This window comes from Stegostoma tigrinum, chromosome 26, assembly GCF_030684315.1.
Source record: "Stegostoma tigrinum isolate sSteTig4 chromosome 26, sSteTig4.hap1, whole genome shotgun sequence".
Classification (NCBI taxonomy): domain Eukaryota; kingdom Metazoa; phylum Chordata; class Chondrichthyes; order Orectolobiformes; family Stegostomatidae; genus Stegostoma; species Stegostoma tigrinum.
In genome coordinates, this window is record NC_081379.1 from 20900012 (window position 1) to 20960959 (window position 60948).

The 60948-nt window shown below is 38.4% G+C and overlaps 1 protein-coding gene across 2 annotated transcripts; it reads left to right on the forward strand.

The window, feature by feature from the left end:
- The first annotated feature begins 17984 nt into the window (after window positions 1-17984).
- On the forward strand, window positions 17985-47848 carry thoc5 (THO complex 5). 2 transcript variants are annotated; one of them, XM_048556339.2, is made up of 20 exons: window positions 17985-18162; window positions 18744-18887; window positions 22070-22183; window positions 23139-23236; window positions 24112-24258; window positions 25180-25294; window positions 25984-26116; window positions 26773-26808; window positions 30260-30337; window positions 30692-30735; window positions 33108-33207; window positions 33858-33966; window positions 35199-35300; window positions 35724-35820; window positions 39197-39311; window positions 40230-40333; window positions 42029-42116; window positions 43898-44013; window positions 46104-46294; window positions 47277-47848. In XM_048556339.2, exons 1-20 carry the CDS (start codon window positions 18061-18063, stop codon window positions 47338-47340), a joined length of 2097 nt encoding a protein of 698 aa, XP_048412296.1. In that variant the 5' UTR covers window positions 17985-18060; the 3' UTR covers window positions 47341-47848. The 2 variants fall into 2 exon arrangements, with proteins under 2 accessions (XP_048412296.1, XP_048412297.1); XM_048556340.2 differs by lacking the exon at window positions 26773-26808.
- Window positions 47849-60948: the final 13100 nt, after the last annotated feature.

The window sequence follows — 60948 nt, forward strand, 5'->3', positions numbered from 1 at the left end:
ATAAGGACCCACTTAACAGCGCAACTGTCCTTGGGCATTATAGCCTTCGTGAATTAAGTCCTTACTAACACCATATCAATAATTTTTTTCATTTATGCAGTCATTATTGTCATCAAAACATTGAGCAAATCAATTACCATAGTTCCTCCCCTGCCATGTTCCCTATAATTACAATCATAAATTTCCTGAATTAAAGCTACGTTGATTGCTGCTGCTACAGGCAGGATGATAATGTTGTTTATGGGGCACTTGCTTTCCCTGTGCCTGGACCAGTATCCTTTAAGCATGATGACCAGCTCTGAACTTGACAGTTTATTGCTGGACCTCAATTTTTTAAGATGTAGCTATGATATTTTAGGGATTATGTTTCTGATTTAGCAAGCCAGAGCCTGAAATAAAAATCCAGAAAACATATGCTCCAATTGTCCCACCATAATAATTGCATTCAATTTGAATTCAGACTAAACACTCGAATTGATGAAATGGTAAGTAAATGTGACCGCAGTGTTGTCATGAAAACCTTGGATTGTATTAGAAACAATCAAATGGACCTCCTCAAACAATTTCTTCAAGAAAGGCTGTTGGGAGAGGCTGAGTACTTACAGCTCAGTGAACTAATCAAATTTCTGACACTCCAGCTCTTCAAGCAATGTTCAAAGGCTGTCAAGACACACAGAATGGAATTGAAGAGAACTCTCAGAGCAGCAATGTGTAGGTTAGGCATGTTTATTACAACGAGGCAAGAGAAGATATCAAAGTTTATTATTATGCCCTTTACATTTTAATCTGACACAGCTAAGTAATTGAGGATGCTGTCTGCAGCAGGAGGTTCTTGGGGACACCCTGGATGAAGAGCAAAATCCTGTTCATTCCTCTCTAAAACGTATATCAAAGTTTCACCTCATATTCATCTACCTACATAAAGCATCAGCAGCTGCTGCAACACTGGTTTCCGCATGATAGCATATAAAACCAACTCTATACCAATAGAGTAAACATGACGAGATATGGAGCAACTGTACCGAGTACCTTCCCTTGTGTGAAGCTAATAGTCCTGCAATGCAGTACTTCCATTTATTTTGTATTTGGGCCATATTTTGGCAGGATTCAGAAGGAACATGTTAAACTAACATTCTGAATCGCATCACGATGACAATTTGAGAATCTATGTGCACATCATTGCATATAAAGTTTCAGCACAACAACTCACCAAATGTGATGGAATAGCACAAGTTCTGCTTAATATTTAAGCAAGGTTGAATATTTTATACAACAGTCATGTTAATGCCATTTCCCTTCAGATGGAAAACTATCTTTAATGGACAAGTTATACATTTATGAGCATAAATCAGTAGAAGCACATTCCCTTGAATATTGAGATTATTCAGATAAAATCTCAACACTAAATTGAGGACTGACATTAAAAAGACGGAGCACCGGCAGTGTGGCTTCTGATTCAGTCTCTTACCTCCTGATGCCCTATGATAATTAAGAATCTGGGAAATTACAGAATAGGTAAGCAAGGTCAGGGCAGCAAAGTGCAATGTACTTCAGATTGCAGATTGTGGGTGGTACAGGAAATCCTAGGTCAATGTTATTTCAAGCTTATACAATGTCTTATCTGAGGAGTCTCTGCAATCCAGACCTTACTGAGTGTGATGACAGTTATGTGCAGCATTTGTTCTCATTCCAGATGATTATAAGCATTAACCAGATGTTTATAAGCATAAGTAGCTTAATTGAAAGCTAATGGGGTGTTGTTTTCCCCCAGTAATCTATTCACCAGTTTAATTCTGTGATTTTATGACGCAGTACTGAAATTATAGAACTTAAATCTATTTTGCCCTAACGGTCTTTTAGTAAGTTACACAATACTGATCATGCTGTCCATTAGGAAAGTCTGAAAGTACAAGGAAAGGGAAAAACTAGAGATTAGAGAGACAGTTGGAATGAGGAAAAGCAGGTCCAAGAGGCTGACAGGTGAAGAAATCAAAACCTGTAAATGCAAGTATTGAGGGGAAAATGTAATATGGTACCAAGAGATCTAATAATCTGAGGTTCTGGATCTGGTAGAGAAAGAGCAAATTGAATTCTAAAATTAGAGATCAAAGAGGCTGCATGAGCTGAATTTGAAACCAAGTTCCAAGAAGTTAAGAACAAAATAGGTTGGATCTCTGGGAAGCTGAGTTGAAGGGCTGGATTGCTAAAATATGTTATTTATAAGGTTGGATAGAATCCATCAATCCACTGATCCTTACGTGATGCCTGCATACTGCAAGAGATCATTACCGTATTTGTTGCATGTTTGTTACCAGGCCATAATAAAGAATAAATGGCTACATTTCCAATAGGGCATGATAACTGAATTATGCTAGACACTTGCTTTAGACGTAAAACCTACATCAAACTGAGTCACTGCAGCTGAGATCTCATGCAATGACATCGTTATGCATACAGACACCGAAGACCTAGGGAGCTGTGCTGAATCCTTCACACAAAGACAGTGAATAATCCCAAAACACTACACATGTTTAAGGCAGAGATCAGGCTGATCCAAGGAATTTTGATCAGACTCTATTATTTGTTACTGAACTAGGCCTGGAAAAATGATCAATTGGTATGAGATCAAATTGCTACCTGCTAGTTGGGGAAGTTAAATTTAATTAAATAGAAACACCAGGAATGAAAAAATAATGAGGACCATGTAGATATCAAATTGTTGTAAAAACCTTGCTGGTTTGCTGATATCTTTTAGGCAAGAAAATGTGCAAACTTTATCCACTCTGAACTACATGTGAGTCCACATGCACAGCAATGTGATTGACTTCCACCATCCTCTGAAATAGTCCTAACAAATCAGTTGTTACGATGGTGTCTCCACCTTGAAGGGTAATTAGGGAAAGGAAATGCGAACCTTGCTAATGACATCCACGTATTGCAAATGAATAAAATAAATACTATCTATAGCAATAAATCATTAGAGAATTCACGATTACACAGACAGCGCTACAAACCTTTCTGTAACTTTCAGCATTCTAGAGGTGTGTTAACAGAATGGGACAACACGTCTATTTTGTCCTGTCAGAAATTTCCTAATCAACCTGTTCAGAGCTGTTATGACACACCTCTGTAAAAGATGGGATTTGAACCCAAGCCTTCTGGCTCAGAGGTAGGCCACGACCATGACAGGCCAACAATTTTGTCCAACCAGAATCTCCAGGATCACAGTGTTCTGCGGTGTACAGAAAAGAAATGAATCTAATGGGCCAGGAGGGAAAGGAGAAATGTGTCCCTGTATATAAGGATAGTAGCCTGAGAATCCATATGAGGAAGAATGTAACTAGAATTGTCAGATTCCTGAAGATTCAAAGTTACAGTTGATAGGTGAATGAAGGATATATGTTTGAATGGATGCAAGATTAAGATGGGTAAAATAATTGGAACGACTTGCTTATGGAAAGATTAAGTGACAACTTGGGTTAGCTGGACTGAATAGTCTATTTTCATCTTGTAAATTCTACTTACTTACTTATATGTAATCGTACAAAGTGCTCTTCCAAACATTTCAAAAAGCAAAGTTCAAGGTAAACAACCTTGACATCCCACTTGCAACAAATCAGACTGTGTAAGTAACTGTGCTGACAATAAGTGTCTAAATTACATAATCCTGTGAATAGTGCTATTTATGTCTATCCATTTGATACTCAGACTGTCAACTTTCAAGGAATGAAGGGTGATCTTAGTGAAACAAATCAGATTCTGAGATAGATTCACAGAGTAGATGCTGAGAAAACATTTCTCCAAATAGGTTAAAATAGATCTAGGGAGCATAGTTTAAGAATAAGGTTTGCTAACTTAGGACGAAGATGAGAAGAAATTGAGACAAGTGATTGCATTGTTTGAGAGATACAATTCTACAAGGCAAGGGATAGCACTCTATAAACTACCACAACCAGTACAGGGATTAAACCCACACAGTTAGTATCATTATGCACCATACCGTAGGCATTTAGCCAACATATCTAACCAGCCCTCTCCCTCTCCTCTCAAAGACTCATGAATCTTTGGAATTCTCTCATGGAACTGTGAATGCTAATTCAATTACTATATTCTACACTAAGTTGGGCAGATTCTTGAACTATTGAGAGTCAGCAGGAACAGGCATGGAAATGAAATGGAGACCAAGACCAGATCGGTTGTGATCCTATTGAACAATGGAGAAGTTTGGGGAGCTACATGGCCTATATCTCATCTGTTTTCTTACGTTCATGTGCATTTTCCTTTAAATCAAGGCCCCCTGACATCTCAGGAGCAAGAAATTCAAAGATCTATGGGTCATTTGTGTCATCAAAAGTATGAGCCTCTGAGGTATATTCCACTTGGAAGAGTAGAGGTCTCCAAATACCTCATGAAATATAAATATCTCGTGCTACTGAAGACCAGACTCATTCTGGTTTCTTAACCCCATGGATGCAGATATCTGAGGAACTTGGAGAACAAGCACACACAAGATGCTGTTTAGCAGAGCAGCATCCAACCAAGTGCATGGCTGATAAACCACTAGTGTTGTCCTAAGTTCAGTCTAGCACTGATCAGCAAGAAAACAAGCTGTACGAGGCTGATTAAATCCTAAAAACTCAGTCTGAGATTCTCATTAAGTGTGAGAGCTTTTCCCATATTTTCTGACCCTAGGTATTTTTAACAACTGAGCCTTTTGGTCACACTTGACTCCAACTCTGTATTCACTTCTTTCCTGCTTTTTGATTCTTAAATAATTTAGGATATCAGTGACTATTTCAACTGCAAACTTCATTCACATATTAACTGTGTTAAGCCTTGGTATAAAAAAATGCATTAATTGTACATAATGCCCCTAAAGTTACACACTGTTATTGGCATGGGTTTGATATAATTGGAGAAAATAATTATATTGGCAGATAGATGAGGAGGAGCCATTTTTACTAGTATTAATCTCAAAATCAATCCCTCTAGGTTCCCTCACACATTTTCAGCCTTTTTGTGCTTATATGTTAAGGGTCTGCACTGTCAGGGACCTGGGTTTTCTGCCTTACCCCATCAATGCAATCCTGAAGAGTTAAACTAAATACAAAATGACACCAGTTCTGCTGGGTCAGTTGAGAAGGTTTGTGACCTGAAGCTTGGAGAGTTTGGAAGGAAATTCCTGCTAGGACAATATTGGCATCATTAAACTTTAATTTTTTTTTGCTATTTTGCTCAAATCCAAAACTGGATGATCCATCTCAACCTCTTCCAGTGGGCCCCAGCATTACAGATACCAGTCTTCAGCCAATTCAATTCATTCCAGGTGATATCAAGAAACGGTCAGAGGCACTGAATATTGCAAAGGCTCTGGGCCCTGACAACATTCCGGCAATAGTTCTGAAGACTTGAGGTCCAAAATTTGCTGCTCCACTAGCGAAGCTCTTCCAGTACAGTTACAACATTGGCATCTACCTGACAATGTGGAAAATTGCCCAGGTGTATCCTGTACACAAAAAAAAACAGAACAAATCCGACCTGGCCAATTGCTGCCCCATCAGTCTACTCTTGATCATCAGTTAAGTGATGGAAGGTGTTATCAACAGTGTTATCAAGCAGCACCTGCTCAGAAAAAACCTGCGCAGAGACGCTCAGTTTGGGTGTCATCAGTGCCAGCCAGCTCCTGACCTCATTACTGCCTTGGTTCAAACATGGGCAAAAGAGCTGAATTCCAGAGGTCAGATAAGAGTTATAGCCCTTGACATCAAGTCCGCATTCAACTGGGTGTGGCATCAAGGAGCACTAGCAAAGCTGGAATCAATGGGTGTCAGGGGGAAAACTCTCACTGGTTGGAGTCATACCTGGCACATAGGAAGATGCTTGTGGCTTTTCCAAGTCAGTCAGGTCAGCTCCAGGACATCTCTGCAGGTGTTCCTCAGGATAATGTCCAAGACCCTTCAGCTAGTTCAATAATGACCTTCTTTCCATCATACAATCAGCAGTGGGGATGTTTGCCAATGATTCCACAATATTCAGCACCATTTGTGACTCCTCATATACTGAAGCAGTCCATGTTCAAACGCATCAAATCTGGATAATTTCCAGGCTTGGGCTGTCAGGTGGCAAGCAATATTTGCATCACACAAATGCCAGGCTATGACTATCACCAATCAGAGGCAATCTAACCACTACCCCTTGATATTCAATGGTGTTACAATCACTGAATCCTCTACTTTCAAATCCTTGGGGTTACCATTGTCCAGAAACTCAACTGGATTCATCACATAAACATAGTGGCTATAAGAACATATCAGATGCTAGGACTGCTGCAAAGAATAATTCACCTCCTGACTCCTCAAAGTCTGTCCGTCATCTACAAGATAGAACATAGAACAGTACAGCACAGTAAAGGCCGTTCAGCCCACAATGTTGTGTTGAACTTTTACCCGAAACCCAAGGTCTATCTAACTTCCACCGCTACCTTATACCATCATCTATATGCCTATCTAATAGCTGCTTAAATGCCCCTAATGAGGCCACTACCCTCTCTGGCAATGCATTACATGCCCCTACCACTCTCTGAGTGAAGAACCTCCCTCTGACGTCTCCACAATATCTACCTCCTTTCACATTAAAATTATGTCCCCTCGTAAAAGCTAACTCCACCACAGGAAAAAGTCTCTGGCTATTTACTCTATCTATACCTCTGATCATTTTGTACACCTCTATCATGTCACCTCTCATCCTTCGTCGTTCTAAGGAGAAAAGCCCTAGCTCTCTCAACATTTCCTCGTAAGACGTTCCCTCCATTCCAGGCAACATCCTGGTAAATTTCCTCTGCACCTTTTCCAACGCTTCCACATCTTTCCTGTGATGAGGTGACCAGAACTGGACACAATATTCCAGATGCAGCCAAACCAGACCAATGTATACCTGGAGCATAACTTCACGGCTCTTGAACTCAATCTCTCTATTAATGAAAGCTAACATACCATTCACCTTCTTAACAACTCTATCCACCTGGCTGGCAGCTTCCAGGGAATAAAGATGTAAGATAGGAGTGTGATGGAACATTCCACACTTGCTTATGGGTGCAGATCCAAAAATGTTCAAGAAATTTGACATCTTCTAGGACAAAGCCACCCACCAAATTGGCACCACATCCACAAGCATCCACTCCCTCCAACATTGGCTCCGTGTACTATGCTGTGCAGAAATTCACCAAAGATTCTTAGACAGCACCTTCTAAACCTACAACCACTTCCATCTTGAAATACAAGGGCAGCAGATACAACCATCACCTGCAAGTTCACCTCCAAGTCACTCTCCATCCTGACTTGGAAATGTTTTGCTTTTTCTTCACTGTTTATGGGTAAAAATCCAGGAATTCCCTCCCTAAGGGTATTTGTGAGTCAACAAACAGCATATGGACTGAAGCAGTTCAAGAGGGCAGCTCACCACCACCTTTTCAAGAGTGACTAGCGACAGGCTATGAATGCTGGCTCAGCCAGTGACACTCATGTTCCATGACTGAAAAAAATACTCCATAGTGAGTCCCACAGTCCAATGCTATTACATCTGCAGACTGGGCTAAATCAAAAAGTGAAAAGGAGTAACTTTTGAAGAACTGTTATGCACAACTACTATTAATGAAATTTGAAATTTCTGAAAGAAATAGAGTGGAATTTTCCCATCCCCTGAATGACATGGGCAATAGCAAGTCTGTTGCAAAAATAAGACAAAATCAAGAAAATGAAATTCTCGACATCAGAAAAAAATTGTCCATTTTCCATCCAGAGTTTGAATGGCAAGATGAGAATCAGACAAAATAATTTTTGTCTTTAGTCTCATTCATTATGGACTAGGTGAGTAATTCCCAGAACCCACTAGTCTAATTTCTAATTGGATTCATGTAAAAATTGAGTTGCATTTGGATAACTATATCCAGTTTTAACTTTTCCTCAAAATCTTCCCTAATCCGTCTGATGTCTTTATAAGCTTTTGCAGCTTATGGCATCAACGATTGTTTAATACCTATTCTCGCTGCCTTTATATATAATTTACCTGATCTTCTACATGGTGGAAAGGATCTGGATGGCAACAATTCCCAACATTAAAGTACAGTTGGTACCTGGAAGCTACAGTTTTCCACTTGTTCCTCTGGTCTTCCACCTTGGTCACCTGTCCCCAGCATCTCAGTATGCTCCATGGACAGTGACAGCCTGAACCTGCCATCCCTGGAGGTTGGCATCAGACTTGCACAAGCCAAGGCACATCATTATGGAACATCTCCAACTTACCCAGAATACAGTGGTCCACTTCAATGCCATACTTGAGAGTACATTTACACCTTTTGTGCTGAAACTGCTGTCAGGTACTATGAACACAAAGCAAACTCTCATTTCATGCATGGGAGCCTGTACCTCAGTGCTGTTCACTTTCTTTCTTAGCACTCACTCACTTCATGCCTACCTGGATGCTCATGGCATCTCTGTCTTGTTTTTCCATTTTGCACTAGTCACCTCATTCAGTATGTAAAGGCCCACAGCCCTTTTGTCTTGCCTTGCCTTTTAGTGTAGACACAAAGTTAGGCAACTTGTCACGGCTGTCACCAGTGATCAGTCAAGTGGGTGAACATGTTATACATTTCCATGACACTGGTGGAAATCATGCAAGGTCCTGGCAGTTGCAAGTAATTCCATTGTCAGTGAGCATAAGATAGGTGGTACCATACATGTGTAGTGCATACCTAATGACGTGTGCTGCAGAGAATTTTGCGAGACAAATCATAGAGCTCACAAAGAAACTCCCCAAGTTGACAGATTGGCTGAATTTTACCAAAGATCAGCCATGGGTTTTTTTTTGCATAGACCTCTTTCTCCACATGTATTAGTCCACAAAGCTGGCATCTTTCCAGAAACTTTGTTACTTACAAGCGGTCACAGGCTTGAAAAAATAACCAAGGCCAGAAGATCAAGAAATGTCCCACCTTTGCAGAAATGTACTCTAATTTGGGGAATTAAGGTCTGAAGCAAAACATTTTGTCAATGTTCCTTATTGAATGACTCTGATCTCAGTGAGTGAAATGTAGCATAATTAGCATTAGTGCACTCTGCTGAGCTCATGAGGCAATAATTTTTGTCCTTAGTCTCACTCATTTTGGGACAGATGAGCAAATTCGCAGAACCCACTAGTCCAGTTTCCAAGTGCATTCCTGTCAAAACTGACTTGCATTTGGAGAGGTATATCCAATTTTCAATTTTACTCAAAATCTCCACTGATCCATTTGGTGCTTTCCAAACTTTTGCAGTGTATGTCATCAAAATGCATACAATCCACTGATAATGTACTGGTATTATCACTGGACTATTAATCCAGAGACCCGAGTAATGTTCTGGGGACCGGTTTGAATCCCACCATGGCAGATGGTGAAATTTGAATTCAGTAGAAATCTAGAATTAAGAATCTAAGACTGACCATGAAACCATTGCCAATTGTTGGGAAAAGCCCATCTGGTTCACTAACAGGCCCTATTTTGGGAAGGAATCTGTTACGCTTGCCTGGTCTGGTCCACATCTGACTCCATACCCATACCCTCATGTGACTGGCTCTTAACTGCCCTCTGGGCATTAAGGATGGGCAACAAATGCTGGCCTGGCCACCTTGATCCTATGAACAAATTAATTAAATGCATTCATAGGTGGTTAAAATAATACATCTCATTTTGTCTAAGAGCTTGAGGGAAAGGATTATTGTTAAGCATGTTTGTTAGATTTTTTTCAGTTTTTATTTAATCCAAATATAATCTTCAGAACAAAGCCTCCCTTTCAAAGCCACTTTTAATGAATTCCAATGTTTATGTAAAGATATTTTCTAATAAATCTGTTAGAACATAGAACAGTACAGCACAAGAACAGGCCCTTTGGCCCATTATGTCTGCACCAACCATGATGCCATTCTAAACTAATCCCACCTGCCTGCACATGGTCTGCATCCATCTATTCCCTGCCTGTTAATGTGTCTGCCTAAAAGCCTCGTAAATATTGCTATCATATCAGCTTCTACCACCTACCCTGGCAGCATGTTCCAGACACCTTTCACCCTCTGTATAAAAAAACTTGCCTCACACATCTCCTTTAAACTTTCCCTTCTCACCTCAAACCTATGCTCCCTCATATTTGACATTTCCACCCTGGGAGAAAGACTGCAACAATTCACCCTATCCATGCCTCTCATATTTTGTTTACTTCTACAGGTCACACCTTAGGGTCCAAAACTCCAATCCAAGCAACATCCTGGTTAACCTCTTTCGTGCCCTTTCCAGAACCTCCACATCCTTCCTATGGTGTGGTAATCACAACTGCATATAATACTCCAAATGTGGTCTAACAAATGTCTTATACAGCTGCAAATAACTTGGCAAATTTTAAACTCAGTGTCTGACCAATGATGCCCAGCATGCTGTATGCCTTCTTTGTCCCCTTATCCACTTGTGTTGCCTCTTCAGGGACTTGCAACCTAATATCCCTCTGCCATTTACTGTGCTTTCCTCTTGCTTTTGACCTCTCAAAATCATCACCTCATCCTGACCAGGTTAAACTCCATCTGCCATTTCTCTGCCCAACTTTCTGACTGATCTATATCCTGCTCTGCCCTTTGTCAATCTTCCTCACTATCCACACCTCCACCAACTTTTTATCTCATTTGCAAACTTATTAATCAGACTACCCCTTCCACAACTACCCTCTGTCTTCTATGACCAAGCCAATTTTGTATCCAACTTACCAACTCACCGTGGAACCCATGTGACTTAATCTTCCCAGCTGCTCCAGAGAAGCTTAATAATATTCCTGAAAAGGTTGATTGGAAAACATCAAAAACATTGCGTTGCCTCAGAAAGTGGAACTCCCCTGTTAGCTTCAGCCCCAGGCCAAAGATTTTCTCCTTCATCCCTTTAATGGACCCATCATGATGGCTGGAACACTAACCCCATTTTGTAAAATGGAGCAGCCTACATCCAATCTGCTTGAAGTTCTTTGAGCTCCATTAGAGTCACAGAAAAGTATGTGGAATCCTCAGCTGTAATACAAAGCCAGATCTGCTCATCAGGTACCAGTTTAATCTCTCAACATCTTTGCAAAGAGTTTAACATATTAACATAGTAGATTTACATGCAAGACTTATATTTTTATGTCAGTAGGACAGAGTTAATGTCAGGATTTTCCCAAGAGCAATAATATTTTATTCGCGATGTACTGTATTGCCATTCTGATAGAGGAGATGTGTACTGTAAGAAAAACATTTCTCTTGCATCTAGCATTAGGTCGATTAGTTTGCTGCACAGGCTGGATGAATTGCAAACTCTCTTTGATCTTCCCCAGCCACCGGTACACCTTAAATAGTACAAACCTATTCAGCAGTAAAATATTTATTTTTCCCACTTCAGTAATCCTTGCATGGCCTCTTTGGAAAGCATACGCCAATTAAAGCATTCTTACAATGTGGACTTGTCAGATTTAGCAGATCCTCTGGAACTACCCAAGTCAATTTATTTTTGAACACTTAATTGTCACAGGCCAATTTTTATTCTCAACCAACATCAGTAAAAATAATGTGCCAGATTTTACTGTCAGAATTACAATCTGATTCATAATACTCCTTTATTTACAGGGAAGCCAGATAGCCATTTCAGGTTAGATGAAGATGTACAATTAAGTACAAAAGTCCAAGCATTGCTTTGGATGTTGTACCATTCTACCATCAGTTTTGTGTAAACAGCCTTTTGCCTCATCTGCATTGAATGTTTTGAACTTGCTGTAGTTGCATCGTAGATACAAATTGAAGCTTCCCATGATATAAAGAGGTATTAACTAAAAACATAAATACCCCATGATGTGTGATAAGTATTGATAACACATTTCTCTTTTTTTTAAATCTTTAATCCAATTTTTCCCCCTTTTATTTTCTCCACTTTATTTGACAGGGAAGTCACCCCCTTTAAATCTATCATTCATTTCAATCCCCTCTTTATTAACCCTTTGATCTTTATTTCCCAATTTTAACTTTCACCGAGTTAGGAGATTGTTTTCCCTGTTCACTCAGTTCTTCCTTTTAATATGTTCATTTTCCCTTGCTGTGCAGTTAACTCCACCAGACTTTAAGAAATGTCATGCTTGAAAGGTGTTTGAGCTGAAGATTACAGCAGCAGTTCTAAGCAACAGCAGATACAGTGAGATGTGGTCCTACAGCAAAATCTGGTCATTATCTGTTCAATATTTCATTGTTACTTGCAGGACAATTCTGCACAAGAATTGGCTGTAACATTTCCAGTGATGAATTACTTACTGGTTAGCTCAGCTGGTTGTTTTATGAGCACAGTAATGCCAAGAGTGAAAAGTTCAATTCCTGTACTGCTTGAGGTTGCCCTGAAGGTCCTGTCTTCTCAACCTTATCCTTCAAATGAGGTGCAGTGAACCTCAAGTTATATCCACCACCAGTTGTTTCTCTCTAATGAGAGTGCAGCCATATGATCCTCTGGGACTGTGGTAACTTTACCTTTACACTGAGTATTTAATTGGCTGTAAAGCATGTGAGATAATCCTGAAGCTCATGATGATGGTTCTATAATTCAGTTTTTAGTTTCAACTTTTTTTGAACCCAGTTCCCAGGAATTTAAAATACTTGTCCATAATTCCCCAAAATAATTAATCTCATTCATGGTAGTTGAATTGAATATCAGTTTACAGATTTTTATTTCATTACAAAGCAGGTTGTAGGTTAAACATTTAGGTTAATTGTCACAGCTCACAAAGCTGGCGTGCCATAAGTCAAACCTGATGATTCCTAGAGTTGTCACAAATGTGAAAAGATTTAAGGAAACTATCCAAAGTTCCCAATACCTGATGGACAAACTCAAGTTAAAAGAAAACCCTCACCAAGTTTCAGTACTTAACAAGAAAATAACTGTTGTCTTTAAAAAATGACAATTAAAAAATATGAATTATTAACTTATAACTCTACAACTTAAGCTCTACCCCTTCTAAAACTCAACCCTTCACAAATAAACTGACTCACACAGTCAGACAAAACACGAACACTGTGGGTGGAAAAAGAAAGGAAGAATCAGGAAAACACAATTCAAAAGCACTTGTCTGAACTACAAAGAATCAATGAGTTGTTTCGTTCTCTACTTTTCCTTTTAGTACTTTGCCGTTGATGCAAATTGTTTGCACACTGATGCTCTCTTTCGTTCACTGGTTGAGAATTCATCTTTTCACTATCTTTAAAGGCATTTTTTTCTCTTTCAAAAAGAGATTTGCAAATGAGGGTGAGTTGAAGATATCGAGCTGTTACTGAACATTTTCTGTACTTCCACATGAGAGACAGAGTGAGACAGACAGAGAATTTTTTTTAATATGCTTTCTCTTTGCAGGATTTACTACTACAGTTGCCCCATAAATGCCTTGGTCACCTGATCAGAAGCACATCAGGACATTATTGACAATCAGCTTTCCATTATTTTAAAACCCATCTACTTCTGTTCCAGGAAAACACAACACTGTGTACAGAGATACTGGGAACTGCAGATGCTGGAGATTCTGTGATAACAAAGTGTGGAGCTGGATGAACACAGCAGGCCAAGCAGCATCTTAGGAGCACAGAAGCTGACGTTTCAGGCCTAGACCCTTCATCAGAAAGGGGGATGGGGAGAGGGTTCAGCAATAAATAAGAAGAGAGGGGAAGGCGGACCGAAGATGGATAGAGGAAAAGATAGGCGGAGAGGAGAGTATAGGTGGGGAGGTAGGGAGTGGATAGGTCACTCAGTGAACATGGTTTTTAAAACTAAAGCCATAAATTCGTTAGGCATGATTTTCACTTCATGAAACCATGCTGACACTCCTTGAAAGTGTTATTCACTCCTAAATACTTCACTATCACATCCTTTATAATGGGCTGTAATACTTTCTCAATTACAGATGTTAAGTTAACTGGCTTCTAGTTACACTTTTTTTTTGTCTCCTTTCCCTTCTAAAAAAAAGTGATACAATGGCAGTTTTTGATTCCTCTGCAACTTTTCCAGAATTTTAATGCTTTTTCATAGATTACTACCAGTGCATCAACTATCTCTGCACCTACTTCCTTTACCATTCTAGGAGGTAACCCATCAGATTCAGGGGACATATCAGCCTTTAGCCCCATTAATGTCCATAGACCTTTTCTTGAGTAATGATAGTTAATGTATTTATATCTTCTCCTCCCTCTGACCTTGATTATTTAGTACTTTTGTAATACAATTAGTCTCTTCTGCTGTGAAGACTTATACAAATTATTTAATCGACTCCTTTGCTACTCTTTGGTTCATGTTATTTCCCGAGCCTCATTCTCTAAGGAACAAATGTTCATCCAGTTATAGAGCCACACAGCATGGAAACAGACCCTTTGGTCTAACCAGTGCACATGTCCCAACATGTCCCCAAACTAATCTAGACCCACCCATCTATGCTTGGCCCATATCCCTCCAAACCTTTCCTACTCATGAACTCATCCAAAAGTATGTTAAACATTGTAACTGTACTTGTATCCACCACTGGCAGTTCATTCCACACACAAACCACTATCTGTGTAAAAAAGTTACACCTCATGTCCATTTTTAAATCCTTCTCCTCTCATCTTAAAAATATGTCCCTTAGTTTTGAACTCCCCCACCCGTGGAAAAGACCCTTGTCATTCACCTTATCAATGTGCCTCATGATTTGTAAACCTCAATAAGGTCACCATTTTGGCTTTTCACTTCCTTCTTATACATTTAAAGAAGCTCTTATGATCTGTTTTGACATTACATGCTAGTTTACCTCCAAAGCTTATTTTGTCTCTCATTTGTTCTTGATCATCTTTGTTGGTAATTAAAACCTAACCAATCCTCTAATTTCCCACTAATCCTTACCACATTGTAGCTTTTAAATCTGAAATTACCCTTTATTGGTTAACTACTTATTATTAGGTACAATACAGTATAATTGGCTCCACCATGAGCAATTGATGCGGTCTTTACATATTAAGTAGTTAAGTTCTTTTGTTAGCTTTGTGTCAAGCTCACCCCTTGTTCCTACTGCTGAAATCCTCATTCATATTTTGGTTAGCTGTTGCCCGTGTGTTAAATCAAACAAAATCCTTTTGCTTGCTGACCTACATTAGCTCCTTGTCAAAGAACATTGTTTGTAAAATTATAATCCTTGCCTTCAATTCCTCCATGGCCTCTGTAATCTCCTCCAGCCATACAATCTTTCAAGTTATCTGCACTCACCTAAATGCAGCTTCTTGACCATCCCCAATTCTAATTGCTTCACGGTTGTGGCTACACTTCAGACACCTCAGGCCTGTTGTATGAAATTTTCACTCTCTGCCTTGAAAACTCCCTTAAAACCTATCTCTTTGATCAAGGTTTTGTTTGTTTCATTTAATGTAGTTATGTATCATACTCTGAATTATACTTATCCATTGAACAGCCTTGGCACATTTTATCATTAGAGGTGCTAGATAAATGTAAGTAGTCAATGTCAAAAGTAATATTAACATTGTATACTTCACAGAGGATAATCAAACGTCCCAAATTTTATGCTTCTTCCCTATATTCCAGGCAATTGTCCTGTGTCTGAGGTTGATTGCTATCAATTTGGATCCAATTCAGTGGTTGAGACATAAAACCCAGAATAACTTTATTTTTGTTTAATCAGCCTGCTTAAACATGTAATGGCATAGTTCCTTAGGTAGGATGTGAACTCAGAGTTTCTGACCGCAAGGTAACCACTGTGGCACATTATCACTGCACTACAAGTGGCACGTGGTCTTCTTGTTGCTCCCCTTTTAAGTAAAAACTGACAGTGCTGGGGAAACTCATAAGGTCTGCCTGGATCTGCAGACAGACAATGAGAGTTCGAGTATCAATTCTGATGTGATTCTTCAGCAGAACTCTTCAGGCCCTCTTTTAAACATTTGCAGAACCCAGCCCCCACCCACTCCCACAGGATGTCCACGTTCTTCAAGGACCGCAACTTTCCCCCCCACAGTGGTCGAGAACACCCTTGACCACGTCTCCTGTATTTCCCGCAACACATCCCTCACACCCCACCCCCACAACAACCGCCCCAAGAGGATTCCCCTCGTTCTCACATACCACCCCACCAAACTCCGGATACAACGCATCGTCCTCCGACACTTCCACCATCTACAATCTGACCCCACCACCCAAGACATTTTTCCATCCCCACCCTTGTCTGCCTTCCGGAGAGACCACTCTCTCCGTGACTCCCTTGTCCGCTCCACACTCCCCTCCAACCCCACCACACCCGGCATCTTCCCCTGCAACCGCAGGAAGTGCTACACTTGCCCCCACACCTCACCCACATCCCAGGTCCCAAGATGACCTTCCACATTAAGCAGATGTCCACCTGCACATCTGCCAATGTGGTTTACTGTATCCATGGTACCCGGTGTGGCTTCCTCTACATTGGAGAAACCAAGCAGAGGCTTGGGGACCGCTTTGCAGAACACCTCCGCTCGGTTCACAATAAACAACCGCACCTCCCAGTCGCCAACCATTTTAACTCCCCCTCCCATTCCTCAGACGACATGTCCATAATGGGCCTCCTGCAGTGCCACAATGATGCCACCCGAAGGTTGCAAGAACAGCAACTCATATTCTGCTTGGGAACCCTGCAGCCCAATGGTATCAATGTGGACTTCACAAGCTTCAAAATCTCCCCTTCCCCCACTGCATCCCAAAACCAGGCCAGTTCTTCCCCTCCCCCCACCGCATCACAAAACCAGCCCAGCTCGTCCCCTCCACCCACTGCATCCCAAAACCAGTCCAGCCTGTCTCCGCTTCCCTAACCTGCTCTTCCTCTCACCCATCCCTTCCTCCCACCTCAAGCCGCACCTCCATTTCCTACCTACTAACCTTATCCCGCCTCCTTGACCTGTCCCCTCTCCACCTATCTTCTTTTCTCTCCATCTTCGGTCCTCCTCCCCCTCTCTCCCTATTTATTTCAGAACCCTCTCCCCATCCCCCTTTTCTGATGAAGGGTCTAGGCCCGAAACGTCAGCTTTTGTGCTCCTAAGATGCTGCTCGGCCTGCTGTGTTCATCCAGCCTCACATTTTGTTGTCTTATGCCTGAATATCACTTGGCTTTACTCTACTTCATAAGGAATCACACATGCAGGTTTTTCTTTTAGTTTCCTTTTATGAAGTGAATAATGTCGTTCTGAAAAAGGGTCAACTGGACCCGAAACCTTTCCTGCCTTATCTCCGTAGATGCTACCCGACCTACTGTGTTTCTCCAGCAATTACAGTAAACTGTGTGCAGAGTCTAACTTCTGAGTTTTACCTGCTATTGAAAAATTGGTATAATTAAAAATGTATGGTAGTTCATTAAAATTAATGCCAGTGGTTACTTTAACAGTTTATTCTTCCAGAGATTTTGCACTTGTTAAAAGGAATCCTAATCCCAGTGAGTGAACCAAAGTCAGTAACTGTATTTTTCCAGTGCGTAAGAGTCACACAAAACAAAGAAAAACTACACGCAATTCCTGACACTGTCCAGAAATACAATTTTATCCCTTGTACGCTGCTGATTAGTTTACCTCAATCGCCCTCAACAGGCAGGGAGGACTCTTCCCTCACTGCGAAAACAGCGCCCCCGGCAGTTGGGGAGGATTCCATTCCATCCATTGGTGCAGAAACAGCGCCCCCGGCAGTTGGGGAGGATTCCATTCCATCCATTGGTGCAGAAACAGCGCCCCCGGCAGTTGGGGAGGATTCCATTACATCCATTGGTGCAGAAACAGCGCCCCCGGCAGTTGGGGAGGATTCCATTCCATCCATTGGTGCAGAAACAGCGCCCCCGGCAGGTGGGGAGGGTCCCATTTCGTCCATTGGTGCAGAAACAGCGCCCCCGGCAGGTGAGGAGGTATAGTTTTCCCATTTCTTCCGCCTGGACCCCCGCCTCTCCTGTGGAAAGAGTTTCTCGGTCACTGTCCGATTGCTGGGGCCGGAAAGTTGTAATGTCCGCTGATTCGGCGAAGAAGCGAAAAACCAAAGTGATTCGGAGTGATGGCGGAACGGTGGAGAAGGAGAGCAGAAAGGCTCGGGGTGATGGAGACCAGGTGGGGAGAGGCTGAATCCGATGAGGCTAGGGTGCCGAGGCCTAGCCCGGCCCGACCTGTCCAGGCCAACACATTGAGCTGTTTGTTCACATACAATAAGCAGAAGGGGAGCCTAATCCCTCCTGACAGATACCTTGTTCCCCTGTGTAGGAATGACTGAACGTGAAGGGATATGAGAGCGCGAACATTTTATTTTATTGGACTTTTACCCGAAATTTCTGTTGAAACTGGTTGTGTTTGGGCTAAAGAGTATCTCAGTATCCTGTTGTCCTTTGAAAGTTGAAGTTAAAAGATAAATCTCCGCATCTGGAATTTTTTTTAATTTTAGGAGATATAATTTCAGTCTCGAGTGCTGGTATAATCAGCTGAACCGGACTAAAGTTGATTCAGTGTTTGAGCAGAAACCACAAATTTAAGAATCCTTCCTGATGTTATGTCCAACCCTTTCACATTTTATAATTCCTATTTGGCAATGTCACTTATTTAGCCACCTCAATGTACATCAGTAGTCATTATCAGTTACTGTTAATTGTTTGTAATTTCTATAAAACTGTAAAATACATGTATGTGTTCTTTATTAGGAGAGTAAAGTTTATAGTGAAGAGGCGGAAGTGGAGACACGAGACCCTGCTAAAGACTATGATATGTACAAGAAAACCTGTGAGGATCTCCAAAGGTTGATGGCTGAGATTCATGAATTAAAGAGTAAAGGAGGAAAAGATGCTGTAAGTGGCACTGAATTTATTTAAGTGAAAAAAAATCAAACACTGTGCTGAAAATCTCAGCTGAAAGTAGAAATTACTGGAAATTCTAAATCTGGAGTAGCTATGGTTAGAAGAAGAGAGGTAATGTTTCAGGCTGATAATCTTTCACCAGAGTTGATAGATCATTGAGCTGAAATGTCAACTCTTCCCTCAATTCAAGGATGCTGCCAGACTGCTGAGTATGTACAGCATGTTCTGTTTTTATTTACATTTTAATCTTTTTCCCCAGGTAAGTAGCAAGAGCAGTGAATCGCACATTCACGTCTATATTGTTTTTAAAACTTACTATAATTCAATTTGGTAGTCTAATATAGTTCCTAACTGGCCTTAGATGTTAAAACTAGACGGGCTGTAAAGGAATGAGAAGGCAGGTCAGTAAAGGCGGCACGGTGGCTCAGTGGTTAGCACTGCAGCCTCACAGCGCCGGGATCCGTGTTCGATTCCAGCTTCGGGTAACTGTCTGTGCAGAGTTTGCACATTCTCCCCGTGTCTGCATGGGTTTCCTCCGGGTGCTCCGGTTTCCTCCCACAATCCAAAGACATGCAAGCTAGGTGGATCGGCCATGTTAAATTTCCCGTAGTGTTAAGGGGTGTGTGGGTTATAGGGGGATGGGTCTGGGTGGGATGCTCCAAGGGGCGGTGTGGACTTGTTGGGCCAAAGGGCCTGTTTCCACACTGTAGGGAATCTAATCTAATCTAAAGGGTTGGGTATTTAACACCTGATGCTTGCTGAACTGCTGCTGGAAGAAATTTTAAGAACTATGGACATAATACAGAATAGTATTGTATGTATTTTTTGGATGTCATAATTTTGCTTCTGTGTTTTTATCTGTAAATAAAAATTGAATAATGGTGTAACAGAGTGATGTGGCCTGCTGTCAGAAGAGATAGTAAAATGAAGGAAATGTCTTGGGTATTTTCTCATGGTAAGCTGACTCCTTGAACCACTGCAGTTCCTCTGATACAGATATAGCTGCAGAGCTGTTGGAGAAGCAGTTCCAGGATGTTGACCCAGCAAAAGAATGATAAGGTATTGCAGCAGGTGTATGCCATATGGCCTATTGAGTCTGATCTGCATCGACTATATGAACTAGGCACAAGAATAGGCTACAGATCCTGCTCTACCATTCGATAAGGTTATGGCTGATCTAATTTTAACCTCAACTTTGCATTCTTGCATACCCTGGATAATCCTTCTTTCCCTTGGTAATCAATCTGCCATTCGATGAGATCATGGCAGAGCTGCCACTCCTGAACTGCACTTCCCCCATAACCCTTGATTCCCTTACTGATTAAAATTTTGTCTATCTCTGCTTTGCACATTCTTAACAACCTAGCCTCTGTGGTAAAGAATACCACAGATTAAACATTTTCTGAGAGAAAAGATTTCTTCACATCTCTGTCCTAAATGAGCAGCCCCTTGCTCTGACATTATGAGCAATGATATTTTTCTGGAGCAGCGATGTGTTTCCAAAACATCATGGTGAGTGATTTGGAAGATAATCTGTAAGTGGTGATGTTTCCATGTATCTGCTGTCCCGGTTTCTAAATGTTCAAGGTTGTAGGTTTGGAGACAAATGCTGTTAAAGGAGTGTTGATTTGCTGCAGTGCACCTTGTAAATAGTATACATTGCTTTCACTGCACATCGTTGGTGGAGGGAGTGATTGTCTAAGGTATTAACAGTGGTGTCAGTCAAGTAGGCTGCTTTGTCCTGGATGATGTTAAGCTTCTTGAGTGTTGTTGGAGCAGCACCATTTCAGGCAAATGGTGTCCTTTGAGAGTTTTCATTTATACCTTGTGCACGATGACAGACATTGGGGAGACAGATGGGTTACTTGTTGCAGAATTCCCTGTTCTCATAGCCACAATATAAACATTGATGGCAGGTCCAGTTCAGCATGTGGGCCTTGGTAACCCTCTGGATACTCGTAACCTACAAACCTTTGACTCAGCGATGACAATGTGGCTAACTGTGCCATGTTCACACTTTGAGGAGCTGTTAGCTGAAGATGTAAATGAAAATTAATCAAATATAATTGAAAAATCAGTAATAGGAAGAACTTCTTTATATAATTTGAGCTGACTTAATTGGGACAAAAATATTAGCATTGTTTATAATGTCATTGGATGCCATTTTGGGAGAGGAGTGGGCTAACTGGTTAGATTTCATGTTCAACTTTGCACATGTCATTCACACAGTGTCGTTTTGCGGGTTTATTACAACCTGCTGATATTTCGTAATACTTGTATGTGATGATAAACATTATATCTCATGAGAAAATTAAAATAGACAAAGTAAATTGAACTCAGCATTATATTCTTCATTAATCGTAATGCCATTATAAGGCTTTGTAATACACAGCTCAGAAAATTGTTAAAGATCTTTCTGAGCAAGTAATTGAAAGCCTTCAGTTAAAACTTGTCTCTGATCTGAGTAGCAGATTATACAGAGGAGGAGTGCCTGTGTAGGTCTCTGTTAAGGATTATTATGAATTAAGCTTAGATAATCATAAATTGAATCAGTGTGCAGCATTTGTATGAATAGGATACTTATTTCCATGTGCAGTAGAAAGATGACTGTACAGATATTGCATTGTGAAGACAGTTCAGCCAATTACTGCTTTCCTCTATTAAGGCACTTCAACTGAAAGAATTAAATTAAGAATATATGTTAGGAATACTTCTCTCAACCACAGGTCCTCCCAAAGCGTTTGACAGTCAAGTAAATGCTTATGCAATGTAGTGCGGCATCCTGTCTGAGTATAGCAATTTCCTATAAATAGCAGTTACTGATGGGAGGTAATCTTTCGGTGATGTTGTTGTAAAGTAGGTTCTGGATAGTTCTATAGGGAGAATACCTGTGCTGCTCTTAGAATAATGTCATGGAATCTTCTATGTTCACATGATCACAGTGCATTGGCTTCACCTCTGATCCAAAGAGAACACCTCTGGAATGTCAGCCTAGATTGCGCTCAATTTTCTGAATGCTCAGACTTCTAACACAATGAGAGAAGTTCTTTCCAAGAGTCAGTACTGACAACTGGCATGTGTTTAGCAGGAGAGCCCAAGCTACATTTCCCCATTTTGAGGTGCTAAGAACTTTACATTTGCACTGCATCTAATTCTCCTTTCCCTTCTTATAGTCAGCAGAGATTGATGAACGGCGGATCCAGAGCTGTATTCATTTCATGACTCTAAAGAAGTTAAACCGTTTGGCTCATATCAGGTTAAAAAAAGGTCGAGATCAAACTCATGAGGTAGGTACTACATGCATCAAAGTGGGGAGTTTTTGAAGTCTCTTCATTTTGGGATTTTATTGGCCAGAAGTCAAAAATAAAATCCATCACTCTTCCTTCAGTCCCCATTTCCTTTACCACCATTTCGAAAATAAATAATATATCTATTTTGTTAACTTCCTGAACAAGTTTTTTGTTTGTAGGTATTGGTGTGTTCACCGAGCAGGCAGGTTTGATACCAGACATTTTTCCCCCTCACTAAGTGACATCCTTAATGCTGTGGAGCTCCTGTGAAGTGCTGTTGTCTTGTGTCGGTTCTTATTTATGTGGCCTGGTTTTTGCTGCTTTTTATGGATGCCAGTTCCAGTTGTCGGTTGTAATGGTCGCTAGATCGGGTCTACTTCAGTGTGTTTATTGAGAGAGGTCGCGGATGAATGTCAAGCCTCCAGGAATTCCCTGGCTGTCCTCTGTTCGGCTTGTCTGACAAGCCGAACCAGCATCTATCGGAAGCTGCAAAAACCAGACCATATAAATCTGAACCAGTACAAGACAACAGCACTTCACAGGAGGCACCACAGCACTGAGGATGTCACCAGCTCGGCAAACACACCAACATCTACAACCAGCACCTGAGCTACAAATTTTCACTCAAACCCTGAATACTTTTTGTTTGCTTTTGTAAATGTATTTAAATTTGCTTGGCTGTCTTATGGAGACTTTGCCCAGTCTTTTGTGGGATAACTATGTAATTGTACAGAATAATGATTTTTTTTCCCGGTAGTAATTACTTGCGGAATATTAACTCAATAGATTAGTAGCTACAGTCAGCAAGTCTCTTACATGAATTGGGTTTGGAAATTTATGACAACTTTGAACATTGTTCATTCAGAATTGACTTTTTTTTAAATAGTAATGCAAACAAATTGACTAAATGTAAACACTTTGGATACAAGAAGTTCTAGCTGTTGTTTTTCAGGCCAAACAGAAAGTCGATGCTCTTCATCTTCAACTTCAGAATCTTCTCTATGAGGTGATGCATCTCCAAAAGGAAATCACCAAGTGCTTAGAGTTCAAGTAAGTTTCTCCCATTAACAGGATAAATTTTTCTTATAGTTTCCTGTTCTAATTTTTTCTTTTATTGCATCCAAATGTTGGTGCTTGTCAAATCTCTTCAATGTTCTGCTTATCCGTTTATTCCACATTATTCATTGACCCAAATTTCTCCAGAAATGTCTCAGTTTCTCTATTGCATAGTTTAAAGTTATGTTTGGATGGGTAGTTTTTATTATACAAGTTGATGTTGTGCATTAGCAGTCACTCAGAAAAGCATATTGTCAGATTTTAATATTTTCTTTGTTTCCCTGGCAAAATCAGCATTTATTGACAATCCTTACTTACCCTTGAGAAGAAAATGGTGAGCATTCCTCTTGAACCACCATAGTATCTATCAAGTAAGTAATCCCACTGTGCCATTGGTGAAAGTATATTTCCAGATTTTGACACAGCAACAATGAGATATTTTCAAGTCAGAATAAAGTTTGACGTGGAGGGGAGTTTTCAGGAGATGATGTTCCCATGCACTTGCTGCAATTGTGGGTCTTGGCCGTAGATATCATGGTTTTGGCAGGTGCTGATGAACAGGGCTTGTCAGTTTGACTCACTCCACCTTGAGATAGTACGACACCAGTGGTAGTATAGTAGTGTTGGAGAGTATAGATATGAAGGCATCTGAAGGTGTGAATGATCTACACAAATCAGATTTTCATCACCCTTGTATGTCACGCCAGATGGGCACACAATTGAAATAGTGGACTGAACTTGGCTTTCCATGTGTCTGAATTTATAAGAATTTACTTTAACTTTGGTGAAGCAGCAGTTCTAAAATCTATAGTCTTAATATAAGTTCAGGCAGATGTTTCTAATTTCTGTCTTTCTGTGCTGTCTTTTAGATCAAAACATGAAGAGATTGACTTAGTGGATGTGGAAGAATTCTATAAAGAGGCACCCTTAGACATTAGCAAGCCTAACCTCACCATGAGTGATCCACATCAGCAGACTCTGTCTCGCTTAGACTGGGAACTTGAACAGCGTAAAAGGTATGGAGATGTTGATAGAATGATACAACACAGAAAAAGGCCATTCAGTTCATTTTGCATGGTTTCTTTAGAGACCTATCCCATTAGTTCTTTTCTACTCTTTACCTCCATATCTGGGCAATTATTTTGTTCTTTCAAGGATTTATTCCATTCCCTTTTGAAAATTGTTGTTCAATCTGTTTCCCTTTCAGGTAGTGTGTTCTGGCTCATAACTTGCTGAGTTAAAATGTTTTATCTAGTGCCACCTTAATCCTTTTGCTTTATACGTATTTCCTCTAATTACTGACCCTTTGTCATTGGAAGCAATTTCTCATATGTGGTCTACAAAAAACATTCAAGACTTGGAACATCTACAAAGTCTGTTCTTCACACAGCTGAAAAATTGTCAGTCTGTCCACACAACTCCCTGGTCTCATGCTAGTAAATGCTTCTCTGTCTCTCAGTTCTTCGTATCATTCCTAAAGTCAGGTGGCCAGTCCTGAGCACACTGCTCCAGCTGGGTCCTAGCCAATATATTGTGAGGATTTATTGTTATGACCCAGGGCAGAAAAGTGCACTTTCTTTATTTCTTTAATTCTTTAATTATTTCATTTCTTTAATTCTGCTATTGGGATCATTTATTTTTATCATATCCTTTGTCTCTATTCCCCTGCTTTACTGTTGACATTGACAGTATTGTTAATAAAGGCATGCAAAATACTGATTTAGTACCTCAGCTATGATATTGGCTTTTTCCTAATCAACTTTTACTGTTTATATATTTGTAAAATAGACCTTTAAGCTCCCTTTAAGTTGCCAGTGAATATGTTCTCATACACGTACCTTGCACTTCTTTTTTTTCAGTTTTGTCTTAAACTTTTAGTGGATTATTTTCTGGCTCTGTACAAAAAGCTCTCTCAATCCATTAATTTTCATTTGTAGGTTGGCTGAAAAATATAAAGAATCACTAGCAAACAAAGAGAAAATTCGAAAAGACATTGAAATCAAAAAAGAATATTTAAACAGTCTTCAGCCAAGACTCAACACTATTATGCAGGTATTTGGGAAAATGCATTTCAACTTTATATGAAAACCTTAATATTTTTGATTGTGTACTAATGATTTAAAAAGCATTTTTTGGATCATGATCCAGGCAATCATGGTTGACTCCATATAACATCTATACTACTTATGAAACAAAATACTTGCATCCAGTTTGTTAAAGTTTTGAAACTCCTCAAAGTTGGGAAAGGTCAGTTAGTATCAGTTATGGCATCTCCAGTGTTGTTGATATGATTATTGCAAGCTCCATCCAACCTCACAACCAAATACACAAATAATATCATGTGAGTTTGTACTTTTTGGAACTTCAAACATTTTATGAGAATTTCACTGCTGATTGGAGGTGGGAAGGGAATGGAACTCTTCTTTGATTTTCTTACTCTGCTGAACATTATTAGGATTATGCTGCAAGGTTGTCCAACGTTTTTGTATGGTGGGCATGGGGCATGTTTCAATTTTGTTCTCATTAGGGGTGGGTTGGGGTGCTCTAGTGAAAAGGTTTCAGAAGGAGAAAGCCTGGCACAACAGCCAATATGAATAAAAGGAAAAAAAAATTCCAAAGCACTAAAACAATAACTTAAACGAATAATTATTCAAAACGCACATAAGAAAGCGCCAAGCAGCAGAGCTGCTATGAATAAACACTGTTTGCTTTATTGACTATTTATTTTACTACTCCATTAGGCATCTTTACCAGTCCAAGAATATCTTTCCATGCCCTTTGACCAAGCTCATAAACAATATGAAATAGCTAGACACCTGCCTCCTCCGTTATATGTGCTGTACGTTCAGGCAAATTCATATGGGCAAGCTTGTGGTAAGTCAAATGTATAGCAGCCGAGTATCTTGGCATGTATAGATTTCAAAATCGTGATGTATTTGTTTTCGTTTCCACTTTGTTTCTATAAATTGCTGAAGTTAGTGCATATAAAATTTATTCAAACTTTTTGAAAATCTTAAACTTTCTTTTATGTTTTATATGCAACTATTGAATTAGTAAATTTATGCACTAACTTTTTTTTCTTTTGAAATGTTATGCACCTTCAACGTTTCTTCATATTAGTATTTGTTGCTCTAATATTTTCTATCCTTCTTATTTCTGTATTGCACAATGTTGCCAGATTTTGAAAAACTATTTCAGATAAGAAGTAATTTGACAAATGTGCCTTTTATGTTATGCTTTCTTACCAAGTCGTGTGTATAATTTAATAGAGAACATACAGGATGGCATTTGTGAGGCAGAAAAGGAACATACACCTGAATCTAGTAGCTTTGACTGTTTTACTTCTGGTTTCCTTATCTGCCATTTGTCAGCTAGTTACTTCTGTTTAGTTTTAAATTAGCATGCAAGATAAATTGCTGGATTAAGCTCAGCTTTGTTGCTGATCTGTTTTCTTTTACTGACATCGTGTCTCTCTTTCGCAATCCTATTTTCTAATCCTCTTCTGGCTGTGGTGGTGGATGCCCCATTAGCTCAGATGAACAAGGCCTCCCAGCCCTATGGGCGGGGTGAGTATTGGGACTTGAATATTGTTTTTTAAGCTTTGAATTCTTCTTGCATTTAGTATTGTGCTGCATGTATATTCTAACTACCAACAAACAGTGTAGATTATAAAATAATATTTTAAATCCAGATTTAAAATTTTGAGAAATAAAATTACAATTGTGAATTTGGCCAATTATTGCTATAGGCATGGCAAAAGAAATATTTGTCTTCAAGATTTGGATATATTATAAGAAATAGACAAAACTTCTTCAGTGATCAGCTTAATTATTGGAAATTTAACAAAATAATATCTTCTGGAATAAACTGAGCTTGTCATCATTGATCAGAATTTGTGACTTGTGGTACATATTAATTTTTCCTACATAAGTTATTATAGAACATATCTTTAGGTTCATATCTCAACCATATTGCATGAGATTTGCCTTGCTGAGTTAGACCTATTTCAACAGAAAAGAGATTGCAGTGTTTCACTTAGAATGTAGTAATGTCTAAGTGTGCACACATGAGTGTATATATATTTACACATGCCTTTCTGCTGCCTGTATTTTGACTGATACTATCTGCTTATGTTTTAAATTTATACTAAATTATTGCCAGCGTGAAACACTTCAGTACTTCACCCAAGCAGATTTTGACCTCGTTCAATGATTGTATTAACTCTTTTTTAAATGTACTGTTTCTCTGCTAATATTTCAATTCTTGTAGCAGTAGGATGAGCATCTGGCTAGCTCATCCTAATACTGGTCTACATTACACTATCCCTATCAATTACCCATTAATACCAATAATTAGCATAGCATGTTCGTAATACGTGCTTTGAAAAAAATGCAACACAGAAAAAAACTTCTCACCATGTCTAAAGACTGGTAAAAATCTTACTATAAATTTTGAGTCAGCAGCTTGCTGCTGAACCAAAGGAAAGTTGCCCAGAAAAATCTAAATTTCTGTGGCTTGGACCTCCTCTTTCCGAACAGCAGATTAAATCTGATGCAAAGTCATGGGGATCTCCAGGTGTCTAGCAGTGGTGAGATTACCAAGCAGGGTAAGCACCCACTCATTGAAGTATTCATGCGTACATAAAAATGCAGAACATAAATGCACAGAAAATCTTCATACTATTTGAAATTTTCAGAATGCAAAATTATTTTGGATCAAGGCCAGAGCTAAAATACTATAATTTTTTTTTAAAAAGTGAAATATAGAATAACATAGAAACTAATAGGATAAAACTGGATGTTTTCATCAATTTACTGGTTGTTTAGGGAATGTTGTGAATGGCTTATCTCCTAGACGATCATTTGATTACTGGCAGCAACTTTTAGGTGTCAGCTTTATCGTGCACATGTGCGGACTCCTGAAATTACCAATTGAATAATTTGAGAGCGTGCTGGCAGTTTCACCATCATTATTTTCACACAATCCAATCATTCAAATTGATGTATTTATGATGCCACAAAATAATTTCATAAAAGTTGGTTAATTTTCCATAAATGCTACAGTCGTCCCTGACCAACAAATCATTGTACCCTCATGTCCAAGCAACAAGTGCAGGTACATTTTATACTTCTAACATTTTAAAAATTATTCTTTTCGCAATGTATTTTCCCCACACTCTTGCACGTGTAACCAGCAATGCATACATTAACCGACTTTGTCACTTTTAGGAGCATAATAAACTCCTGAAGTAAGAAGTAATACTGCATTCAATATAAAATTTGGTATGAATTATTGCAGTGTTAAATAATTTGACCTTCTTTGTTTTATAATTTCTTTTTCCAAATACTTCATCCAGCTAAGTAGCATCCATGCAGATTCTTCTTCTGATTTTTATGCACTTGAGGAATTTTTGGTACCTTGTGGCATTTAATTTGCGGACATGCAGTAATTAATCAGGAGCATCTCAAGTTTACAGGTGGCTGGTCTCTCCTAAATTGCACTGTACAAATTTTAAGTAGTATGGGGAACCATTAGAGTAGTATCCTGTAATGTAACTGGAAATATGAAGCTTTGTGTGTGTTCTTTCAATGAATTTAAGCTGTTAATGCTATAAGCACTATTGTTCTAGGGGAATGAAATTTTAACAGAGTTGCTAGGTGCACTAAACCTGAAGATATTGCCAAAGCAACAACTCAGTCATTACCTGACCTAAATAAAAACAAAGTGCTGGAAAAATTTAGCAATTTTGGTCACATCTCTGAAAGAAAGAAATATGATTTCTTTAGAATTAGAAAGAGGTAGAAACGTGATTGAACTCAAGCTGTTGAAAAACGAACGACACGTGAACTTTATCCTTCAGTATGATTTAATTTTTCTAGTAATTGCTTGTCTATATCTCGTCTTCATGTTGTTGCTTTCAGACAGATGTGCTTAGTTCTGCCATTAACACTCACTCTGGATCAATGGCTTTTTCTTTACTCTATCAGTTACCATTCCGTTATCCTTTTGGTCCATGACACTTTTTTGTCATTTCATATTTCATACCCTCTAATTTATGCCTGAGCTTTCCTTTTCCTCACAACATAAAAATCATCTAATTAAAAGTCTAGCAGAGCACCAGGAAACTGCACCAACTGTTTTTCACAAGTCATACTGACATTACAATTTCAGTCCCCTTATCGTTCTGTTACATAACAAAAAATAATTTCCACAAATATCTGCCTTCTAGGTTGAAACTATCATCAGTATCAATAAACCATATTGCATTTGATAGGATGATATGTAAATTTCTCATTATTGTTTAGATAAAACAACATCAGCTCCAAAGAAAACCCATATTGGACAAAAATATTTCTCCTACTGCTGATAATGTCAGACCTGCTGAGTTATTCAATATTTCAGATGTACAATATGCTGAAAGACCTGACATAAATTTGCCTAAGGCTGCTTGATGCCTTTAGTTTCATCCGTTTAATGACAAAAACATATCACGATATTCCCATATCACCAAGTATAAATTGTTATAGTGATGCTAGTTATTGTACAATGACAGTTCTGATTATTGCCAGTTAAGATTTTGCAAACGAACTTAGTAATATGTTTTATCTAAACAATAATGAGAAATTTACATATCATTCTATCAAATGCAATATGGTTTATTGATACTGATGATAGTTTCAACCTAGAAGGCAGATATTTGTGGAAATGTATTTTTGTTATGTAACAGAACGATAAGGGGACTGAAAATGTAACGTCAGTATGACTTGTGAAAAACAGTTGGTGCAGTTTCCTGGTGCTCTGCTAGACTTATAATTAAATTTTACATGGAATTCTGATACCATAACTCCTTGTTGCATAAATTGCTTCTTGTAAGATACTGTACAAGGAAAATGAGTCATGTTGCTTTGCTATAAGGTAACGTGACCATTACAAGGAAAATGTGTTTTAACCATCTTTATTTTCTGACATTGATCCTGTGCGATTACATAGATCAAGTTAATATCTTTCTCTTGTCAGATAAGAATCTTACAGTAGCTATTGATGGAGATGTTGAAGAAGCCAAGGCACTTGCAAGACCGCCAGAGGACTCCCAAGGTAACTGTGATTTGGGTGGAAATTGGGGCTAAATGGGTTTGTAGTTGAAATTCACTTTTCCTTTAATTAGCAACCAATTCCACCACCCCCCCCCCCCCCCCCCCCCTTGTCTCCCACACTCACCCTCCGCTCCACCCAATGACTCAGCGATGTTGTCTGGTATTTAATGAAGCTATATGGTTCAGGAATTAGTTTGTCCTCAGTTTGATCTTAGTTGGTGACTGTTGCATCGACACTTTGGTCCAGATTGCAGCAGTGGGAGCAATCCGGTAGGGTTCAGATTCCATTATTTTCAATAATTAAGATTGTGCAAGATCAAGACACTATTTATTTTGCTTGGTTATTTTTGTGCAGATGATGAAAGTGACTCCGATGCTGAGGAGGAGCAGACCACAACAGTAAGTAGCTATTATTTTAGCTGAAATCAGTCTGATCAGTGGATGCTTCGTGGCTGTAGTTCATTCTTCAAACCCCTATTCCATTAACCAACAATCACCAAACTGAAATTGCTGGAAATGCTAGACAGTGTTTCAAGTAGTAACTATTCTTCCAGAACTGAAATTTTAGAAGCACTTTTTTTTAATTGTATGATCAAAAGTTTAGATGCAGTGATATTGCTTAGATGTGTTTTGCCATATTAAAAGTAGACTGGCATTCTGGTTATGTAGTTAGTGTAGATTTTATGGAAAATCACAATGAATATATCAACTGCAGCAAAAAAGAGACTTGTATTTAAGTAGCTTTTCTCAACAAGCAGATATCTGAGCACTTGCAGCTAATGAAGTAATTGTTGAAATGTCAACCACTGTTATAAAGTAGGAAGGGCAGCAGCCAATATGTTCAGAGCAAACTCGCACAAACAGCCATGTGATGACCAGGAATGCTGTTTTTTTGTAATTTTGATTGAAAGATTAAAATTGTCTGGGACCCTGGAAATAACTCCCATGCTTTACTTTGAAATGGAATCTTTTACAGCCAAGGCGAAAGGACCTTGGTTTATCATTTCACCTCGACTGTATCTCCAACAGTGCAGTACACCTTCAGTGCAGCATTGAGTATCAGCCTTGGCTTTTGTATGCAAATCCTGGAGGCGGACTTGAATCTGGAACATTGTTAGACCGGTGTGAGGACTACCAATGAGCCACTGTTGTTGCAATGAATCCTCAGTATATATAGTAATATTTATATATAGTGTAATAAAAGATGCAATATGATGTACAATGGTCAACAATTATTTTCTATGTAAACAAAGCATACCTAATACAGCAAACTTCGTTTTGACTGGCACTCTCGATAGACTGGCAAAAATTATATCCCCGAAATACTGGATTTTTATTGTATTATCACGGTCTCTGTGATGTCCAAGTAGTCAGTTGAGGGTGCGACTGAGAAGGCTGTCTGCAAGGAAGTTCTATTTAAGTTATTATTTAAATGACTTATACTGTAAGTAAAGCACAACAGTGATGCGTATACCTGCTACATTGTGTTTCAATTACTATTTTTACACTGATTCTGTGGATCTCTTGACCAACTGGAATATTTAATCAATTGTACGCTCTTGGTCCCAGAAGTGTCGGTTAATAAAAAGTTTGCTGTACTTATCAATTTAGTGTATAAAAATTGGAACATGGTTGAAAGTAGTGACTTCTAATGAGGAATAAGTTCAGAGTAAATGAAATGTACAGTCATTTCGCCAGGCTTGTACTTGAGGAATGCAGTTAAGAATGGGATTGATAATAGAAGGATGTGATGTTACATAAATGGCAATTTAGCATCTGAGTTGTTAGGAAACCAAGCATCTGATCCAGGTGACCATTGGCAAGGAAAGATCAGTTTGCGTGGGTGAGTGGGACTTGAATAAGGTAAGATATAGGCAGCAAAGTTTTTGAAGAGCTGATAGTACTGTGTTGGAGGATGGGAAGTCAGCCAGCAAAGGTTGGGATAATGAAATCTCAAAGAATCAAATGACACGTGTAAGAGTTCCAGTTACTGTTAGGCTTAAGTAGGTACGGAGGCATACTGTTACATAGGTGGCCATAATTCGGTCTGTATGATGAAAGAAAAATATGTTCAGAAGTTTAATGATTGATCAAATAAGCTTTATCATTTTCTTGTAACCATTTACTGTTAATTCTGGGGGGAGAAAAGCCTGCCTCCACTTCTGTAAAGTAGGGTCGTAGAATCTGTAATATCTACCCAACAATATCTACCACTTAATGACAAAAATAGAAATTGCTGAAAAAGCTCAGCAGGTCTGTCAGCATCAGTGGAGAAAAATCAGAGTTAACATTTCAGGTCGAGTGACCCTTCCTCAGAACTGCCACACTATATTTGTTCCAAATGAAATGTCAGCATCCATATTTGTGCTGATGTCTCTGGAGTGGGACTTGAATCCACCACCTTCTGACTTTGCAGCATGAAATTTACAAACTGATCCACAGCTGACACCAAAGTGACCACTGAGAAACATCCTCACAGCTTAATGGTGTGCGGTACGTTTTAGGAAAATTTTGTGCATCCTCATGCAAGGGAAGAATTAAAAGTTCATTTGATTTAACAAAAAATAGATGCTTTAAGGGAAAATACTGAAATGTGGTTGACCTTTTTTTAAAATATGTCTAGTTATAAGTTTCATTGCAGAATTATTCCATTCTAGTAATTGTTCAGTTGCTTCTGCAGAAGTATTATATCCTTAATTGCAGGTAGTGTTTATTGTTTCTTAAACAAAATGACTATGAATCATTGGCTAGCCTATTGCTCTGATTTCTAGAAACGTCGCCGTCCAACTCTTGGCCTGCAATTGGATGATAAACGCAGAGAAATGTTAAAACGGCACCCTCTGTCCGTTACTTTAGACCTAAAATACAAAGGTAAGGATTTACCCCTCATCCTCCTCGTCAAACACAATATCACTGATATGTCCTACAATTTTTTCATGTGGTCTACAGTTACAGAAGCCAGTTTTGCAAATACCAAAAGCAGAATAGTTATGTAAAGTCAAAACTGCTCTTTTGTCTTTGTGATATTTCCATAGTTTTCTAATGTGTTACTGCCTACAGATGTTTGTGTGTTTTTTGTGAGGAGAGAACTACCTCACATTTTATGTTCAGGACAAATATGGTGGGCAAAATTTTAAAACTACAGCATTAGCTCACAACTGTTTCAGACATTTAGATTTGCACGGCTTTTGTATGAAATTGGCCCAATTTGTAGAAAAATATATCAAAAGAGTTTTAGAAAATAATTATAGGTTTTGCATAATTTGTAGAATTTGCCACGCTTTGTGTTTGAGCATCTTAATTTACACCTACTTTTAATCTTTTGCTGGAACTTAAATCTTTAGTGAAACATTGTTATGTTGAACAGCATGTGATATTGGATGCTTCCAAATTTAATATTACAGCCCTGCTTGTGCTCTTAATTTTTGTTCTAAACATTCATATTTATCCGAGTGTACTTGAAGGAAAACATGGATCAGAAATGTTTTGTTTCTAGTTTTCTGCTGTCTTCCTCTTGTTAGATGGCAGTATCCTTCACCTTTACTTCTACTATTTGATGAACCTCAATATAATGACAGTCAAGACTAAAGTGACCACAGCTACTGAAATGTCCATAGCAATCAGTGCAGGGTAAGTACCAATGCAAGTGAAACTTATTTATTTTGTCTGTGTTTCTTAAGTTCTTCAGCATACAACATTGGCTTGCATGAATATTTTGGCCAAATGGTCGGAAATTCAGCCACTAGGAATTCATCTATTTATTCACAAACTAACCTGTAATTATTTTAAATGTAATTAGCATAACTCCACAGTCCAAACTGCTTTAGATGTTGGAAGTAGAGTTTCTACTTTTGGTGCAATCAGGAAATTGTCCCCAAAATGTAATGGAGATTGTGCTGGTCATGTTACAGTTCACATTTCAAATTTGCATAATCATATGTGAAATGTTCTCTGAATGAACACATTTGGGCAGCATAATAGATTGGAACTTTGTTATTTACCATGAGAAGTATTAATTGATTTTTTTAAGATTGTTAACCTAATCCAATTTTATTAATGTGGCTAAAAAATAAACATTTTCCAGTAAGTGCCTAATCCTCAACCTGTGATTATCCCAATTTAAAGTTATGGGCAATTATTTTTATAAAGGAATTATAGCTTTCATTGGAAACTTGAGAGTTTCTTGGTAATTTCAAAAATTTTTGATCCAAAAAATAATTCAAAGATAAGGCAATTAGAACACCTAAGAAAATTCATGCAACTTGAAGACCAGCAGTATATCTCAATTTTGAACCTGATGTATTATTATGATTGGGGTCCGACTCAAGTGTGTTGAAGTTAAAAACAGAATAAAAGTTCACAGACTTTAAAAAAAGCCTAAGTGTTTTCAGATATAACCCATAAATTTCTTTTTGCTTGTTTGACCCAGATTGCTTTGATGTTACTGGCATAAACAAACTGAAACTGTGCATCCAGATTATTGAGTCTGTCACACAGAATCAACTTCGCTCCAATCTCCTGTTATCAGGCATGTTACCTGACTGACTCAATTTGAAGATACTCTAATTATCACCTCCATGAAGACAATAGTCACTGGTTGATCATTAGACAGTTATGAATTTGAGTATTTGAGACAGATAATATAATTCATAGAATGTGAGCGAATAACGACCATTCCTTTGATTTAATTTTTGGAGGAAATTACAATAAATGGAAATATCTTGTTTGCTTTGGATCAAAAGCCTAATTGCCAAAAATAATCATCAGTTAGATAATTATATGAAGTACTGTTTAATTTTGCTGATCAATTTTAATGATAGCTTCATGCTCTGGCATTCGATTTTTAAATCTTTTGCAAATAGGGATTTATTGTCTCCGGCCTCATTATTGAGTTGTTTGTATCCTGGAGACCATGGCAAGAAAACTCCAAACCCTGCAAATTACTATCAGTTCGATAAAGTTGGGTAAGTGTTTTCTTTCATTAACTTTACTACCATAAGCTACAGTGTGTCAATTAAATAAAATTGCAATAATCAGAAAAATTTTAGCAATGTATAATGTTTATTGATGTTCTACTCCTGAATTGCTTTGTTTGGTAACTATTTTTATGTTGCTGTAGCACAATCTATTCGTAGTCTCTTCTAAGTGGATAAGAAGAGTTGGGCTGAATGGCCTTTTTCACCTGACTAGTTTGAGATGATCAAGTAGATCCCACCACTCTGCACTGGATTTAAGTCCGATTCCACTGTTTCAGTATTATGCTAAGCACTTTTTTCTCATTCTCAAAACCTGAATTTTTAGCAAATCAAAACTGACCAAAGAACAGAAATTAGAATCTGTATATTCTAATAATATATCTCTACATATTAAAATATTGTTTTCCCTAGAATCTTAACTTTCAGTGACTACATTGGAGAGCTAGGACATCCCTATGTTTGGGTTCAAAAACTTGGAGGACTCCATTTTCCAAAGGATCAGCCGCAGGTGAGACTTTGCAATTTAGAGACATGTTCACTAAAATGTTGGTGGTATTAAATGAACAACATGCTAAGGTTTTACCCAAGTTAACTTAATCACGATGAGGGATTTCTTCAGTATGGAATGGAAGAGACACCAAGCATGTTGGAAATTTTGTGAAGAGGTTTAATTTACATAGTTTACATTGAAATAGTAAACAATCTGTGTTCTGTCAATGATCATAATTTATCTATCTATCACTGGGCAATTGTATATTAAAACTGAGTTAGCCTTGTCCAATAGGATATTGTCACACTTCATTAGATAATAAACAAACACAGAACTGCTGCTGCTGCTTTCAGATTTTTTAAATTAATTTTAGTATTTGGTAAGAGGCACTAGGATAGGGATTCAGTAATGCAAAAATGTAAAACTTACAATTTTTAGCAGTTCAGGTTCATTTGCCAGCATAAACTACATGCAAATAGGCATTGTCAGGATGACTTTGTGATTGAAACTTAAGAGTAAAGAGTAACTTACATATACAAAGATTGCCATTTCTTATCCAGCAAATGATTTTGTTGTACTATATAATTTTGGTGAAGTGCTTTCCTTTCTTACTTTCTCCTGGAAGGTCAGAAATATAGTAAGGATAAAGGAAACGTACCTTAACTGGAGGGATGTGACAGGTAGTATCCTCAGGGATCTGAACTGAGATCTTAGCTTTCCACCAGATAAATTAGTGATTTACAAGAAGGAATAGAGAGTTGTATATTTATGTTTGCAGATAACACCATTAGGAGATATGTTAAATTGTCAAATGGGTGCAGCAAGTTGCTAAAGAATGTGGTCAGACCACATATGTTTAAAACTGGAACATTAAGTTCATAGAGTCATACAGCATGGAAACAGACCCTTCAGTCCAACCAATCCATGTCAACTATAATCTCAAACCAAGCTAGTCCCACCTGCCCACATTCGGCCCTTATCCCTTCAAACATTTCTTATTCACGTACTTATTCAAATGTCTTTTAAACACTGTAACTGAAATGTGAAGTTTTCAAAACTGAGCCAAGCAAGAAACTATGGAAGATCAAAGGAGTTTGCATGCCTTCATACACAATACATTAAAATCTGATTATCAAAGCAATGGCACAAAACAAAAATCAAGTGTCAATACAAAGGGGAGGAAGTTATCTTTCAATTGCCCATCACTTGTGTCAGAGACCCCCATCTAGGATACTGCATTCAGTTTGAACATCACACCTTAGGAAGTGTATTTTGTCCATTCTTGGGTGCAAATTAGATGAACTCAAATGGATGTAAAGCGTTAAGAATATATTCTGTTGTGGGACATGGGCATTTTTGGATAGTCACCCTTAACTGCCTGTCCCAAGTTGCCCTTGGTAATGAGCTGCCTTCTTGAACTGCTGCAGTCCATGTATTCTAGGAATTACATTAGAACCTGTTCAAAGAGGGTGAAGAAGATATGCAAGAGCTATGGTTTAGATTTTATGCGATGATTAATAATAAACAAAATTGTACCAGTCTATGAATTATCAGCAAGGACCAATTATCAAATTAATTTTAGAATACTAATTAATCTAAACAAAGTTGTTCTTAGTATATTTCCTAAAAATACTTCAGCTAAGGAATAATACTTCTCCCAGTAGCTGCATATTTGATTCTGCATATGCTGATGTTGCATAGTATAAGAAAGGTGATGGTGTACTACATTTTTGCTTTTACTTTCCTGCAGTGGGCAAGTACTGCAATTTCTTGCATTTTAAAGCTTATTACAAATAACACCTCAATTACAATGTCCTTACAAGCTTTTTATTTAAAGCAACAAAGAATTCTGCAATACACTGGGGAGCTGGAGGAACACTGAAGGTCAGGCAGCATCATAGGAGCAAGAAAGTCGACTTTTCGGGTCAGGATCCTACATCCCGACCCAAAACATCAACTTTCTTGTTCCTCTGGTGCTGTCTGACCTGTGTTCCTCTATCTCCACACAGAATTGACTCTGACTCCAGCATCTACAGTTCTTGTAATCTCTGAAAGAATTCTGCAGTTTATTTTTGAGCTGAAGATCAGGAATCAGTAACCTTCTTCAGGCAAATTACAGTGCACAAGTTTAAACATCCAACTCGCTTTTGAGTCAATTTAATAAATAAGTAATAATGCAGAATCTACATCACCTATTTTGGCAATGTATAGTTTTAACATTTGTATCCTCTGCAGCCACTGTTTCCAATTTCCAGAGAATGAGACTTTTTGCACCAGCTCAAGATTCGCTGTTCCCTGTCAAATCCTTTTGGAGTCCCTGGTTCTGATGGTCCCTTGGAACCAACCCCTCAACCCAACACAGCTGTGAGAATGCTGCAGAACCTTGGGTTCTTCTTTCCTGCCCACAGCATCTCCCACCCCAACGTTGGGTGTGCCAAACCCACATCATCCCCAACACCTGAGAAAATAAGAACTGCAGATGCTGGAGTCAGAGATAACACAATGTAGAGCTGGAGGAACACAGCAGGCCAGGTGGCATCAGAGGAACAGGAAAGCTGACGTTTGGGGTCGGGACCCTTCTTCAGAAATGGGGAAAGTGAGGTGAGTTCAGAAATAAATAGAGGAGGGGTGAGGCAGAGGAGAGGTAGGTGGGATAGTGATAGGTGAGTGTGTGTAGGCAGTGTTTATCTCTGAGCTCCCCTCCCCTCCCCTCCCTATTTCAGAAGAAGGGCCCCGACCTTAAACACCAGCTTTGCAGTTTCTCTGATGCTGCCTGGACTGCTGTGTTTCTCCAGCTCCACACTTTGTTATCATCCCCAATATCTCATCTCTTGCTCCTCCCCCCCACCCAAGTTACCTTCCCATGCAGTTTGAGGAAGTATAACACGTACCCTTTTATTTCCTCAGTGTCTGAGATCTCAAACACTTCGTCGAAGTGAAGCAGTGATTTACTTGTATGTGCTTCAATTTAGGTTACTGCATTTGCTGCTCAGAATGTGGTCTGTACATCAGAGGGAGCAAGTACTGACAGGAACATCTTCACTCAGACTACAAGCATAACTCCAATTGCTTGCAATTCTAAAGCAGCACATGTTCTCTTGCCAATATTTTTGACCTGGGTCTGCTGCAGTGTAGATACAGAGAAGCCATGTATATTGGTAGAGAATAGAGGTAAAAGGGACCATATCTTAATTTTGCAGCTAGGCCATTTAGAAGTGAAATCAGGATATTTTTATTACAAAAGGATAGTAAAACTTAATAGTCAACAATGTCACTGTTAGCCATTGTAAATTTGGAGAATGCTTGACATTATTCTGTAAAATTATGATTTTGAAAGAGATTCCAAGATGGTTTTACATTTAGTCTTTTTACTTTTTTTTTAAATTTCCGACAGAAATTTGTAATGGCTGACAATTCTGTAAGTGCCAGTCACATGGAAACTACGATAAAATTGCTACGGATGAGGTTGCAGTCCCGACTGGCTCTGCAGAAGCAGTTTGCTTCACTAGGTGAGTATCCATTATATGGCTTCCTATTCAAAACACCTAAAAATCAGAAACTAAAATGGTATTTTCATGCAGATCAGATTAGATCATACCACGGCGTATCTGAGGACAGAAGGGATTATGTAGTTTTCTGTGCAGCTTTAGCTTTTGTTCCTGCAGCACACACCTTGCTTTCTCACTGAATCATTCATTCCCTTCTCACTGACCTGTAGCATTGCCATTCTAGGACTACATGTAAGCGGCACATGAACACCAAGGCATTATTTTCATCATTGTTCCGATATTGTGTTTTTGAGTAGAATTAGTCTGTTACTTCTTTTCAGCAATTTACCACAGTAAAATAGTTCACACCCATATGCGTTTGTACTTGTCCTTTTTGCCATAAAACATCTTTGGAACCCTCTGTTTAAATTCAGTTTCCCCATACTATTTTCTCTCGATTTCATCTGTTTTATAACATCAATAACTGCATCTTTGACAAATTAGGAATTTAGATAAATTGTACACCAATGTATGTACGTACATGTCCTGTTACATTTACATATCCCATGTCCACTGAGAACTTTGGTGTTAACTGTGTTAGATGGAAAAATTAATTGCAGGATGACGAAAATCATTTAAAATTACCACAGTACCAAATTGGCTGGCTCATTGCTATAAACTTGTTGTGAAAGCTAAAAATTGTCTTTTCTTCCACTTCAGTTTTCGCATCTTGAATATCAAGTTTAACAAATATGAAATGCATCAAAACTGTGTTCCTAATAGAATCCAAATATCCAAGAGTCAGCTATTTTGGTACTTGCTGACAATGCTATGGAAATCTATAAACTGCCTAAATGCCACCTTAGTTTGATTTTGAGAAGTGTATTGTTATTCGGAGGCACAGCATTTCTATTTTCATAAGTTGTTGTTCTTCTGCAGAACATAGTATTGTGCCGATATCCAGTGAATGTCAGCATCTTTTCCCAGTGAAGATCATAGCTAGATTGATCAAATGGTGTGCCATTTCGTATGAAGATTATGTGGTATGTTTCCGCCATCTCTTCACCTTAATAATCTTACTCTCTCATGTTTGCACTTGCCGTTATAGCTGTTAGTGTTGAGCGTTCTTGGCTCTAAACTTACCTGATCAATATTACCGCTGGTTTCGGTGCTGTACCTTCGGAGTTTGAGGTCCTCTGTTTCAATATTCTGACTTCAATATTGATGTGATTTTGGTTCTGATACGGTATGTTGCTTGATGCAACATGGCTTATGTTTCTTCCATAACATAAGAAATTGTTTGTGGATATCAGAGTATTGAAAAATCCAACAGACATTTGTTTCAGTGAGCTATTATATACAACATTATATTGTTCAGAAAGATTAGTATCTGAGGCTAACATTAAGAGATTAAATGACAACAGATTAATGCTTCTGGTAGCATGGCGTACTTCAAGTGCTCCAGGGTAAGGTGGAGTCTGAGACCTTTATACTCTCAGGCCACATGTTGTGATACAGTGATTATAGCATAAGCATTCTTTTAAATGTGTATTGAGACTTAACACAACAAATATGACCTGTCATGACAAGGCGTAGAGCTGGATGAACAAAGCAGGCCAAGCAGCATCAGAGGAGCAGGAAGGCTGACATTTCGGGCCTAGACCCTTCTTCAGAAATGGGGGAGGGGAAAGGGGTTCTGAAATAAATATGGAGAGATGGGGAGGCGGATAGAAGATGGATAGAGAAGATAGGTGGAGAGGAGACAGACAAGTCAAAGAGCTGGGGATGGAGCCAGTAAAGGTGAGTGTAGGTGGAGAGTTAAGGTGGGTGTTGGTCCATATTTTAGCATTTTTGAGATACAGAGCAGTTTAACGAGCCTCAGAATGGCATGACTCTGAGGTGCCTCACTACAGTTGCAATTTCAGGTTATATGTTAAGTTTACATTTATACTTCCTGTCAACCATCCCAATCTGATATTTTGATGATCAGCAGTTCTGTTTATACTGGGTTGTATGATGAGAACTCCACAGACAAGTTTGCTTCCCAGTTATTCCTGTCCTCTATCGTGTAGGTTTTAAATGACAGTATTTGGAAGAGACTGGAGTAACTACTAACTGTGGATAAGATTTCTAAGGCCCTGGAGTCCTTTGAGAAGAGTAAAACTCCTGGAAGCAAGGCTTACAAGCAAGTTGTATTTGTCTCTGTGACTTGGTGAAGTCTGCTGGATGTGTACAAGAGTTTGCTTCTGAGCTGCAGCATATCCAAAACACGGAGGAAGAGGCTGTCATCGTCATCCACATTTACAAGCGGACGGGAGAGAGAGAGAGAGAGAAATTTAAAAATTGGCCAGCAATCTTGGAGCTGAATTCGGATTACAAAATTCTGTCAAAGGCTAGTGCCAGTTGGATTAACTCAATGGTAGAGATTGTGATTCTTCCTGACCAGACCTACCCTGTACCTAAAAGAAAATCTCTGTCCAGGATACAATTGACCAGGGTGGTGGACACCTGTGTCATCAGCTTAGACCAGGAGCATCTATTTGACTGAAAATTGTGGGTGGGAGGTGACTCATTAACATTGCAGCCTAATTGTACCAAATGATTGATTTTTGTACTGTAATTTCCAATTATTGTTATTGTTACTGTTCATTGTAAGAATTTATATGAAAGCTATGTATATTGTATCTGTACCTTTAAGGTTAAAATCTGAAGAATTACCCTCTTTATTTCCTCCTAAGGCTCTGCCTTTTACCAAGCATGTCGTTGAAGCAGACATGGCCCAAGAGACTGATCTATTCTTTTCAGCTTTGATAGAACGAGGGACAGGTAAGTAAAGGTTCTTTAAAAATGTTTTGTGGTTGCAATTATGACAGCCTTCTAAACTTTTGATCGACTACCCAATGAATATTTTTGCACTCCTGTTTTGATATTTTATAATGATCGCAATAGAGATCAACAAAGCAAAGGCACAAAGTTTACAGGCAACTAGAAAACCAGTGGACAAAATGTCACTGTTTATAGTTCTGTCTTAACAGTCAAGTCAAAATTAACAAAAGTTAATCATGAATTGACAATCAAATTTACAGCCAGTATAAACTGTAAATTATCCATTAAATATCAGTTAAAACAAAGATGGATGCTAAGTATTTACTAAGCATATGTACACATAGCATGTATGACACAAATTTCAACCACAAAGATTTTCAGACTATGAACTTGCTTGGCTAGAATTCCAACTCCTTTTGTGCAAAGTTTTAGCCACTAATTTTCATCCAAGAACAATTCACAAAAGTACCGAATTCCAGAACATGGTTTTCACCGAAACGGTTCACTTGTCCAAAACCACCTCAGCTCTCCTGGCACTCGATGATGTGGCATGGTCAAAACTTTAAAGTGTCAAAAATAGCTGCAAAAGTTATATATTTGTCCACCAGTAGTTCCTAAATCCAGCCTTCATTTTCAGAATCTGTTTGCCTTGTACAACTGAGTGATCTGCTCTCGACTGACTCCATGTCTTTAATTTTTGGTTTAAACTCTTGAAACTATGCTTTAAACCCACCTGAGTTTCCCAGAAACCTCAAATTTCCATTTTCCACAAAACCTGTAAGTTCAGTATCCTTTTTAGTGAAGGTCGGACCCAAAAATACAAGCTTTGAAACTTCAGATTCTATCACAAAGTGAAGACATTACAATTTGAATAATTCGGTATAATTTTACGATTTTCCTCTCACTTTGCCTTGGAATTCCAAAAGAATCTGTTCACAGGATATTTCCTAGTGAGCATGTCTCTTTGCAATCACCCTGCAATTGTTTCACAGCTGTCAGGGAAACTTTAGCCCTACATTGAACTATGTAATTATACCTTTTAATTCAATGGAAAATTATTGTTTTTTTTTAGTCAGCAATGTATCAGTGGTTTAGGTTTAATCAGATAGTTTTAATGTGAGTGAAATGTTTACCCATAAATTCAGTTACCTTTATAAAGTGTGATCCTAACAGGAACTGACATGCATCGTAAGAGATGATTCCTTACCTCAAGTAATTTGTATCTTAATGAATTATAATTTAATCTGTTTCACTTTTAATTTGAAAGCAGGATTTTATTGAGTGAACCATCAAACTTATTTCTTTAGAAATCAAAAAGTAATGTGTAAGTTGAATTATACAGTAGCATTATCAAATACTTCTACTTTCTGCCATTATATAATTGTAAATAAGTGTCTGACATCAGCCTAGGTAAATTACAACCTGCGCTAAATATCTAACAATATCTATCTGGTAATTGAAACTGCTGCAGACTGAGTACGTGTTAATGCTTTGCTCGTCTTCATTAAGATCGCCTTATATAAGATAATCTTATAGTTTTACAAGACCACCTTCTGGTCATAAGTGGCATGCGCCAATACAAGAACCAGTGCTAAAATACTGAATGTGTGAAAATGGTATTACTAAGAATCTCAAATTGTATCAGATTGTTATCAAAACACTAACAAAATAAAGTGTAAGAGTAACAGATCGTAAATAACAGTGTAAAATGAACTTGCCTTTGACTTTTATTGAAAAAAATTCTATATTTACTTGATTAAATGTTTATTCTTTACACATAGCTAAGCTCCATGCGGCGATAGTGTTGAACCCTGGTTATTCTACCATCCCCCCTATCTTCAGCCTCTGTTTAAATTGGAAGGGTGAGAAATCAAGTCGTAATGATGATAATCTAAAGGTGAAGTGTTAAACTGCTGTTATTGTGCTTTATAGCAAACTGTTGTTAATCTTAATAGTATTATGTGACATTCCCATTGACACCTGAATATTGTACCATATGAAAATATGAATATACATTTTCTTTATTTTGCCCATTTTTCCCCCTGCCCGGCATTCATGGAATAAGATGGCATCTTGTTTTCCTGTTGCTGCACACTTAATTGAAATGTTAAAGCTTTTATTTATGATTAGTTGGTTTATATTTATGTAAATTTGTCTTGTCCATATTGGTACAATTCTCTAGCCTTTGTACATTATCCATAAGCACTCAATTTTCAAATCATGAACAGTAGTACTTACAGCTGGAAAACGTTTTGGACAAATATATGTAGTATTGCATGTTCGGAATAATAGCTATTCTTGGAGTCTTGTATCAAGCTTATCTTGATTCTGATTTGACTCTGAGCATTACGTGGGCCAAAAACTGGTGATTTGCTCGCATAGCCATTTTGTTATCTTGCTGAGTAGCTCAAATTTAATTAATTGGATAATTGATCATGTTCCACCTGCATCAGAGGGGTATCATAGCATCCCTGAACAGGTTGATTTTTAAAAAGCACATACTTGTTTAACAGGCAGGAAACCAAAATGTCAATCACCAAAAGTTTAGAACTGAGGAATCGAATTTCTTAGTTTAAAAATAGTATGTTAAAAAATTAAGATTACTGCAAAATTGGCAGTCACCCATGTCAAAATATTTTGCTGTAACTTCTATTGTAAACCATGTAGGTTTTCAAACCACTGAATTAGATAACATTTATCTCGCAAATAACTTGTCAAGAAATCACTGACCTGAATCGTGAATGTGACTATTTTATGTAGGAGTCTCTGCAGCTGTTTTCCTCTGCGCCTGGAGTTCCCAGCACCAGCCGTATTTAGCTGAATTTTAATCAAAACACACTTTATTCTTACAACACAGTTAAAATACAAAAAAAATGCATAACTCTAACTCTATTGAAATACTTATCAAGATAATGTATTATTTAATCATCAACTGTTCTGATACAGGCAGCATCCCATAAACATACACTTGGCATGACAATTTAGCAAAACAGTTAAGGTTCTCACGTGTTCCTCACTCCTGTTCAGCAGAATGAAATACTGAAAGAAATAGTATGCCTGTTTTTGTTCCTAAGAGGATGCCTCTCGCCTAAGACTCTAGCAGCAGAGAACTCATGCTGTTAGCTCAGCAGCAGCAGAAACTTTCTCACTAACTGAAAGCAAAACTAAAAACATTTCTGGATCTGTGTGATCCCTGACCCAGTTCATTCATGTCTAATTTTTAAAAAACACCCAGGTATACCTCCATGCTTTTTACTATGTCTGAAGCTGAAAACTGGGCATCACTGTAGCAACACCTCTCTGGCGAGAGAAACAGCACAGAACACGTCTCTCAAAAACACTACCATCACATTATCCTTCTTGCAGTTCTCAAAACGTAATCCTTTCTGTTCAAAAATGCACACTTCTCAAATTTCAGTAAATACTGGCAGATGTAATGAAGGAACTAACTTCAAGTGGTGCAGTTAAATTTTGATACAGAAAAATAACTAGTTTTATTTTGGTTCTGCAGATAAGACAGTTTCCTGAAACTAAACGCAGCATCATTGTTAAAATATGTGACAGCTGCACTTTCCTGAAACAGTGCTCTACTGTTGAACAATAAGATACATAATTTTTGGTTGTCACTATTTTCCGTGGGAATGAGGGAGACAGAAAGACTATCTCACATTTAATTTGTTGAACTATTAATACAATGCAAGAGGTACTGTTAGCAGCACCTGTATGGCCAGTCTCAGTTAAATAACAAGTAGTTAAAAATAGCAAGTGATGCAAGTACATGGAATTTCTGTCAATATCCGAAGGGAAGAAAATATTCCGACTTGTAGATTTTCATCAGATCTAGTTACAGACTTTTGTAGAATAACCATATCTGAGATGATGTACTGAAAGTAATAAAACAGTTTGGTTGTGTAGTCTGAATTTTCATTTGTATTTGTGGTTGCTGTATAAATCTGGCGAAGTTTCCATGTGGATTGTTTCTTTCAGGCGATAGAGGGTGAGGTTAATGTTTGCTTCAAGGAATTGTTGGGTCCCAAACCAGGACATCAGCTTCTGACGAATCAGATCCAGCGATTATGTATGTGTCTGGATGTTTATCTGGAAACAGAGACTCATGATAATAGTGTGGAAGGACCAAAGGAATTTCCACGAGAGAAGATGTGTCTGCGCCTTGTTAGGTATATTTTTAAAAATACTCTATATAAAAGAATATCCTTCACTAGGTATTCAACTAGGACATCAGTTGTGGACATTTAAAAATAAATTTGTTCTGAATTTATTGACACTCACTAAAGAGCATAATCAAGTGCTTATCAGTCTGTTTCTGCGCCCAAGTGTGTGAAACTAAATCCTGAATGTTGACAGTCTTTTGGATTCCTGGGTTCATGACAGCAGAGTTTGTGTCCTAATCTACATCCAAACATCCATATGCTCAGCACGTCACTGGATAACTGTCAGCAACAGGAAGCATAAGTGATTCTTGTCTCCCTTACACAGGTGTCAAGGACAGTTTTTGTTTCTCACAGTGGTCGCCATTACAGATATTAGTTTTCTCATTGTAGATTTAATTCTAATTTAATAGTATTTAAAATCTTACAGATGGCGCAATGAAATTTGTACTCCTGTTTTTGGATCATTCATTTGGGGACATGACCACTGTATTACCATACCCTTTGAAAAGAACTAAATTTAATTTTCAGTCAAGTTTAATTAATCACAGCTGGTGAAGCATTTAGACCTTAGCCTCAGTCTGCTGAGATCAGAAGGGAAATGTAGAGTTCCATTTCATTTTATTAATCATTAACCTGTGCTGCAAAGTACATGGAAAAGACTTTGTTTGCTATGATGTTCTCTCACTCTGCTAACGTATGTTCTGAGACCACATGAGTAAATGGATGCGGTAACATGACTGTATGACCTGGATCTTCAGGGGAAAAAAAATAAAGATTACAGAGAGGGGTAATTGGTGGAGTGGAAGAAAAGCTTTTAGAATTCTTAAAGCACTTAGTTATTAGTGAAGGAGGGGGAGATTGTGTAATATGGAAGTGTTCAATTAAATGTAATTTATTCATTTTACTGCAAACTGAATCTAGTTTGTCAGTTTCTGAGCTCCATGTACTGCCAAATCCTCACCTTTTGACTCCTTATTTCCCCTTTTAGAGGTCCTAATCGAATCAAGCCTTTCAAATACAATCATCCACAGGGATTCTTCACACACCGGTGAAGCAGCAGTAATTTGATTGAGTTTCTACATGCAGCTGTACCTCTTAACTGATGGATCCTCCACAGCAATTTGAGTTAGAATTTAAATGTGGAAGAGGAAAACTACAAGCCATCAGTATTACAGCTCTGGAGTTTCTGATTTGGGTGAATAAACTTAAAGGCACCACATTTTGTTGCAGAATCTGTCTTTTGTCTCCAAAAATTGAATATATTTGCAATTTAATTTTAGTATGAACTATTTTTAAGGATATTTGGCATTCGTTGTATGATGTCTTTTTCATTTATTGTTGAATCTGAATCCAAGTCTACATGTTATAGTCTAAATTACAAGTGACAGTTGTGACCTAGAATTTTTAATGTGGACTTTTATCATTGAAGAGTAAAGATCTGTACAGTACAGCAATGAATTTCGCATTGTCAAATGACTAGCAGAGGAATTAGCTTTTTTATCTTGGAACTTATAGTTGAAAATTTTAGTAAATTGATGATATTCCCCACAACTATTAAATTCTGTGAAAAAAATTCAACTGTGTACTTTGGCTTAAAATTTTTCATCTGTTTCAAAATGAAACGGTTAAATATCTAACAGAATTAGCATTCATTGTATAACATTATACAACTACAATTTTATAGACTGAAATCACACATATATATATATTTTAAATCTTGATTTGAAGTCTAAAAACCTCATTATTTAAGCAAAGGTACAATATGTCTTTAGGAAATATTAACATAGTTTCATGTCTGATGAAGATACAGGTATATTTTTGTTCAGGATTATTGATTTTCCATTCTATTTGGCATTTTATAGGTCAAATCTCATGAAGCCTAATTTTAGATAGAAACATCAAATATTTCTAACCTTTCCACAACATTCTCAGGTCAACTTTAGAGCTTTCACAGAACTGAACAAGTAATGAAAATACAAATGAAAAAGAAATTGGAAATGCTCTCGGTCTGAAATGAAAGCAAGAAATACTGTGTATGTGACCATTGGATGTTTGGGGAGTAAGGTATTCTACTGCAATGCTAGCTTAGGTTATGTGCTGACATCTGTAGATTTGGGCATGATGCCAAAGTAGGCAAACGATTTATAGGAATGTACAAAATAGAAAATGCAAGGAAGGGACGAGTGTAAGACTGTAGGCACCTATCTCAGAGAGACAGCAATTTTTCTTTTGTGCCAGTAAAGCAATGAAATGTCCAAACATTCAATACTGATGGGTATAAGAAAGGTTTACTCATCCATCTTTGCCTCTCCCACACACGTGTGATGCCTTCTATGTTACAATATGTACACCCCAATAAAAGAACACAAAATAGCCTCCTGAGACAGTGAAAGGCCAGGGTGTCAAAAAGAATTGACTCTCAAATGGAGGTGAATGAAAGAAAAAGCTAGCTTACTTCCAAAGTTACAAATGTCAGAAATTAAACAGCTACAAGTGATCACAATCACTACTGTTAACAGTCAATGCTCAATGTTTCTGACATGCCTGTAAACATACATATTTTTGAATTTCTACATCATCCACTGTCTTTTATCCATCCACATAGAATGTTACCAAGTTTCTATAAAGAAAAGCCTTTAGACTGCAAATTTGCCTTTGTATAACCTGCTTGTAGTCTCCCTAGCATTTTGCTATACCATTTTTTTCTGGCATGTTCTGAGACAACCACCAGAATTCTGAGACTGCTTCTAACCCATCTCATCTTTAACTTTGGAGACTATGTGGTCTGCAATTGCTTTGTTGCATAGGTAAGATAAATATCGACTTGTTTAAACTAGTATTAATGGTAAAAGTAATCAAAATTTTATCAAATAGGAAGCATGATCAGCTACAATGTCAAAATCATAACTTCAGTTAAGAAAGCAAAAATGTAGAAGCAATGTGGGTAGAGATAGGGAATTATAAAGGTATTGAGTCACTTGTGGGTGTGAGACACAGCCCTCTCAGTACCAACCACACATTAGAATGGAGTATAAATGAAGAAATAATGGGAGGCTGATAGAAAGGTACAGTGATGATATGGGGGATTTCAATCTACAAATAGATCAGAAAAACCAGATGGGTAAAAGTAATCTAGATGAAGATTTCATAGAATGCTTTTGGTATAGTTCCTTCAAAATTCATGTTCTGGTGCCCATCAGAGAACAGGCTCCAAAAGCCTAGTTAGCAGCAATCATATTAATATTCTGACCAATCTTCTAATTCACTTTGATGGAGGGAATACAGTGTGTCAAAACCAGTATTTTAAACTTCAGTCAGGGCATTTTTGTGGGTGTGAAAGCAGAGCTGGCTAACATGAACTGACAGGCCAGGTTAAGCAATGGGTCAGTAGAGATTTAGTGGCAGACATATATGAGGATATTACAGAATATGTAGGATAGATGCACTCCAGACAGAAAGAAATATTCCAAAGGGGAGGGCCTCCTGTGGTTAACTAAAAGTGTTAAACATCAAACTTCAAAAAAAGCATATAATTGCACGAAGGTGGATGGCTGCTGGGAAGATTGGACGGAATAGAAAAAATCAGCAAGGATTGTCTAAAAGGAGAGGGAAACCTATCAAGAAATATAAGAATGTAAAGTAAAAGCTTTTGCATTTATTTGAAAGGGAAGAAGTGTCAGGAAGTTAACTCTTGTTGATCCTATAGAAATTGTGTCTGGGGAAATAACTGTGGAAAATAAAATCATGGTAGACAAACTGACTTTTTGCATCAGTTCTTCACTGGAGAGGATACAAGTAACATCCCAGAAATGCTTATAAATCAGAAAATGGAAGTGAGGGAAATTACAATCATTAGAAAGATGCTACTGAACAAATTGCTGGACCTATGACAGGAGTACCTGGATTCTGATAGACGTCATCCAAGGGACTTTAGAAAAGTGAGATAGCTAAAGTGTTTGTTTTAACTTTCCAAAGTTCCCTAGTTTATTTTTAATTCTTTCATGGGATGAGGGAATCCCAGATTTATTGCCCAATCCCCATCTGCCCAGAGAGCAGCTAAGAATATGGGTCGGAAGTCACATGTAGGCCAGAATGACTGTTTTCTACCCTAAAGGGCATTAGTGAACTAGGTGGGTTTTTTTGCCTGACAGTTGATTCATAGTCATCATTAGATTCTCAATTCCAGATTTTTATTGGAGTCAAATCCACCATCTGCCACAGCAGGATTGAACCCAGGTCCCCAAAACATTACCTGGGGCTCCGGATTAACAATCCAGCAATAATATCACTAGGCCATCATCCCTTTGATTAGAAGATTTGAAGAAATTTCCATTGGCACGTAAAATCGCAAATGTTTATTCAAAACGAAAGGAAGAAGGAAGCCACATGCTAGTTAGCTTAACATCTGTCATAGAGAAGATTTTAAAAGCTATTCCTAAAGATGTTATAGTAGAACGCTTTAAAAAGTTCACAATAGCCAGGTAAAGTCAACATGGTTTTGTGAAAAGAAAATCAAGTTTAACCATTTTATTGGACATCTTTGAGAACGTAACATGTTGTGGTCGAAGGGGAATCAGAAGATGTACTGTATTTGGATTTCAAGATGGCATTTCAGAGGTACTACATCAAATATTACTGTGGAAAGAAGGTTGCGTAGCTAAATGAAACATAAGGCATAAATGATTTTCCTCTAGTAAGATGCAAAGAGGTGTGAGGTAAGAATCAGTGCTGGGGCTTCAGCATTCTGCAATTTACTTAAATAACCTGGATGAAGGGACCAAAAATACAATCACTAGATTTGCTGATAAGATGAAGATAGTCTTTTATCGTTCATCTGTGGGATGTGGGCATAGCTGGCTGGCCAGCATTTATTGCCCATCCCTTGAGAAAGTGGTAGTGAGCTGCCATATTGAATTGCTACAGCTCATCTGCTGTCAGTTGATCCACAACACTATTAGGAAGGGAATTTCAGAATTTTGGCCCAGCAACAGTGAAGGAACAGCAACGTACTTCCAATTCAGGAATGGAGGGAAACTTGAAGGTGATGGTATTCCCATACATCTGCTGCTCTTGTCCTCCTAGATGGAAATGGTCATGGATTTGGAAGATGCTGCCCCACGGACCTTTGGTAAATTTCTAGATGGAAAAGTAAGTTATGAAGAACTCATAAGGAAGCTATAAAAGAATTTGGCAAATGGAGCAAGGTGGGCAAATATGAAATAACCCATTTTGGCCTAAAGATTAAAGAGGATATTAGAGATTGTAGCACCGATCAGCAAAAGGACTTGGGTATGCTAGTGTAGGAGTCATGAAATGTTAGTGTGGGGTACAAAGGTGTTAGGAAAGCAAATGGAATATTATCACAAGGGGAACTGAATACAGAACTAAGAAGGTATAGTTCAGTTATACAAGGCGTCGATTAGAATGTACAAAAACAGAAGGAAGGGTCACCGGACCTGAAACATAACTCTAATTTTTGCTTCACAGGTACTGCCAGACTTGCTGAGCTTCCAGCAACTTCTGTTTTTGTTCCCAATTTACAGCATCCTCAGTTCTTTCAATTTTTATTGGTTAGGACATAGCTGGAGTATTGTGTATAGTGTTAGTCTCATGTTTAAGGCAGGATGTAAATGCATTGGAAGCAATTCAGAGAAGGTTTACCAGACTAACCTGGAATGAGTAGTTTTCCTGTGAGGAAATGTTGTTCACACTAGGCTTATAATTCCCTGGACTTCAGAACTACGAGGCAACTTTGTAGCAACTTAAGATCCTGAGGAGTCTTGACAATGGATGTGCAGAAGACATTTCGTCTTGTGGAAGAATCTAGAACTAGGGGATCAATGTTCAAAAATAAGAGGTCATTTATTTCAGAGGGAGATGAGGAAATTTTTTTCTTAGGAAGTTAAGTCTTTGGAACTTTCTCAAAGTGATGGTAGGAATAGAGTTTTGAATATTTTTAAGGCAGAGATAGATTCTTGATAGCCATTCAGTCACTTGCTTTTCAGGTTGTATAGGAATATGGAATAAGCCAAACAGCCATGATCTTTTTGGATGGTGGACCAGGCTTGAGAGGCCAAGTGACTTATTTCTATTCCTAATTCATAAATACATGTATACATTCACTTACATTTATGCTGTTTGAACACTCTCCACTATAGCTTAATTTGGTTGAGTTTTTTCTCTTGTGATGCATTCATACAAGTATCAGTATAACGTTCAATAACTCTTGATTCTGTGACATCTCTTATGTTTAACATTGCATTTATTTGGCCTGTAGCCAAAACACTATTTCAGTACATATCAACTTCTCTGAACCTGTAACTTTCCATAGGCAGACATCTAATCACTGAATTTATCTTTTCAAACTGTTTCCTGAATGGTGCAGTATTATTTATTGAGCAAAACATACCACATTACTTTTGTTCTGTTCTAACGCATCTTTAACTTCTGTCCACTGAAATCATCTACGATATTTCTCTCCACTTGCAAATTTATGTCCTACTTCAATACTTTTATTGACCTTCGGTGTTTGATATTATTTATAAGTTTGAGCAACCTTAATTATATTTCAGGAATCCTGATTGTTTATTTTTTCAGATTAGAAGCTATTAATCCCTGTGCAACTCCACACTTATTTCACCACTGATTGCTCCTAGTTTCTCATCCACCTCTGAATAAAAAAAACCCATCTTTCAGAACATTCTTAAAGGCTTTCTTGCTTTATAGAAATTTAAGGTGTCTGCTTGAGGTGTTACAGAGCGGGGAGGGGAAGTTAGTTAAAGGTAAGTAAAATTGAAGGTAGTTCCTTCAGTAGAGTTGAAAGCTGATATTTACCAGGTTATTTTCACAGAAGTAATCATTAGTTTGTTTCTAATCAGTTCCATTACTTTGTTGTTTTCTGATGTTTGAGTAATGCGGTGTTTTTAAAAATGTTTTTAATACAATTTGTTCAGTGAGATTTCTTGTATTTATCAGTTATTCACTCGTCTTTGACCTGTCAACAAGTATGTAAGATTTAATCCTCATTACTGATAAACTATACCAACCAAGGAGTCCATAGCAAGTTGGTTATGTCAGTAGACTAATAAGCAAGTGGTATTGGATAATGATCCATAGATATGAGATCAAATCCCAGCACAGTAGCTTCATATTTGAAATTCAGTTTTATTTTAAATCTGGAATTTTAAAAATTATCATGGAAGTTTATAATATTATAATAAAATGTGTAAATTTGGATTGTAAAGTAAAGGTAATTTATTTTGGTTTTTGTTCTGTGAAAATGATTTTCTTTTAACTGGCCAGAAGGTCATTTTTAAACAGTGAGTTTGAACATCATCTTGAAGAAAGGAAGTTACTTAAGCTAAGTAACTAGACAAACTACCTGGACAGTTTAGATTAGCTTCCCTACAGTGTGGAAACAGGCCCATCAGCCCAACAAATCCACACTGCCCTATGGAGCATCCCACCCAGACCCATCCCCCTATAACCCTACAACCCTGAACACTATGGGCAATTTAGCATGGCCAATCTACCTAGCCCACACATCTTTGGACTGTGGGAGGAAACTGGACCACCTGGAGGAAACCCATGCAGACACGGGGAGAATGTGCAAACTCCGCACAGGCAGTTGCCCGAGGCTGGAATTGAACCTGGGTCCCTGGTGCTGTGAGGCTGCAGTGCTAACCACTGAGCTACCGTGCCACACCAATTTATGAAGTGTTCACAAACTTTTATGACATTCAGAAGTACAGACTAGGAGCCACCATCAGGCTTCAGTTGTGAAGAACAATTTCATACTTGCAGAAGTTTCAATTTAGTATGTGGCAGTCCAGACTTTCAGAGCTGGAAAGAATTCTTAGTACTGATAGGGTTTTTGTTAAAGTCCAGTTGGGAAAAATTCAAGTAAGTATTCAGAGTCTATGTATCTTGGAAGCAGAGTGAATGCATTTTATGTATAGGATGTCATCAGAAGAAAATGATTGTAATTGTTTGAGTAAGTAAGTTCAAAAGAAATAGGTGCAGAATTAGACCATACAGCCCATCGAAGTCAGCTCCACCATTTGATCATGGCTGATATGCTCATCATCCCCATTTTCCTGCCTTCTCCCCATAACCCTTCAACCCATTACCAATTAAAAATCTGACTCTTCTGTAAATTTACTCACTGTACCAGCATCTGCTACACTTTGGGGTAGCGAATTCCACAGATTCCACAACCCTTTTGGAGAAGTAGTTTCTCCTCTTTTAAATTTGCTGCACCTTTTCCTATGACCGCTCATCCGAGAATGCCCCACAAGAGGAAGCATCCGCTCCACGTCTATTCATACCTTTTATCACATTGAATACCTCAATTTGATCTCCCTTCATTCTTCTAAATTCCAGAGAGTATAGACCTAAACTGTTCAATCTCTCTTCACAAGACAAGCCCCCATCTCTGGGATCAATCTAGTGAATCCCCTCTGAGCTGCCTCCAATGCCACTACATCCTTCCTCAAATAAGGGGACCAAAACTGTGCACAATGCTCCTGGTGCAGTCTCATCACTGCCTTGTATAATTGCAACAATACTTCCTTACTTTTATATTCTATTCTTTTAGCTATAAAAGCCAACATTTGCATTTGCTTTCTTTATTATCTGCTGTACCGGCATACTAGGTTTCTGTGACTCATGAACAAAGACAACCTGATCCCTCAGCACCGGAGCCCTCAAAGTCTCTCCCCATTTAGACAATTGGTGGTCTTCCCATTTTTCTGACCAAACTGCATGATCTCACATTTATCCACATGAAACACCATCTGCCACATTTTGGCCCAATTCCTAACCTATCTGTATCCTTTTGTAAGGTTCTTAATTCCTCACTGTAATTTAACATCCCGCCTATTTTTGTGACATCTGCAAATTTGGTTACAGAGCATTCTATCCCTGTACCTAAATCATTAGTGTAAATTATAAGTAGCTGGGATCCAAGGACCAAACCCTGTAGCATCCCACCAGTTATCTCTTGCCATCCAGAAAAATTACCATTTATCCCGATTCTGTCTTCTGCCCATCAGCCAGTCACCTATCCAAGCTAATAAATCATCCCTAATCCCATATGATACAACCTTGTGAATTAGCCTTTTGTGCAGCACCTTATCAAATGCCTTCCAGAAGTCCAGGTATAGTACACCTACAGGATACTCATTATCTACTTTGCTTGTACATCTTCGACAACTGTAGCAAATTAGTCAAACATGATTTGCCCTTCATAAACCCACACTGACTCTCATGTATCGCGTTTTGACTTTCCAAATGTCTTAATATTGCTTCCTTCATGGTTGATTCTAAAACTTTGCCAACAACAGATGTTAACTAACTGGTCTATAATTTCCCATATATTGCTTCCCTCCCTTTTTGAGTAAGGGCATTACATTAGCATTTTTCCAATCCACTGGAACTTTTGCTATGTCCAGGGGATTTTGGAATATTGTAACCAATGGATCCACTATCTCTACCACCATTTCCTTTAATACCCTGGAAATGTAGGCTTTCAGGCCTGAGGGACTTGTCTAACCTCAATCATGATAGTTTGCTGAGTAAGAAATTAAAGGGCCTGGGATTTAGAGTCTGTGCAGAATATTGTGGGAAAAAAAGGGTTTTCTTTTCTTTTTACTCTTTGCTAACCTTCCCAAGTTTTGTTTTCTTTTGTGTGATAATCTTATTTCCTTTTGTTAAGCTTGAAGGGGGAAGACAGGGGGTGGTGGTGGTGTGGTGCTTTTCAGAATGGAGGCCTGTGACAAGCCGCAAGGATTGTCACTGGGTCCACTAATTTTTGTTATTTATATAAATGATTTGAATCTGAATGTAGCAGGTACATTTAGTAAGTTTGCAGATGAGTGAAATTGTGGGTGTAGTAAACAGTGAAGAAAATAACTTCAGAGTACAGTGATATCTTGATCAGATGGGCCAATGGGCCAAGGAGTGACAGATGGAGTTTAATTTAGAGAAATGTGAGGTACTGCATTTTGGAAAGGCAAGTTAGGGCAGGATTTATACACTTAATAGTGAGATCCTGGGCAGTGTTGCTGAACAAAGAGTCTTTGGAGTGTAGATTCATAGTTCCTTGAAAGTGGAGTCACAGGTAGATAGGATAGTGAAGAAGGTGTTTGGTATGCTTGCCTTTATTGGTTAGTGCATTGAGTATAGGAGTTGGAAGGTCATGTTACAGCTACAGGACGTTGGTTAGGACACTATTGGAATACTGCGTGCAGTTCTGCTCTCCCTGCTATAGGAAGGATGTTGGGAAACTTGAAAGGGTTCAGAAAAGATTTACAAGGATGTTGCCAGGGTTGGAGGGTTTGAGCTATAGGATGAACTGAATCAGCTGGGGTTCTTTTTCCTGGAGCATCAGAGGCTGAGGCGTCACCTTATAGAAGTTTATAAAATCATGAGAGGCATGAATAGGTTAAATAGACAAGGTCATTTCCCTGACGTGGGGGAGTCCAAACCTTGGTTTAAGGTGAGAGGAGAAAGATTTAAAAGGGACCTGTGGGGCAACATGTTCATGCAGACTGTGGTACATGTATAGAATGAGCTGCCAGAGGAAGTGTTGGAGACTGATACAATATTTAAGAGGGTATATGAATAGAAAGAATTTAGAGAAATATGGGACAAATGCTGGCAAATGGGACTAGATTTATTTAGGATATCTTGTCAGCTTGGATGAGGTGGACCAAAGGGTCTGTCTCTATGCTGTATATCTCTATGATTCTATCTATGCCTCTATAAATAATGAAAATAAAATCTAGGATCTACCAAGCCAAGTTTTCATTCTGACATCTGATTTGTCCAGTATTAACATCAGCTGAGATCAGATAAATATTAGCAATGATTGTATAACCACTGGAATATTACAATCACTGAATTTCCCACCATCAGTATCATGGGGATTTACCATTGAACAGGAACTTTATTGAACCAGCTATATAAATACTGCAACTATAAGGAATTAACTCAGCTGACACCCAAAGCTTATCCGTTATGGATGTGAGTTTGCTCGCTGAGCTGGAAGGTTAGTTTTCAGACGTTTTGTCACCATTCTAGGTAACATCATCAGTGAGCCTCCGACGAAGCGCTGGTGTTATGTCCCGCTTTCTATTTATCTGGTTAGGTAGACACCACCAACCTCATCAGCAAGGACAACATCATCAAGCTAGTGGACCTATGCCTCACCACCCACTTCACTTTCAATAACAAAACCTACAGACAAACCAACAGTACACCCATGGGATTTCCGATATCAGGGTTCTTAGCAGAGGCAGTCATGCAGAGACTCGAACAAGCAGCTCTGCCAACCATCCAACCCAAACTTTGGGTCCGCTACGTGGATGACACCTTTGTCATCACTAAACAAAACAAATTAGAGGAAACCACCTAAACAGATAAATAGAAAGCGGGACATAACACCAGCGCTTCGTCCGAGGCTGACTGATGATGTTACCTAGAATGGTGATGAAACGTCTGAAAACTAACCTTCCAGCTCAGCGAGCAAACTCACCTCCCGAACCTCAACCTGAGCTACAAATCTTCTCAAAACTCGCTTATCCATTATTTAAAAGATATAAATAGAAGAGTGATAGCAAGTTTTCCACTTGCTCATTCCTGTCTTCTCAAAAGCAATTAATGATGGCAATAATGCCTACAGCCCATTTACCAAAAATGCCCACAGTCCATAAATGAATAACAAAATGTGGTAACTGGTTCACTAAAGCCCCTAAGTGCTATGTGATTTAGTGGATGCTCATCGATTTTCTGCATTGTTTCAGATTCTGTCACTATTACATTCAGCTGTATTATTGTGAGTCTGCTTCTATTTGTGGTCTTCATCTCAAATTGGTTAAGACAATCCATCAAGCACATAATAATTGTCACAGTTGTCTTTTGCATTGTACATAATGCTTAACAATGCACTCCACTTCTGGAAGTGATTATTAACTCGAGGCATTTGTAACCTTTCTATTACATTTTAACTTCCTGTGATCCTTATAATGATGTAAACTTGTGTAAAGAAGCTGTAGGCTATGTTTTTATGAAAGTACAGAGTCTCTCTACATTTTTTTTTTAATTTTTCTGTCCACTATTCTCCCTCTTATCCTGAAGCCATTTGAGTGGGGTAGATATCAGGTCCAGGGAAGAATTAAGGTTTCGGGGTTAGTTTAGATTCAGAGATTCAGAGGTCTACAGCATGATTCCAGTGATTGGAGAAGGAGGTTGGGTCATGAGAGAATCTGGTCCAAGGAAGAATCAGGTTGTTGATTTGGGTACAAGGTGGGTAAAGATGTTGTCAGATTCAAGCAGTGGTCAGGCTGCTGGTTGTGGCCAGGTCTGCTGCTGGTCCTGGTGGAGGGTGTTAGGTGTCCATTGGAACATAACTGGTGAGTCATGGGTTCAGTTGACTTGTTACTCAGGGGTTTTTAATTGTTTTAACACTTCCTATTTGCTAAATCAGTTGGAGCCCTCTGAAGACAATGAATCTAACTCAGACTTGTGGACTTCTATGGACATCTGTAGACACTGAGTTTTGGTTCCTGGAATTCTACATGGTCCTGATGCACAACCCCCATCTACATGACTGCAACAATGATCTTCATCTCAGAGTTAAAGCACAAGTGATCATCAGCGAATCCCCAACACCAAAATACATGCCTATCCAACTTGTGGTTCAGATTAAGTGTTCAGTCCTCCATATGAGAGGTCCTAGGTTCAAGTTCCTCCTGCTTTACAGATGTATCTTAACATCTATGAACAATTGGATTAGAAAATTTCTGTATAATTAAGACATATCTCCCATAGTCCTATGGTTTTAACCAATATTCAGCTGGACCAGTCTGCTCTGAAAAGCCTTGGCAAAATACTGCAGATGCTGGAAATTTGAATTTAATGTAGAAAGTACTGCAAAACTTGAGTTCCCATTCAAGATCATCAACCTGAAACATTACAATAAAATCAGAAAATGCTGGAGGTCTGGCTGCAGCTGTGGAGAGTAAAACAGATTTAAGGTTTCAAATCTATTACAACCCTTCAGAGACTCATATCAGAGTCAGTGTTAATTCTGTTTCTGTTCACTGCAAGATTCAAACATGCCCATCCATTCTCAGAAAGGTAGATGTGATTTGAGATGGGACAAAATTAGCAACCAAAAAGACTTCAGAAATCCTTGTAGCGTTCTTAAAAAAATGCTGAGACATGTGTAGTGTCACATTTACGTGAGTAATTCAAGCCTCACAACTTAACGCAATTGGAATAATTAATCATTTTAAGACCCTTGAAGGTAACTTCAGTTGTGCTGAAATTGCTCAATTGCAAAATCTCTTTTTAAATTTGTACAATTTGTAGGAATATGTGTTGGTGATTAGAAACACTTGGGTTAAAAATTATTTCCCTGACCCAGGAGACATCACAGATACAAAGAGGACAAGTTTATTTAGTTCTGAGTACTTTCCAGTTCATTTATCATTTTGCTGCACACTCTATTTCTTTTCTACAGGGACATAATCCTTGAGCAAAAATAACCATCAGTGATACCTGCACTGCAGCAAAAAAAAACCTCATTTCCATATTTGGCAAGATGCCAACTGACCAAGCAGAAACTGACTATATTACAAATGAATATTAAAATCCAAGTCCTGATGCTGATTATTTCTCAGCATATCATACAATTAGCAACACCATGTAGGTTATAAAAGATGTAAAGGTCATTATTACTCTGCATGTTCTATATAGAAAGCTTTCATTTCAGGATTTCTGAAACTCTCCACTGACTAAAAGTCACTGAGGTCATATTCTATCTCTAGGAGCGGGGTGCGGTGCTGGTGCTAATTAGGCCTGGAAACAGTGAAATGACAGCCACATGGGGGTTACTGAGTATTGAAGCAGGCTGTTTAAAAGGCCTATCTTGGTGTTCTGGGACTTTGTCCCAGTTTTAACAAAAAGAATAAGGCTCTCTATCTCAGAACCCCATTTTAAAATTGTGGACAACGTTCATTTTGGGCTGAAACATGTCAAGTGATATTGATGCCGTACAAATGTCAGGCAATGAACATCTCCAGAGACAGATTCTAACCAATTTGTCATATTATTTCATGACACGATCAATATTGTGAGGTAACTACTGACCAAAAACTTGGACCGTCCACATAAACTTTGTGATTACAACAGCAAGTGAGAGGCTGCTTGGTACATGTCAAGTAATTTACATCCCTAGTCCCCAAAGCATTCCCACCATTTGCAAAGCACAAATTAGGAATACAATGGAATAGCCTTCATTTGCCTGAATGAGTGCAGCTCCAACAGTACTCAGGAACTTCAACACTATCCAGATTAAAGCAGCCTCCTTGAATGGCACCCTATCCACCACGTTCAATATTTACTCCCTGCACCACCAGTGCAATATGTTGTAGGGTGTACTATGTACAAGATACATGCAGCAAATCCCTAAGGTCTCAATGGTAACTCTCAAGTTTGTGATCACAAACACCCAGCAGGCCAAGGGCAGCAGACAATAAGGAGCATTACTGACTTCCTATCCCTATCCAAGTTGTGCAACATCCTCATACAAATGTATTGCCATTTCTTCATTGTCAATGAGTCAAAACTCTGGAATTCCCTACTTAAGTGCACCA

What these genes read in the sequence shown, in the direction of transcription:
- thoc5 (XM_048556339.2), top strand. Translation starts at nt 18,061, where the DNA reads ATGTCCGCTGATTCGGCGAAGAAGCGAAAAACCAAAGTGATTCGGAGT. An exon ending in TTTCGTATGAAGATTATGTG is followed by an intron (nt 40,334 to 42,028) that starts GTATGTTTCCGC and finishes TTTCCTCCTAAG; the next exon opens with GCTCTGCCTTTTACCAAGCA. An exon ending in GTAATGATGATAATCTAAAG is followed by an intron (nt 44,014 to 46,103) that starts GTGAAGTGTTAA and finishes TGTTTCTTTCAG; the next exon opens with GCGATAGAGGGTGAGGTTAA.